This window comes from Urocampus carinirostris, chromosome 3 (assembly GCF_059441175.1).
Source record: "Urocampus carinirostris isolate Australia breed hairy pipefish chromosome 3, RoL_Ucar_1.0, whole genome shotgun sequence".
NCBI lineage: Eukaryota > Metazoa > Chordata > Actinopteri > Syngnathiformes > Syngnathidae > Urocampus > Urocampus carinirostris.
In genome coordinates, this window is record NC_142351.1 from 32,659,214 (window position 1) to 32,730,236 (window position 71,023).

Consider the following 71,023-nt stretch of genomic DNA (forward strand, 5'->3'; position numbering starts at 1 on the left):
ACAAATTCTATTATAATTTAGTTGAATAATGGATTTTAGACGCGCCCTAGCTGACCTTTCCATGCGCCTGCAAGAAGACCTTGAAGTCGCCAACCCAACATCTGATTGGCTAAACCGACTTCTTCCAACACTGACGTTATGCTTCAAGGGCTGCAAATCTCATTCTGAAGGCCTACGGGCAAATTTCTGACCCTGGCTACAAGTAATGCTAAAATGTAATTGGGTAAATACCTAAATATAAAAGCACACATCTGGAAGCAGAGTATCCAGGGGGGAAAGCAATATAATGAAGCTAACAGACTATTTGGAATTGTTTATTAAGTATTCATGGACAGAGTATAATTACATACCCTTGATTCAGATATTTTTAGGCCAACAGAGAAGGACTAGTAGGCCCGGACAGCCCACCACTGGGTTCCATTAGAGCCAAAATCTGTCTACGAGCCCAATGACGTCGTTTGCAATTTAAAAAAAGTTCACATCGGCAGTTTTTGCACTAATGGATCCTCTTATAAGAATGACAAAATTTTGGCAACAATCACTTTATTTTGAAGTGTTCATTGAAAGTTTAAGTCCCATCACGCATTCAACTATCGTTTTGTTGATAGTTAAGTTGCTTAAATAGAAGTATGAACACAGAGTGAGCATATACATATGTTGCCAGCCCTATATAAGTTCCTTTTTCCAATACTTGCAATCGTGTCGTATGCGTGCCTGTCTGTGCGCGTGCGTGCGTGCTTGCGAACGTGCGTGTCAAAAACAATTCTGCCTTTCATTTAAATGACTAAATAATTAAGCAGAAGTAAATCCCATTGTGCAATTTCAGGTTGCAGTTTTGTCTATATGGATGGAAGCACTCGTAAGAGGAAGTACGCTCATCGTTGGTTATGAATCTGATGAAGCAGCATTTTATTTTAAACTATGAGAAAATATTTGAGTCTGTTGATTTTTAAGTGTAGTGTAAGTTAAAGGGGCAATGTGTGTTATTCAGCTCCTTCAAAACCCTTTATTCATTAAAGAATAATTCGAGAAGTTATTTCAGGGTCGGGTCTCTAATAAGTCCCTTTTTCTGTTGGATAATTGAAAAAATAAATACAAATAATGCAAATGAAAAATATTGCTTTAAATAATCAGCAAAAATAAACGTGCTATTTTTTTCATACTTGTAGGTCGAGAAAGCATGTATTCTACAGAACATGATACTCACCAAGAGGGAGCATATACAATTGTCCATCATCTTGCTGCTACGGGAACTCAAAGAAAAGTCCCGACCATAAGCTGGGCAAAAAAATGAAAGGTAAAATTGTGCAGTTTGCTCACTTTGAGTCTCCGTAGGTTGTATTTTCTCTTGAACGCGTTTTCGATTGCACTAAAACCTACAGCGGCATCTAGAGGTCAAAGAGGCAGTAGCTCAGGAGGTAGAGCGCTTGTCTTGGGATCAAAGGATCCCAGTTCGAATCCTGGCTCGTCCTTGTTACATGTCGGAGTGTCCTTGGGTAAGACACTGAACCCCTAATACCTCCAATAAGCAGGTTAGCGTCTTACATGGCTGCAATACAAAGCAGCTATTGGGAAATGTGGAGCACATTGTAAAGCGCTTTGGGAAGTCAATGACTTGAAAACCGGTATATAAATCCAGATCATTTCATTTCATTTCAAATAATACACATTGTCCTTTTAAAGTATATTTTAGCATCTTTGTAAGCCAATAATCATTTTACTCATATAAAAACAGGGCAGCACGGGGGAGCAGTGGTTAGTGCGTGTGCGGCACATTTCTGAGGTCATGATATCGAACCTTCCTGTGTGGAGTTTGCATGTTCTCCCCATGCGTGTGTGGGTTCCCTCCGAGCACTCTGGTTTCCTTCCACATTCCAAAAACATGCATGTCAGGTTAATTGGCCTGTCCAAATCGGCAACCAGTTCAGGGTGTCCCCTACCCACTGCCCGAGGATGGCTGGGATGGGCTCCAGCACCCCCGTGACCCTACTGAGGATAAGTGGTGCAGATAATGCATGGATGGGTATTGAAAACATGGCAAGACAGACCCTCGTTAAAAAAATCCAAACCCCTTTCAAATCCCCATGCCAGCTCTGGTTGCGGTGAAATACCATTTTTTTTCCTTCTGCTTTCGTTTCCCAAATTGTTTTATTTTTGTGCATGCAAAAATACTCTATGATGTGATTTACTTTCTGAGTAAAAAAAAAACAATTAAAAAAAAAAAGAAATACTTAAACTACATTTATTATCTGAAAAATGAAAAAAAAACAGAAATGACTTGCAAAATTCAAGCGACATGTAAAAGTTAATGTACAAACATTACCTTGACCCGCTAGGATGGAATGTTGCTTCCAGTTGCTTGTGAGCTCAAGGCTGCCGTTCTTACTTGTTTTTGTCCAGCACATCAGTCACCACTATTTGGCGATGGAGAAAATTCGGAAACTCCGCTCATGTGACCCGCACCCGGATACTGAATGTCACAATTTCTTGTTTTTGTCATGCAACCCAAGTAATTTTTTGTGTTGTGACAATGTACATGATATGATTTGGGGGGGAAAACTGTTTTTGGCTAACTTAATCTAACCTGATATGAATCAAAATACATTTTGGCTGAAACCCCAAACCAAAAAATCTTATAGTTACTCGATCTATTTTGGGTAACAGTCTATTAGAATTAGAATTAGACTTAGAATTTGATTTGGAATTGGAATTAGATTCGGGATTGGATTTAGAATTGTCTTCATTGTGATTGATATAAACGTTGTGTAACAATGTATGCAAGAAGATTAGACATGGCACTTCAGGGTAAGATAAAAAGACGTTGAAGAGAAAAAATAATGAAGGACTATCAGGATGCATATGCAAAAAAAAAAATTACAATATAGTGCTTAGGAAAACTGGTTAAAATAATAATAATTATATATATATATATATATATATATATATATATATATATATATATATATATATATATTGTCAGAACTAGAACAGAAACAAGACCCAATCGCGTCGATACCGGACGGGAAGGGACAGACAGGGTTGACAACAAATCAGAATACCGATAATTAACAGGAGAAACTAGACGGGAACAAAAACTGGAGAAAGTAATAAACAGGGCCAAAATAGGTGGAAACAAAACTGGAACCCAAAATTAAACGAGTCAAATTAAACGGGAACAATACTGGTCCGAAGATATCAACAGTAAAACAGGACCGAGTTAGAACCCACGTGTTGTGGGGCAGAAGTTCGTTTGACAGGCTGACACTGAGGCAAGAGAGTGCTGAGCTTAATATAGAAAGAAAGGCAATCTCTCAACGAGCCGCAGCTGGCACCACACGGGGCCAATTTGGCACCATGGCAACCATGACATATATATATATATATATATATATATATATATATATACTGGACTGTCTCAGAAAATTAGAATATTGTGATAAAGTTCTTTATTTTCTGTAATGCAATTAAAAAAACAAAAATGTCATACATTCTGGATTCATTACACATCAACTGAACTATTTCAAGCCTTTTATTATTTGAATATTGCTGATTTTGGCTTACAGCTGAAAAAAACTCAAAAATCCTATCTCAAAATATTAGAATACTTCCTCAGACCAAGTAAAAAAAATAATTTTATAACAGCAAAACTAAATCAAACATTTGAAAATGTCCATTGATGCACTCAGTACTTGGTTGGGAATCCTTTTGCACGGATTACTGCATCAATCCGGCGTGGCATGGAGGCAATCAGCCTGTGGCATTGCTGAGGTGTTATTGATGCCCAGGATGCTTCGATAGCGGCCTTCAGCTCATTTGCATTTGTAGGTCTGGTGTCTTTCATCTTCTTCTTAACTATACCCCACAAATTCTCGATGGGGTTCAGGTCAGGGGAATTAGCAGGCCAATCAAGGACAGTGATGCCATGGTCAGTGCACCAGTTACTGGTGGTTTTGGCACTGTGGGCAGGTGCCAGATCATGCTGGAAAATGAAATCCTCATCTCCATAGAGCTTTTCAGCAGATGGAAGCATGTAGTGCTCTAAAATCTCTTGGTACAAAGTTGCATTTACTCTGGACTTGATGAAACACAGTGGACCAACACCAGCAGCTGACATGGCTCCCCAAACCATTGCTGACTGTGGGAACTTCACACTGGATTTCAAGCAACTTGGATTTTGCTCTTCTCCAGCCGTTCTCCAGACTCTGGCGCCTTGACTTCCAAATGAAATGCAAAACTTGCTTTCGTCTGAAAAGAGGACTTTGGACCACTCTGCAACTGTCCAGTGCTTCTTCTCCATAGCCCAAGTCAGACGCTTCTTCCGTTGTCTTGAGTTCAGAAGTGGCTTGACCATGGGAATACGGCTATTGTAGCCCATTTCCCGGACACGTCTGTGAACTGTGGCTTTTGATACCTGGACTCCAGCTTCAGCCCACTGTCTTTGAAGCTCCCTCAAATTCTGGAAGCGGCTCTTCTTCACAATTTTGTTAAGGCTGCGGTCATCTCTCTTGGTTGTGCAGCGTTTCCGGCCACATTTTTCCCTTCCAACAGACTTTTTGTGGATATGCTTTGAAACTGCACTCTGTGAACAGCCTGCTCTTTGAGAAATTTCTTTTTGTGTCTTACCCTCCTGATGGAGGGTATCAATGATGGTCCTCTGGACAGCAGTCAGATCAGCAGTGATTTAGTTTACTGAACCAAGCTGAGTGTTTTTAAGGCTCAGGAAACCCTCGCAAGGTGTTTCGAGTTAATTAGATGATTCAGGTGATTAGTTGAATAGCCTACTTGTATACTTTTTCATGATATTCTAATATTTTGAGATAGGATTTTTGAGTTTTTTAAAGCTGTAAGCCAAATTCAGCAATATTAAAATAATAAAAGGCTTGAAATAGTTCAGTTGATGTGTAATGAATCCAGAATGTATGACATTTTTGTTTTTTTAATTGCATTACAGAAAATAAAGAACTTTATCACAATATTCAAATTTTCTGAGACAGTCCAGTATATATATATATATATATATATATATATATATATATATATATATATATATATATATATATATATATATATATATATATATATATATATATATACACACATGGGCAGCACGGCGGCGCAGTGGTTAACGCGTGGGCGGCACCGTTCTGAGGTAATGTGATCGAACCTCATGTGTGGAGTTTGCATGTTCTCCCCGTGCTTGCGTGGGTTTCCTCCGAGCACTCTGGTTTCCACCCACATTCCAAAAAAGATGCATGTCAGATTAATTGGCCGGTTCAATTTATATATAAATATCGCTCGCTCATTCTGGACTTGAACCCTGAACCCCCACATTTTTAATTGACGGAGTAAAAGTATATTTATCTTATTTCTTTCCGTAGAAATACGTTTAGATTGTAACACTCATTCACACCTATGGACAATTTGGACCGGCCAATTCACCTGACATGCATGTTTTTGTAATGTGGGAGGAACCCACACAGGCACGGGGAGAACATGAAAACTCCACACAGGGGGGCTGGGGTAGCTGGACTTGAACCCTGAACCCCCACACCATGGGCCTGCGTGCTAACCACCCAATCTGTGGTGGTTTATGTATTCTGTTATATGATTCCAATCATTCGCTCACTGGGTCAAAGTGTGTTGTTAACATGTAAAGAACTTAACTTTCATCCTGATGTTTTGAGTTTTTCTTTGCACTCGTGTAGATATTAGATCACGGGATGGTGTCATAAAAGTCTGATCTCTACAGCCTTTTTGGGACATCTTGTGATTAACGATTTTATATATTAACAATGACTGACCAAAAGAAATTTTTAATTGACGGAGTAAAAGTGTATTTCTCTTATTTCTTTCCGTAGAAATACGTTTAGATTGTAACACTCAGGTTGTCCCAAAAAGTGCGATTTCCCGTTTAGACCGGTTAAATCGCTTTTATCTTGAAAAATCTGCACCGGGTAAAGCGGAAGACACGTTATGAAGTTTATTTTGAAAAAGCAGATGCGGAAAAAGCGTACTCTTGATTGCTTGTGTGTTTTCGTGGTCCTGTCAGATATATCAACACAAAGAGCTTCAGGTGAATATTAAAAATTCATTTTTTTTCCCCGCTATTTCTGATCCGTTTGGTTTGAGAAACTGTTTGAATATGATTGTGAACTGAAGGTCCGGTTGTTTTGTGGCTTTATTTCTTGCGCATTTTGTTATGATTTCAATGTGACGATCATATCATTACTATTATTTTTGTCTTTGTCAGGCTAATATAAAAAGAATTTGACTAGGTTACGGCATTCCAATTTGAAACTATCATTTTGCCTAAAATATCTGGACTAAAGGTTGTTGCATTTTGAGGATGCTAACTGTGCTATAGTGTCTACAAGCTAAGGCTGCTAAACAGTTAGCCCTATTAGCATTTGCTTTGGAAGTGGACATTCGATGCATTCAATATTCTTGACCTGACCAGTTTTGTCCAAGGTTTCGTCAAAGCTTATTCATTGTTTCCCATTTTCGCCTTTTGAAAATATATTGCAAAAAATGTGACGTATCAGGATGCAGTGTTGGAACAGGATATTGATCCGAATTCATCTTACTCGCATCCCCACTGAGGTGAAGCATACAAAATGAGGGATGGTTGCACCGCATACAATCAAGCTAAAATGAATGCAAACAAGTAGAGGTGATCTTAAATTATTAGTCCATCACTCTCGCTTATTTGAATGTACAACTAACGTAAATGGGCATCTCCCGTTCCATTAATATATCGTGGTCGTGGTTAATTTATCATTATTTATGATGACGACTGACACCTTAAATATTTAACAACATGACATGTGACGAGAAATGTATCTCTGAGCTATATGTATTTATGACAAAAGCCATGTCTGATTTGCGAGCCATAGGTCCCCTAACCCTGGTATAACGAAACACATCATTCCTATTTTTTTGTTTTACTCCATCCCATTATCTTTTCTTCTACTTGGTTATCACTCAAACATTCCAAATAAAATGTCCAACGATTGAAAATGGAAACCAAAATTCTGGGACATTGTAAAAAGGCCACAATCTAATTTGTGAAAAGTGATGCTAGAGTTGAATAATGTGGACAGGAGATGTTGCCTTGCATAATAAGCTGAGAAATGTGGTTGGGATCCAGACCAACTGCACTGGGAATCTGCTACACAGTACAACTCCTATGTTCAAGGCCTTAACAGTAGCAATATGTCACTATCTGTGTTTGTGCGTTGGGGGTGTGAGTGACCAACTGCATAGATGCGCTCCTATGTGGTTGGTCGGCATCAGTGACACGGCCTTTGCCTGCTGGTTAGTAACAGCGTTTATTTAAAGCAGCGCACTGCTGAGTGACATTTTCCCGCACTTTGGGGTTGAGCACAGTCTGTGTTCATGGGGGGTTGGGAAACGACTGCAGATGTATGTTGGCAAAGTTGACGTTTAATAAGAGTAAATCTTCTCTCTGCCACCTCCCCTGCACAATCAAAACATACGAATGACAACCAGTACAAGCCCAGTATTCAAATATTGACTTCCCAAACATAATGAGAATACATTGAAGAGTGTACACACAGGCTAAGCAATTCTAAAAATAAATCTAAATTAATTTTTTCCCTACATATTGTGATTTAAAATAAAATGATTTATTTTCCATGGTTGTGTTCCTTAGAGTGGAAGCCAACACCTACTAATGCAATGTTGTAGTCTAAAACTGGTATTTTGTATTTCTATAATTGTTATAAGTAAATTATTTTTTCTTATCCCACCTCTTGAAGCTGTCATTTTAATCATTAATCAATCATGACTTTGCTTCATAACGCTTGTGCTTGTCAACTTATTCTCAGCAACATCAATGTCATCTTCACTCAACGGCTAGTCTGAAAATGGATGCCCCATATGTATGGAGGGAAAAAAATGCTTCCTAGCCTATAGTCTGCCCACATGGGATGAATCCAAATGCCATGAGGATGACTCTACTGTGGTTTTAACAAACACAATTTATTTTTAATTTTTTTCCTGTCTTTTATGCTAGCCGCGTGCTAGCCTACACTAATTACCCCAAAAGTAAAAGCGGTCTTCGTGTAAATCAATTAGATGTTACTTCACAAAGCATTTTTGACTATTAGTCAGGTGTCAAGACTAGATTTCATTGTTGTAGCAATTTACGTCTGCTGAAAAGCTTTATGAAGATGGATCTTTTAATTTTCCAGCACGTTCTGGCACCTGCCCACAGTGCCAAACCACAAGGAACGGCTGAGCATGGCATTACTGTCTATGAATGGCTTGCCAATTCTCCTGACCTGTACCCCATTGATAATTTGTAGGGTATTCTGAAGAAGAAGCTGAAATGCACCAGACCCAACAATGCAAATGAGCTAAGATCTGCTATTGAGCCTGGTATCTAACACTTCAGCAATGCCACTGGCTGATTGCCTCTAAAGGATTACTGATTCAAGTACTAAATGCATCCATGGACATTTTCCTTTTTTTTTTTTTTTTTTTTTCTGCTGTTAATTTTTTTTTACTTCATCTGAGGAATTATTAAAATATTTGGGGATAGGGTTTTGAAGTTATAGTAAGCTGTATACCATAATCTGCAATGGTGAAATTAATAAAAGGCTTGCAATGTTTCAGTCCATTTGTAATTACGCCACAACATATTACATTTTTGTTCTTACAGGGAAAAAAATCTTCATTACAGTATTCAAAGTTTATGAGACAGTTGTGTATGTTCATGTTGTTATTCATTTCACAACATGCAAAATAAATGAAATACTGCACTGATTTATGTCCCTCTAAATCTTAAAGGAAATGCTTTTCTCTTGCAGGACCCCATGTGCCATTAGTGTGTGTTTGAGCGCGCTGTTGAGTTAAGTACAAGTGGGCTCCACCATCCTTTCGTGTGCAATGTCTTCGGAGCTTCTTGTGGATCTGAGCGAGGACCCGACAGCACAGCTGGGCCATCTGAAGCTGGCCACTATGGAGGACCAGCCATGGCCAGCCGATGAATCGGGTCTCAGCAAATCGGGTGAGTACGGCCTACTCATATATGAGCCATTTATTGAACCTAAAATGTCAGGCAACCTTTATAGAATTAGAGGAGCTAGTGGGAAGAGATTAGTTACAGTTTCACTTACCGTATTTATTCGTGTAAAATGCGTTGTTTTTTTTAACCTAAAATGGAACTGAAAGTCTGGGTGCCCATTATACATGAAGTTTTACGGTTGTTTATTTCCGTATTTCTGCAATGCTTTCAGTCAAAAATTTCTATGACCACAATCAAAAAAGATTAGATGCAACAGGAATCAAAGCCAGGTTACGGCAGTGAAAGTGCAGAATCTTAACCACTAGACCAACAGTGATGTAGATGACAAACAAACAGGCATTTGATTTTTATCTCACTACAATAGTATCTTTATTCACTGTACCAGAGATGGATTTTAGAAAATAAATGCAAAAACCAGAACGAAGGAAACAACTCTTTAATGAATCGGACTTTATAGGACATTAAATAAATACATTGAATACATGACATTGCACAATTTACAAAGTTTATGTAGTCAATAAAATCTATTCAATTTTTAATCTTTGCTGTACATTTTTACCTACGTTTTTCACTTACATATTTATTTTGAGCTGAAAAAAAGTGAAACAAATTTTATATCACTTTTTAATCAAAAATTGGTGGTAGTTGTTATACTCCAATATTCACTGTATTTAAATTGTACATTTTTATTCACAGTTGCTTTCAAATGAAAATGCACTCTCCTTTCCTCTGCTATCGGTTTCAGTGGAACAGTGTGTCCAAACCGGTGAGTTAGCTCAGCGGTAAAAGACACAGGGATCAATATTTCCTGGTTTTAGGGGCGGCAGTGGCTCAGGAGGGTAGAGCACTCGTCTTGGGATCAAGAGATCGCAGTTCGAATCCCGGCTCCTCCGTGTTACATGTCGAAGTGTCCTTGGGTAAGACACTGAACCCCTAATACCCCCAATAAGCAGGTTAGCGCCTTAAATGGCTGCACGGCCGCTATTGGGAAATGTGAAGCACACTGTAAAGCGCTTTGGGAAGTCTTGACTTGAAAAGCGCTATATAAATGCAGATCATTTTATTTCATTTTCATTAGTTTTCACATCTGGAACTGATGCACAGCTAGGATTTCGATTCAAGAGGGACTGTTTATTTATTTATTTTTCTTCAGGAAAAAAATTAAAGACATCTTTTTTTTTAACTCCCAATTCATTAATATGAGAAGGAATACAATTCTGAGAAATTTGACTTCTAGTGGGGTTACACCTGGATACTATTGCACAATATTTAAGGGCATTGTGTATTATTTACCACCTCCCAGTGGTAAAGAAAAGGTCATTTAATTTAATTTAAAAATAATTTTACAAAACTATAGAGGGGTTGGATAATAAGCAAAATTCCATGAACCATAAAATACACATGCATTTTTTAAAATTGTTGTAGGTCGAGAACTTTATACTTTCCATAACATGAGGCTGTTCAAGAGGGAAACTACATGATTTTCCACCATCTTGCTGCTATGGGTTCCCCCAGAAATCAAAGATGTTGTCAAAGGCTGGGCAAAAAAATAGGAGAAAAATGGTGCGATTTGGTCACTTTGAGTCTCCAGTTTGTAGTCTTCCTTGTGCTTTGTAGCATTCCGTTTTGGTTGCACTACACAATTACGCAACATGTAGTGGTAAAATATCACAGGTTGTCCCTTTAGGACTGCTAACGGTAAAAACCTTAATGGGATCTTCTGATTTGAAATTGTGTATGTAATATTTTATATAAGCTGCATGAAAATATATTCCGTAATTCACACATTTCTTCCAAAACATTTTGGAACCCCCTTTATATTTTTTTTCCTGAATCAAAAATGCAAAAACTCAGCAAATTACAAGTCATCAGGACTAAAAGTTTTGGCTTGTAAACTACCCAAGCCACTCTCCAAACTTTTATCCTTTCATGCATCAATTTTACAGAACTCCACTCACATATATTTATATCGCTCCATCACAAAAAAAACACTGTGAAATTAGCAGAACCCATCTCCCACATTCTCCTAACCAATCTATTTAGCGTTAAAACATTTGGGAGATTTAGTGTTACCCTTACTTGATCCCTCCCAAATGATTTTACTCTACATCAAAAATACATTTGCACAAAAAGCAATGTTATAATACGGTTCCCGTGGATAATTGAAAAGTCTTAAAAGGCATTTAATTCATTATTCTAGTGACCGCAGACCACCAGTGGTACAGGTGTCCTATGAAAAAGCATTAGAGTTATTTCATTATCACTCTATTTTTACTTACAATGCCTAATTTTCCCAGTGTATTCTAATAGAAAAAAAGTCTCTTAACCTTCTCATCAACCAATGTTTGAGAATGTAGAAAACAGAAAAGCCGCAAAATACTATACAAGTTCTTTTAGGTATGTATATTAAACTGCAATGTTATTGACACAAAGGTAAGAGTAAATCAGTCTCTCCAATTCTATCAGAATGCAGAACAAGTCACCCTGCAAACCAGTGCTTCTGGCGCCGTGAGGAAAATAGTCTGAAGATGAAAAAAGCTCTAATGTATGTAACAAAAAGCTATAGGGTGAATAAATATATGGGTGATGATGGTGAAAACTAAATCAACGGGGATACAATCACAAAGCTATACATCTTAAAAAGAACACAAAACAGACATACCAGCACATCTCAGAGTTAGGGCAGACAAGTGGGAGCTTGATGCTGGAGGCATCTGGCTCAAGCTCCTATACTTTGTCTTTTTAATGCATGGTTTAGGACACTCAAGAACGGTGGTCCTGCTGCCTGGGGTCAGACCACATAAGGTAGCAGGTCCAAAGATCCTGATCGCCGCACAACACACACCACATAGCAGTCAGTTTCCTCATGAGCACCCAAGAAAACTATGTCATCATAATAGATATTCTAATTATACAATATGCTGAAAATGTACGGAAATAGCATTAATGATAATGACGATGGTAAAATAAGTGATGGAAGTAGTGATGGTGATGATGATAATAATGATAACAAAGAGACTGTGTATCTACGGAGCCAATGTAAATATGTATACTCATAAGCTACCTTTTTACATATAAATACACAGGGGATCTAGATGTGGGATGTATTTGTTAATGAAGTCTGGGGGTAGGATTTAATAAGCATGTGCTTCTTCCTACTCCCTTTCAAACATGTACATAACATTGTTTTTGTGTTTTATTTTATTTTTTTTATTTGTTGTTTGTTTTTTGCTGTTGTTTTGTTATGTTCGAAATAAAAGTTTCATTTATTATTTTTGTATGTCATCTGTACCATTAGTGGTTTTAGTGGAAAAGTGTCGGCGCCCTTGCCGATACAACTCCGGTTTCATTCACGTTGCATATAATATTTTGCGATTATGGTCAGTGACACTTATCAACTGATCAGTCGTTGTATTAATTTTTACCGTAAGTGTTTAAAGAGCACAACCTTAATTCACGAATACACTCTGAAGCTCTTACTGTTGTCCTAATTTCATGTGCCTTATAGTCCGGCACGCCTTACTTATGAAAAATTATGACATTTTTATCAAGGTCAAACACATACTGTATATTCTGATGTAGTAATTAACATTTTGTGATGCTTTTCAAACCCATGTGTTGAGGAAATCTATAAAATGGACCAAAAGGTGGTAAGGTAGGGTGGATGGCTGATCCCTGCTTGCTTTTTCTATCTTTTCTTCTACTAATTGTTGCCACATAACTGGATCAACAAGAATCCTGACAAACAATTGAGAGAAGGAGAGAACTGGAAGTGGGTACAGCATTGGTGTCACCTAACAAGATGTTTTTTTTATTGCTGGAAAATAACAAACCTCCATAGCTACTTGGGATACTTGTCTTTAACTCATTCACTGCTACCTCTTTTAAATTGACAATTTGAGATTCATATCTATTGCCGTCAGTGGCACTCAATTTGTTTTCAGCATCTAGCCCAACTATCTTGTCCTTATTTTCAAATGTTCCTGACAGTTTGCCAATTGTGTGTTTGTTTCTCTATCAGACACTGACATCTCTCAACACTTTGATGCCAGTTCCCCCCACTTGCCCTGGGACCATCCTTTCTATGACATTGCACGACACCAGATCATTGAAGTCGCCGGTGAGTGAACAATCGGGTTGCCCATGATGCTTTGAAATTGTCCATTTGGCGTGCCTCACTGTTAATTGTTTGTTTTTGTATTTTGCCGTTGTTGTCTATGTAGGTGATGACAACTTTGGCAGAAAAGTGATCGTGTTTAACGCCTGCAGGATGCCACCACAGCACCAATTGGACCATCACAGGCTGTTGATGTGAGTCAGGCATTAAAATCAGTTGACAAATATTTACTGTCATCGGTGAATTGAAAGTAGGTGTTTGTAAATTAAAGCGTTAAGTAAATATATGTAGCTAGAGAAATCCGAACAGCTATTATTCCTTTAGAGGTGAATGCAAGAGTATTTGGCAGAGGTGTAGAGATGATGGATAACAGTGGAACAGTGTGGCAGGTAAGTCAGTTGTTGTTTGCAGATAACACAGCGCTTGTGGCTGATTCTGAGGAAACATTGAGAAGGTTAGTAATGGAGTTTAGAAAAGTGTGTGATAGGCGTAAGTTATGTGTGAATGTTGGGAAGAGTAAGGTGATGATGTGTTCACGTGTTGGAGTGGGTATGTTGTAGAAATACGGTTGCATGGACAGGTGCTGGCAGAAGTTGAAAGCTTTAGGTACTTGGGTTGTGATGTGGCTGCAGTTGGTGGAATGGAGTGCGAGGTATTGCACAGAGTGAATCAAGGAAGAAAGGTTTTGGGTGCTCTCAAGAGAGTGATGAGAAACAAGAGTATGAATATGGATGTTAAGAGGGGACTGTATAAAAGTGTGATTGTGCCGACTGTGTTGTATGGTGCAGAGACTTGAAGCCTAAACACAGATTTGTAAAGGAATTTAAATGTTTTTGTGATGAAGTGTTTGAGGAGTATGTTAGGAGTGACAAGATTGGATAGATAGAGAAATGAAATTGTGAGAGACAAAACTGGAGTAGTAGTGGAACTGAGCAAGCGTGTGGATAAGAGAGTATTAGGTGGGTTTGGACACATGGAGAGGATGGATGAGGAGCTGTTGAAGAGGATCTACAGAGAATAAGTAAATGGAAGGAGACTAAGAGGAAGGCCACGATTGACGTGGATGGATAGTGTTATGAGTGCACTGCAGGAAAGCGGTCTAAATCTAGTTGAAGCTAGAGCTCTTGTGGGTGATAGGAATGAGTGGAGAGGTGTTGTAAAAGGATAGTGGGATGTTTGGACGTGTTCTAAGGGATGGGCAGGGCAACTGCATGATGCGGCAGGGGTTAAACAGTGAAAGCTGTCGGGCCCTGCAGTTGAACAGAAGAGTGTGTTTTGTCATCCTGGACCCGAGTGACATGGCCGTTTTTTTGTGTAACGTTTCATCTGGAGGGACGAAAGCATGACCAACTTGGGTGCCGAGGTGCTTAACTTGTTTGGCTGTTTTGACATTTGGGCTGGCCATGGTCCAAAACATGTTTTGTGTTTTTTGCTACTTTTTCCCTTTTTTTAATTTTATTCGTATGTGTTTGTCTTGCTGTCGGTCACTTTGTATATGACTATTCTGTCGACTTTTGTTTTTCTTTATCAATGAATCAGATAACGAAAGTGTTTTACAATTTAAGGAACAGCTTTGCCCATAACGTGTCAGAAAATATGCATGGATGTTGATTCGTTTTTCCAAAGTAAAAGCAAATTTCTATTATTTTAAGCAACCATTCTACGTTTTTGTTTGAACCTTAACTTTCACACTTAAGATTGGTCAGTATGTTTAATGGTAAATAACACTCATGTCAACTAACCAACATTGTAGAATCTAAAAATATGTATTGTAAATTTACCATAACCTGCTGACCGTAGTCCTGTGTCAGCCAAATGATTGAGTTTGATTCAACACTATTCTAAACAGTTGTCTTGAATCATAAAAATGTAAATTACTGTTCACAATAGTGTTGAGAAGATGACTATATGTGAATTTTGGGATTTCAATAAGGCTTTTGAAAGAAAAATCTGGACGCCCCTGATTTCATCTTGAACATCCATGAATTTAAAATCCAAATGTTCAGTTGTATTTTTGATTTGTGCTCTAAATCTTCTTCCTTCCGCAACACTCTCCTTTGTCTTTAAAATTGAATAAGAGAAGAAGAACATCTGGTTGTCATGGAAACTACAACAAATATTTACATGCCAAAAGCAACATTATTTGCCGGAATTTTGCTTTCGGCTACATCGTGACAATTTACGTTTAGGTAAAACGTTTTAAATCTAAATAGAATGTTGAAGAAGGCATAACGTTTGGCACTCTTATTCATTCCTGAACAGCGCCAATAATCAGCAACTTTAACCATTCAATTCTTTTGAAGGCTGTTTTACTAGAAAAAAAAGAAAAAACCTGCAACTGAGTGATCTCAACCATAGCTACCGGTTATAAAGTTGTGGCCACAAATGAGACCTCTGTGATTGAGCCATTGAATCACAAAGTAGCAACAATGAATTTTGCTTTTGTCTCTTAGGTACCTGAAAGGAACATTGGACCAGTACGTTGAAAGCGACTACACCCTGATCTACTTTCATCATGGACTGACCAGCGAAAACAAGCCGTCACTCGGCTGGCTACGAGATGCTTACAGGGAGTTCGACAGGAAGTGGGTTTGCATTCGTGCACAAGCCATGGCCATCAATTTTTCGCAGTCCCGTTTTCATTAATTTCTGTTGTTTTTCCCCATGCCAGGTACAAAAAGAATATCAAAGCCTTATATATTGTCCACCCCACTATGTTCATCAAGACCCTTCTGATCCTCTTCAAACCCATTATCAGGTTTGTCGTTGCACTGCCTCAAATTTTAAATGAGTGTGAATTAATTCTCTTCTTTTTGTCATAGTTTTAAGTTTGGGAGAAAAATCAATTATGTCAGTTATCTGAGCGAGCTGGAGGATGTGGTCAAGTGTGAGCAGCTCATCATTCCAGCCCGTGTCAAAGAGTAAGACATTTCTAAAAGTGGGGTTCATTTTATTCTTTTTATTTGTTTTTTTATTTCATTTACTTCTCATGGGTGTGTGTGTATAGGTACGACAACAAGTTGAGAGCCTCCCTGAAGCCAACTTCCCAGCCACCGATGTCTCCTCCACGCAGTCCGCCTCTCCCCAACCAGGTCTTTGGGGTCTCCCTAGAATTGCAAGTGCCCTCTTTGATCGCATGACAAACACAACTTAATAGTGTCCAAGGTGTTGAGGTTGTCAGGAATTTGTGTTTGTTCAACAATTAGGCTAAGACAGAGGACTCAAGACGGAGATGCCATTCCTGTTGTCATGAGAGACACCGTCAATTTCCTTACAGAGCAAGGTGACTTACACATGAATAGAATCGTCTTTTGTCATTGATAACATTGCAGTGAACTATTTTATTTCGACATGGCACTCCAGGATAAATGAGATAAACATGTAATAAAGACTTTAAAGAGAAAAATGATATAAAATAATGTCAAGATAAAAAGGCAAAACATTTTATAAGGTAGTGCTTGGAGACTGATTTAAGTGCGAGTTTCTTTTTGTAAAGAGAGTGCAATTAAAAATAGTGCATCGTGACAATAGTGTGATAAGTATTACAATAGCATTTAGCTGTAATGAAATTCCCAAATTAGTAGATAAATAACATGATACTCATTTTTTTATACTAAACTAATATTTACAAACAACTGTCAAGATAGATATTCATCACAGTCTTGCACGCCTGTTTGTTGTGGTGATGGCCCTGTGAATGAAACTGGAGAAGACCTAAAACTTTGAAAGTGTTTTCTTTAGTTTTCAATCCGATCTTTGTCAGGTCTGGAGATGGAAGGCATCTTTCGACGTTCTGCCAATGTGACTTTGGTCAAAGAGGTTCAACACCGTTATAACTCAGGTTGGGTGGGGGTCACCCTCTTGCTCCAATATGTTGGCTCTGACCAATTGAGATTGATTTTATGTTTTACACGCTTTTGTTTCAGGTGAAACTGTAAACTTCCGGGAGATGGAAGATGTCCACTTGGCGGCTGTGATCCTGAAGACGTTTCTGAGGGAATTACCAGAACCGCTGCTGACCTATCAGCTCTATAATGACATCGTCAATTTTGGCTGTGGGTTTATTGGAAACGTCAGCCGCAAAGTTTGCACTGGTCTCACTCACTGCTGTGTTTGTTGACATTTAGCGGTGCCCGATGACAGCCAGGTGACCATCATGAAGACCCTGCTGGAGTCACTGCCAGAGGAGAACTATGCCGCTCTTAGATATCTCATCCAGTTTCTGGCACAGGTACAACTGTAATGCTAACCTTCAATCTTTGGAAATAAGACTGCTTGTTGCCAGGAGCGGGTAACAAGAATCTGCAAGAGATTGAGACGATGTATCCCCTCCGTTAAAAATCAAACCAAAAAAGCTCTGCAATAATTTTAACGTCCCGGAAGATAACAGTAAAATATTATTTTTGTCTTAAAAAGCTAAAACTGCTCAACTCTAAATGCTTAAATCAATACACTGGAATAAAAACCAAAAAATATTTAAAACAACCAATAGCTAATAATAAATACAAACATAAAGATAGTAGGAATAAATAGCAAAAAGGGCTAAAGAAAATAAATGTTGAATGTATCATTGTGTAAATAAATATGATCATATGTCCTTCTGTCAAGAAAAACACAGCACCTGCATGTCTATTTTATGTTGCAGATTCGAAGACAAACCAAATAGTCTAAAGTCAGACAGAGTTCGAACTGCTCCCTCATTTAAAAACACTTTGTGGGAATTTTATGCTGACCATTTCTGCAACAGCAGCTGAGTGGTCAGAGGGTCTTCGGCACAGTTCAGAGGTCATGGGTTAAAGTCCAACTACCAGCCTTCCTGTGTGGAGTTTGCATGTTCTCCCCGTGCTTGCGTGGGTTCCCTTCGGGCACTCCGGATTCCTCCCACATTCCCAAAACATTAATTTCAGGTTAATTGGCCGGTTCAAATTGTCCCTAGGTATGAATGAGTGAGTGAGTTGTCTCTGTGTTCCCTGCAACTGGCTGGCTACCAGTTCAGGGTGTCCCATGCCCACTGCCCGAAGATGGCTGGGATGGGCTCCGGCACCCCCATGAGCCTTGTGAGGTTGAGCAAATGGATTTCTGCAACTTAAACTCAGTAAATGTAAGTTACAGAGTATATTCTAAGTATTTATATATTATTATTGGTGATTTTATTTGGGGCAGCACGGTGGCGCAGTAGCTAGCGCGTGTCCGGCACAGTTCTGAGGTCATGAGATCGAACCTCCTGTGTGGAGTTTGCATGTTTTTCCCCGTGCTTGTGTGGGTTTCCTCCGGTCACTCCGGTTTCCTCCCACATTCCCCCAAAAAAAAACATGCATGTCATGCAATTGGCCTATCCAAATTGTCCCTAGGTGTGAATGAACGAGTAAGTTGTCTGTCTCTGTGTGCCCTGCGACTGGCTTGCAACCAGTTCAGGGTGTCCCCTGCCCACGGATAGCTGGGATGGATCCAGAGCCCCCGCGACCCTACTGAGGATAAGCGGTACAGAAAATGGATGGATGGATATTTTATTTGTTCATTTATTTACGCAGGCATTATTTTTTCCTCTACTTTTCCTCCCACTATTCCCTTTAGAATTAGTTATAAAAGAGTCATAGTAGAGTGGCCGCTTTCGTAATTCATTTGTTCATGGATCGAGCTCAAATCTGAACGAATTATTTCCTTAAGAAATTACTGGAAACCCATTAATCCATTCCCAGCTTCCCAAAATAGCTATGAAGCACATGTTCCTGATCACTAAAAACACATTCCAACAGTTATTGAACATACAACTACAGTAATTAGATACTGTAAATCTGATGATATTAAAGAAATTGAATGTAAGTTTATTATGAGCATTTACAATGGAGGAAGGTGGCGTTTGCTAAAAGAAGTGTATGTGTGGTGGTGGAGGATTGAGGAAGCACGAGAGAGCACAATAATAACTACACAAGAGCTCTGGTCTGTATGCTCACTGGGCAGGGCTGATGCTGGCAGTGAGCAATCTCGAGCACTCTGCAAGATTTAGAATAGCTTGTATGTTTCGGAGGGCCCTGTACTCGCTTAATGCCATAATGCTCGGCTGTGTGCTATGACAGGTAACGGCAAACAGCGACGTGAATAAGATGACAAACAGCAACCTGGCGGTTGTGTTCGGGCCCAATCTTCTGTGGGGCCGCGACGCCGCCATGTCACTCAGCGCCATCGGACCCATCAACAACTTCACCCGATGCCTCTTGGACCAGCACCACCTGGTGTTTGCCTAAACGCACTCCAAAGTCGTCCGATTCGTCACTGGAACCTGGTGAGCCATCGAATAGCACTTGACCAACTCAGCCTTGTTCTAAAATGCACAATAAAAAAAATAAAATCCCGGATGGATGACCTCGTGTGTCCTGTCCCCTGGGATTTAGATAGTGCTCAAATGTGTACTGAGAAAATGAATCGCGTAAAAATTTACTTTGAAAAAGAAGACATTCCAGCGATAACTGCATGCATACAATTCTTGTTGAGTGGAATTGAAATCTGACAACTAGTCGACTATTCAATGTGTTGTTGTCGGTCTGCTGATTCTCTCATCTAAAAAATGACAAAATCCCCATGGAGAATTAATTTGTGTGAAATTAACCCTCAGGTTCATTTTAATTATGGTACCAAATGTTGTGGACAATCTTGCTGTATTAAAAAAAAGATGAAGAAAAGCTGTATTGCTCTCTTCAGCCCCAAATGGTTGTGCCTGTGCGCCCCTCGTCTCTGAACTGTGTGACTTAAATGATTTTTTTATGCTTGACGTTTGGTTTCTGTTTGTACTCGTTCTGGCCTTTTTTGAGTTGAGTGTGCCATTCATAAATAGATCACAAATGGCAAAAAAAACTAAGTTTGTCTTGGTTCACAGTCTATGAGGGGGAGTTTCTTGAGTCAAACTTTAGAGTAGTAAAGGTGCTTCCACAAACACTACAATAATCCTTCAAATCAAATCTCTTAAATTTGGTTCAACTTTACATGAACCAGGTCATCTTAAACTCCCGTTGAATTTTATGTGTTTGACGGCTTAATGTTTAGTGTTGCGATGCTGTGTCATTGTGTATCCTGTACACTATACAAATATATATTGTGTTCGTCTTGATGAATTTAAAGATGGCAAAAAAAATACCTGGGTTCGACGTTACATCAACGTTAAAACAACAACAGGGTTCGGATAAGTGGGAGAAGAGAACCTCAAACAAGTGCCATTTAAGTTTGACTTTGCTGACCAATCGCATCTGGTGATCTTTGTACTGTAATTGAGTTGACCTGGTGACAGTTATGTTTCTCTTTGGGAGAAGTGATTTGGTTTCCAGGTGAATACGTATATTCAAGATTATTTTCTCAAATTTTATTTTTCATCCTTTTGATATGTAGTTTTGGATGTGTTTGATGATGAAATGGTGTTCTGTTGTGGCAGAATAATAAATAAAAATCGAAAGATATAGTTGTGAGTTCTTTATTTTTTAATGTTTTCCTTGCTTTTGATGTAAAAAGTGTATGATAATCATGAATTTGTGAATAGTGTGATGGTCTCACACATACTGAAAGCGCATAGGATAATTTTGGAGCAGCGATGAAAAACTAGCTCACATTTTAAGCTGCAACGTTTTGTTTATCTATCCTGGATATTGTGAAAACTGGAGATATATGCAGGGTTCTTACGTGTGCTTAAAATGCTAGAAAATGCCTCGATTTTAACGATTTTTTTCAAGGATTGAAAAGTGTTTGTATTTCCGGTGAAGTTTTTGTAAATGATTGACATTTTTTCCATGCTTCTCAACAAGTCTACTTAAAATTGATGCAGACACTGCTCTCTAGTGACTTTGCTTTGCAAATGCATCACTTCCACTGATTAACGGCAACTGATTTGGTTTGTATGGCATTGTCCCATGCAGCATCATTGCCCCCTATGGGACAGATTTCTTATTTTAATCGTGCTGGAGAAATTTAAAATATGGCTTTGAAAGCCCCTCAAAAGTGCTTGAATTGGGTCATTAAAGAGGTGTACAAACCCTGTACAGACGCTCCCCTAAAAATATCCAGACATTGCTTTTGTATTGTGTCCACCTTTTTGGAGTACAGGACAGTACTGAAGTACTTATTTTCGCCGCTACCGGCGTGTGGCGCTGTGAGAGAGGTCACCCAGCATCCACCCAGAGGTAAAAAACAAAATCTGCATCCTCTTTCTAGTTTGTGTGTAAACATGCTATACTGTCTATGTCTATACTACCTCCAGCGCGCTAAGAACTTTGACATCTTTATCGTTTAATATCTCGTGCATCCATTCAATATGGTTGGTGCAAGGTGTAAAGAAGAGGCGAGCCGTTTCTTTTGAAATGAAAGTGGAATAACAAAGCTTGATGCGATTGATAAAATGGTCGGAACGCTTTTTTCCCGCCACTTTTTTAGCACAGAGGAGGACCCCCTTGAAGCGCATCTTCCAAAAGTAAGTTAAACTCAACTTTATTTAACTTTATTGAGCATATTATTTTATTAAGTGTTTATTTTTTTAGTACAAAATACAGGTTACTTATACAAGCCTTAAACATACAAAATATTGCACTGAAGCAACATAAGAACGATCTTGTTCATAAGTTGAATTTGTTCCTAAGTCAGGCAGTATCATGGATATATATATATATATATATATATAATATGTATATATATAAGGATATATTACAATTGTAAATCAATTAGTAGAAAACTGTAGTATGCATAGACATTATAGAAATATGAATAAAACATAATTGACTTTTATTTATAGTACACAAAATAGAAACAAATGGTGTACTGTTTTTTGTAAACTTGTAAATTTAGTTTTTTTGCACAAACTATTTTGGAAATAACAATTTTGTTGACCTATCTGCTAATTTTACGAGCACTGATAATTAACATGAATCAGAATTAGTGTTTTCTAGAGATAAACGTCCTTTAAATTTAACGACTTTTCTCAACGCTTTAGCTCATTGTATAATTTCTCTATTGAAGATTGAAATGATCGGAAATCCAACCTCTGAAATACAAAAATATGTAACCTTTTTATGAAAAAAAAAAGAACAAACAACAAACTACAGTATACGGTCTGTGGACTGCATTTAACAACACTATTTGGCCTACAGTACATCATATGGTTCCCACATTACTTCTCAAAAGCCTCACATTCTTTGCTTCACACACAAACATGAGTGACAGCAATTTTAAGTTTTTGTTCAACATAAATTACCTTCCGTTAAGTGAGTGAGTCATATGCTGTCCATAAATACATTTATGGACATTTATAACGTTCATCAGAGGTATCCGTATCGACCGGTAGGTCATTTGGAGAAGTGTTTAAAGTGGATAAAGGCGTGCTGTTTCCCTGATATTCAACTCAATGTGAAGATGATTGATGAGATTATTTGTTCTGCAGTGTTTAATTTTCTTGAAATTTTCGGTGCTGTTGGATTGGTTATAACAGCCTCACAGCATGATGTGTAGCTCCTCCCTGCCATGTAGCCTTGGTATATTACCATGAAATAGAAACCTAGATACGCCTTAAAAATGTCATGAATGGGTTCGTTCTGTCCTAGGTTATGAACCTATACAGTTATCTGCAAAGAAAACTTAGCTGCTTTTATAGAATTAGACGGTCAACAAATAAGAGTGAGGTGACATATCTAAAGCGTGTTAAGGTCTATTAGAAGGGGAAACAATCAAGTGTACTTTTACCCTGCTCTCCATTTGCAGTAAGTGTTCATCAGAGCTGACAAATCTGAATCTATTTATATTTTAAGTTGGCAAGGGGCTGACGACTTCCTCATAAATTGCCAACATAAAAGGGTTATTAGCGTCTTTGAACACCTGAATGCCATGAATATAACTTTGTATATAATATTTGAGACCCTTTATTACTGTCTTTTGAGATAAGTTTGCGTAATAAGGAATAAATTGTGGCTATGCTATCAGTAACGATTCGCCTACTGTTGTTTCAGCCGCCCTATTTGCTCAGCATGTTATACGTGGAAACCATAACTATGGTCGTCGTGGCCTTGTGCTCTTTGTCAGATTTATTAATTAAACAGAACCACGGTATATGTTTTTTCTTATTGTCAGTGTCAAGGTTTTACCCTGTTCAATCCCACCTTGACCATTAAGTGAAACTCAAGAAAACACCAAAGTATCTGTCAACCTCAGCCAATCGCTGCCCTTTTTAATAATTGCAATTCCCCTGATGAGCAATAATAAACCAGACAAACACAAAACTGCACCTTTTTACTCACAGCAAGACAGATAATGTAGAATACTGCAACAATGCCAGCAATATATGGTGAAATTGTTGTCTGCTACCAGAGATCGAGACGATCTGAAATAGAGCCGAAATGGGCAAGACGAGATCGATCCGACATAAAACGAGTTTGAAAAAAAAGAAATCCCATACATCAATTGTTTTACAGCGTACACATTTTGAAATGATTAAAAAACATTTACAATACAAGGGAAACATACAAGTGGAGAGGTATAATGGAGGCTACACACATATTTGGGAAGTTACTCCCATATTTGGACTTCCTAGCAGTCCGCCATGGCAACTAAGCCTTCTTTCACAGAATGAATTCCATCTATCAAACTGTGATTATTACAGGACTTGCTTGTCAGGTTGGAGTTTGTCATGGAAGTACGCATTTTAACTAGTTGGTCACTCACATTCCTAGTAGTCGCTAACTAACTTTGGCTAATGTTTACATGCTAACAGTACAGAGCCATAATTACTACAGTTGAGCTGTTTTATTTTTTGAAACGCGTACTTTGTGTTTTACATTCAGTTGATGCATTGGTTGGTGCTAGCGATGAGAGTTTAATCTACTTATATTATTTTTACTTTGGCAAATACCATGATGTGAATTATTTGTTGTATGAGACACCTCATCCCCCTGAAACATTTATTGCAGCCTGGTCATCCTGAAGGGGGGATTACTTTATGAACGGTTTCTGAAGGTTTCCTCATTTTCCTCATGCTGAGGTATTTGATATTTTCCTTGCCCTCGTGCAGGGTTCAGATTAGGGGATGGTGTAATGGTAGACTGTAGTCTGTACAGCCCTTTGGGACTTTTTGTGATTGAGGGATATTCAAATAAACTTGGCTTGACTACTGTCATTCATCTGACCAACCAGAAAGGGGTCTTCACTAAATAAAAAACAAAAAGTCATTTTTCAAAGCGTGACCCTTACGTCCAAATCGGCTCCGTTTTTTTCCGTCCCAGTTGGAGGAGCATATCTTTGCTGATGCCTTGAGAACGGAAAGAGGGCGCTTCTCGCTTGACTTCACGAAGCAGCTCCAAAGGATCCAAGAAGGCGGGTGGCGTGATTGGGTAAGGCGGCGGTAGGACTTCCTCTGGAGGCTTCTCCTTTGCAGAAATGGGCGGCAAGTGCGTGGCCCCGGGTTCAGCCTTGACCGCCTTCTTACGCGGTTGCTTGACCTCGACTGGCGGGGCGGGTTGCTCTTTGACCTTCTTGGCGTTTTTCTTTTCCGTGTGGAGCCGAGGCAGAAGGACGCAGGCGCCATCGCCGGCTTGCACCACGTCCTCCCAGATCTCATCTTCGAAGGTTTTGACTTTTTTCTCGGCGGCTTGTGCCTTCTTGCCACCCGGTTTGGGCCGAGCGGCTATTTTATAGCGTATCATGACGCGCTTGGGCCGGACTTCTTTTTTGTTCATGGTTTTCTGCTCCGACCTCAGCTCCGATCTCCTCAACCGTTTATCCTCCCTTTCTTTTTGAAGCCGCTGTTCTTCTTCCTGCATTCTCTTCCGGTAGAAGTTGTTTTGCATTTTTTTCAGGAGCTCTTTGGGGATGTTGTCTATTTTCCCCATGAGCACAAAGACTTGTTCCTCCACATGCTTCATCTTCTTTAACGGGTTGAGGTAATGACTGGAGGTGGAACAAGACCGGTATACTTTTGTCACCTGGGTGGTCAACGAGTCCAACTCCTTCTCCAGCTCCGCATTGCGGTTCTCTTTATAGAGCTTAACCATCTGGGAAATTTTCATGGATGTGTTTGTCTCCTCGGCGATTTTAGCCTTCACACTGCTAATCTCTGTCCGCAGGCTTTCCAAGTCCTCTTCATTCTTCTTCCTGGTGTTTTCAAATTTTTGCTGCTGCCCAAGGAGCGCGTAGTTGTTTTTGACTGCGTATGGAAGCAGGAACTGGTTTTGCTCCCTCAGGTTCTCCATTCGTTCAAGGACCTGCTCATGGTCGGGCAGGATAGGCACATTCTCCTGTTGGTCCGATGGGGCCAGTTTAAAAATGCTTCGTTTGTAGCGCTCATACTTGCTGAGCGTTTCCTCAATCAGCGGGATTTCCTTTTTGATCTCGCTGATTTGCTCGTTCAGCTTGTCAATTTCTAAATTTTTGATTAGTTTATACCTGTTCATTTTTTGATAACGGACTCCTTCTTCGGACAGTTTCTTATCTGCCATCTCGCGGAAGTTTTCGTTGATGAGTTGCTGTCGCTCCAGAACCAACTCCAGACCTTTCACTTTTTTTTCTTGGGCAAATATGGCATCCATCAAACGCATGTTGTCCGCACGCTTGGCCGCCATGGCTTCGGCACGTTGGGCCTTCTTTTGCTCAAGGTAGCGATCAAAATTTTCAGATTCTGGAATCTTTGAGTCCACATTTTTCGGGGGGTTGGTATTATGAATATGATACTTTGTTTTTCTCTCCATTTTACCCATTTGTTGCAAATTATAACAGGTGTTGAAACTTAACAGAATATGTCTTACATTTCACGTTTTGTATTTGGCCATTTTGTGCACCAAGCAATCTAATTTGTTTTCAGAGTCTCTTTGAAAGAAAGCAGATGTGTTACATCATTGCTCCAACCGTCCAATCCCATCATTAACAAGCGACTATATGAAGAGATGACGTCGTGCAAATATGTGATGATGAAGGCCTTCATGATGACATCGCACAAATCATGCATCTGATTGAATTTCGCAGCAGGGCTTTAAGGCTAGGACCTTAGCTTGGCCTTTTGGCTGAGTGTAAGAGTCCCGGCTCCAAAGCTTTGAAGCGTATTATGAACTGACCGATAATGAATAATGGATAATGAATAAAGAAGATAGAACAATGACCCTTAAAAATCCCATCCCTTCTCTGCTGCAAATATTTTTGGATTTTGGGGAATATTTTGTTGGGGAGTCGGTCGAAAAGGTCACAGAACGACTTTGTCAAGGACTACCTCACTCTCGCCACCATCAAAGACGCCATCTGGACCTCCAGAAACCTGCTGGTAAGGAGGTGCAGGCAGATCCCCCCCGTGGCTGTGCTCCGAATGGCTGCAGATACCATACGATCTGCGATCGGCATGCCTAGGACGCAGTCATAAAGAAGAATCGTCTGCACCTCCAGAAACCTGCTGGTAAGGAGGTGCAGGCAGATCCCCCCGTGGCCGTGCTCCGAATGGCTGCAGATACCATACAATCTGCGAGCGGCAAGCCTAGGACGCAGTCATAAAGAAGAATCGTCTGCACCTCCAGAAACCTGCTGGTAAGGAGGTGCAGGCAGATCCCCCCCCGTGGCTGTGCTCCGAATGGCTGCAGATACCATACAATCTGCGAGCGGCAAGCCTAGGACGCAGTCATAAAGAAGAATCGTCTGCACCTCCAGAAACCTGCTGGTAAGGAGGTGCAGGCAGATCCCCCCGTGGCCGTGCTCCGAATGGCTGCAGATACCATACAATCTGCGAGCGGCAAGCCTAGGACGCAGTCATAAAGAAGAATCGTCTGCACCTCCAGAAACCTGCTGGTATGGAGGTGCAGGCAGATCCCCCCCGTGGCTGTGCTCCAAATGGCTGCAGATACCATACAATCTGCGAGCGGCAAGCCTAGGACGCAGTCATAAAGAAGAATCGTCTGCACCCACCCGGAGGGGGGAACCGGAGCTCCACTGTGGGGGTCCCGGCAGCAACGGCCTGGTTGTGGAAGGTAGAAGTAAGAAGGGAGAGGATCCATCTGAGCATCCCGGGCAGAGGACTGGAGGATGCTGCTTGGGAGGGTGGGATGGAAGACAGAGCTATGCCCTTGCACAATAGTATTGCCCTTTACACATTGGTTAACTGCTGTTAAAAGTGTCGATAAAAATTGTTCAAAGCTCATATTGTTGGGATATGATATAATGAAATTGTGTGTTTAATTGCTGTTAAAAATGTCGTTAAAACGTCATATAGTCAGATATAACGAAATTGTGAATATGCTTAATTGCTGTTAAAATTGTCGAGAAAAATTGTTCAAACCTCACATTGTTTATTTGCTGTTAATAGTGTCAATAAAATCGTTCAACCCAAAATACATACAGACATACGCACACACACATTTTTAAATTCTTAGCAATTTCCTTACGTTACTAAGGTTTGTTTGATTTCGGGTGCGAATGAGTAGGAATGAGTGGAGAGGTGTTGTGAAAGGATAGTGGGATGTTTGGACGCGTTCTAAGGGATGGGCAGGGCACCACCGGTATGATGCGGCAGGGGTAAACCACTGAAAGCTGTTAAGCCCTGCTGTTGAACAAAAGAGGGTGTTGTGTCACCCTGACCCGAGTGACATGACCGCTTTCTTGTGTCCCGTTTCATCCGGAGGGACGTAAGCATGACCAACTTGGGTGCAGAGGTGCTTAACTTGTTTGGCTGTTTGGGCATTTGGGTCGGCCGTGGTCCAAAAAATGTTGTGTGTTTTTTTTGCTCCTTTTTATTTTCTTTGTTTTTGTATGTGTTTGTCTTGCTGTTGGTCACCCCTCTCGAGGGATATGACCAGGGTAGATAAATACTAAGGTAATTTACTCAACACATGTGCAGTCTCTTCTCAAGGTTTCTTCATTTCCCTCATGTTGAGGTTTTTGAGTTTTTCCTTGCCTTCATGTAGGCTTTAGATCAGGGGACAGTGTAATAATAGTCTGTGGTTTGCAATAATCTGTGTTCTGTGCAGCCCTTTGAGACTCTTTGTGATTAAGGGCTATACAAATAAACATGACTTGACTTAACACTTTTTTCATGAAAGTCTTTTTTTCAAAGCGAAACCTACCATCTCTCATTGGAAAATTGAATGCTTTTGAACGTTCTGCCCCTTATATAAGTTTGATTTTATTGATAGCTTGTTAAATTTGATGTCATCGTAATATTTGGTACTTTAATTTTTCGTACTTTTTCTGTTACAATAAACAAGTATTTACTTAGTTGCTGTGTATTTTTAACAATATAGGAAAGTAAAGTCATATGTTTTTATAACAAATGTTTTGCGTTTGCTTTCGTGTGTTTGTTTAATTGCGGGGGCATATAAGTAGGTTTTCAAAATGTCTGCAAAAAAGATGAGCAATTCCTCTGAGGGTTTTATTTAGAGAATATTTCGGGCATGAGGTACAAGCAATGTCTGTAGTAATTAAAAAATGCAAAGGCTTGCCATAATTCTTATACAGAAAGGGCAGTCTATGAACTGATTACAAAGTTATACATTAATCATTAAAGGAAACCCACAGTTAAATATAGCACTGTTCTGCTGAAGATTATCATCCATGAGGAAATCTTGCTCAAGCCAATCAATTTTGCCAGATCAACAGAGCCGACCCAAGGCATGAGCGAATTAAGCGGCTGCTTAGGGCCCCGCGACCACTCGGGGACCACAAAGATCGGTTAACTTTTTTGGAGCCAACTTTGGGGACATTGTCACATTTGTGTGTCTACAACAACAAAACAGTTCTACAGAAAAACTACAAAAGCACTACATAACTAAATATCAAATATGGTGCTTGAAAAAAGGGACCTCTTATATTATTTTGCTTTCATTTGGAATAGAAAACAATAGTATAGAAATACTAAAAAAATACAACAGAAATATTACCCCAGAAATACTACAAAAACACAACTACAGTAATATTACATAATACTGAAGAAATATGACAAAAACAATACTATGTGAATATTTCAAAAACATATAGAAATATCACTAAAATACTGCTTTGGAAATACATAAAAAAATAATTCTGCAGAAATACTTTAAATATACCACCTGATACTATAATACAAAACACTACCAGAAAGATATTACGACAGAAATACTACTACAGAAGCATTACAACAGAAATACTGCAAAAATACAAGAGGGATCCTACAAAAATTCTACTATGGAAATACGACAAAAATACTACAAAACACACACACACAGTAATACCTTACTACAGAAATACCACAGATATACATCAAAAATTCTACAATAGACATACCACAAAATACAACAGAAATAGTACAAAAATACGAAAAAAGTAATAATAGAGTATTTTTTACAAAAACACTGAAATCATTAAAGTACTGTAATACGACAAAAATACTACAGAAATACAACAAAAAAATCCACTATCATAATACAACAAAAAATACTATAGAAATACTAAGAATTTACTGCTATGGAAAAATTACCGAGATAACTACTGCAGAAATAGTACAAAAACAAAACTACATTAATACTACAAAAAAAACTACTGAACGTCAACAAAAGTCCGACTACAGCAATACTATAAAAACACTTTTGAAAAAGTACAACTATTGTAACGCTTGAAAACTAAATATCAAATGAAGTGCTTAATATAAGGGCTGTATATATTATTTTGCTTTAATTGTGCTTGTTTAGAAACCAATTTGATAAAACTTTTTTAATTCAAAAGAACTATACCACGTAAATGTCTGTATATTTATTCCCACATTTAAAAATGGGATCTTTTTCCAAAGTCGGACCGATGATCCAAAATTTGTGACCCAATGCGGCCCCCGACACCAAATAGTTGCCCACCCCTGGAGTAAAACATTGAATGAGTTAACAAGTAACAAGTAATTGAGGGCTCCAAATCTAATTGTGTTTAGGGCCCCATGAAGGCTCGGGCCCGCCGTCGGTATAGACGTCAAAAGTCTACGGAGGTTTTAAAAATTTGATTAAGAAAATAAGACTGCAATAACACGTAAAACCACGCGAGGGCAAAAAAATGCCATTTGATGTCTGTAAACCTGGAAATGAAGCCGAGAAGAAAAAACGGCGATTTTGTTTGCGGAAGTAAGAGTCTGAAAAATATCAAAATACGTTTTCCCCTATATTATCATAAAAATGCTACATACATCACAATCTGAAGCGCAGACTGGTGGACGAACGATTCAATACCATAACGGCATCAAACCGTGGACAGTAATGGTGCTGGCAATTCTTGTTTCTACCACAGTTGTATTCGCCGTCGGCGCCTTTTGTGCACTCTTGGATCCCATTCTCCAAGGTAAATACGACAATGTTTCTTTTCTCTTACTTTTAACCCACAATAAATATACATATGTAGATAGAAAATGGTGATTGTTTGTGTGCAGTATGTGGCACTTGATGGGACAGAAACTTTGTCCAGTTTAAATTCATTTTGGATTTAAAGGGACAGTCTGTAATATTTAGGGCCACCTAGTCAGAGGTGGGTAGAGTAGCCCAAAGTTTCACTTGAGTAAAAGTACTGTTACTTCAAAATAATATAACTGAAGTAGAAGTATAAAATATTCATCCAAATTATTACTTGAATAAAAGTAAGAAGTTTTGTGACATCCATTCTTTTATCTCAGTGAGTCAGGTCTCCACAGTTTAGTGTGCCAGAGTCCTCCATCGGAAGATATAGTTGAGTTTCATCTGCGTAGCAATGGAAATTGATATTACACTTGTGATTAATATCACCTAATGGAAGCATGTAAATGCTGAAAAGAAGGGGGCCAAGTACTGAACCCTGCGGAACACCACAGGGAACACCAAAGGTCTAAGATGTAATTTCACTGTATGTAACATAGGATGGTTCCTGAGAGGCCAATCCATTTTCCAGCCGATCTAGTAAGACATTATGGTCCACAGTGTCAAAAGGTCCAGCAGCAGAAACAGTGATAAAGCGCCGGAGTCCATTCCCGGTAGAAGACGATTGGTTACCTTAACCAGGGCTGCCTCAGTAGAGTGATTGAGCCTTAATCCCGATTGCATACATTTTAAAAAGATTGTTCTCATGAATATGAAAATGATCTGCATTTATATAGCGCTTTTCAAGTCAAGACTTCCCAAAGCGCTTTAATAAAGTCTGCACTTGGACAGTTTGTTTGGGTGACCACTATATAGTGTGTGTGTGTGTGTGAGAGAGAGAGGCCACAGCATTAATACACTGCGCATACAGTACAATTAAAAAAAAAAAAAGGAAACTCGTTTCTAACGCTTCTCACAAGCACTACCAGATGGTTTTTTGGGTCACTGGTCAAATTTGAATAAAAGAAAAGAAGTCTCTGACAAAATAAATGTCCCAGCAAAAACAGACGCGCGTACGTATGGGGGGGATTTAAGTAATGGGTTTGATGTAGCCTAATGTAGCAGAGTACAGGTTCTCATTCCCAAATCTACTCAAGCATAAGTATTAAGTATAGGAATTTAAAAAATACTCCTAGAAGTACATAATGCCCGATGTCGCTGCCATGTCTGACTGGTATCTTGCTGATACGCTGTGCTCATTTGGCACTGGTTTTCATTCACATTAAACAATACAGTGCTATCTTGCGGTCGGATATTGCACAGTATACCTTTAAGGATTTTCATATATATTTTTTACAGCAACCTTTAGTGTCCTTTCATGATTTACAAATTAAATCCAATAAAGATGTGTTTTTGCCTTGTGAAAATGAGCAGTTGGTCAATTAATTATTGAACAAATGCTATTACTATTGTTGTCTTATTGCATCTAAATGTGAATTTTCACAGAGCTGCGAGTAGGCAGAGTAAAAAAAGAGGATGGGACAGAAGTGAGGATGTTGGGTGAGTTTGTTAAGGACAATGTCTTCATTACTGACCATGCAATAATTTGCCCTTGATTGTAGGTAATGTTACTCACGCACAAGTATGTTAGCGATTGGTGATAACTATCGCTTATATGTGCAACTGATTCACAGTTATTTATTTTGTTTTTATGTTTTAGGTTTCTGGAGTATCCTGGTACTCTCTTTTTTAGCAGGATTCAGTTGCTACCTCTTCTCGTGGACTTTAACTTACCTCAACTCCTACAAACAAGGCCTTTCGCCACCAACACTGCTTGCATTGTTCAGGTATACGTATATTTTGGGGCGAATAAATGTAAGTACGCAAACCTTTTTTTTCTACTTTCAGAAATAAACAAAACCAAGATTTTCTCCTTGATTATGGCACGGCTCTTCTTAACGGCGCCCTGGCAACATTTACCGTTATTTGGACCTTGACCTGATTTTTATTTGGATCTCTTTGATGCAAAACCTTCAGCCCACAATACTTTTCAACAAGAAACTAATTCCATCTCAGTGGAGTGTGTTTTATCTCATTCAATTAAGACTAAACACATTTTTTGATAGGAAAACAGACAGTCAAATTGAAAAAGGTAGAGAGTTCTATCAAAAGCTACAGGCCACGAGCAGCGTAATCCAAGGACTCCACAGCAGGAGGGTTGGGTCAGAGGAGAGAACAGCCAATTGGGCCCATTCTATCAAATAAATGCAGAATATATATCATGAATGCAGTAGTTGTCAACATTTTTGTCTCTAGACCCCAAGTTACAAAGTTCACAGACGGCTTAACTGCGAGTCTTGGCGGCGCCACTTCCTATGGTGTGTCTTTAATGAATGTCCTGAACATTGAACGTTTTGACAAAGCACTTCCGAGTTACAATTCATTGTCTGAAAGTGATAAACAAATTTTAGTTTTTGATTATTTGATCAACCAATCAGCATCATTGAGGTGGAATTATATTACATTTCATTGCAATGAAATCGGGTAAGAAAAAAACAACAAAATAATATCACAGACAATCTTTACAATGCTGTTTCCTAAGTGTGTAAACATGGAAACAGACCATTCCTCACTCACACACCCATTTGTTGGGATCGCAACTCACCAACAAACTAGTTTAACTTCAAAAATATCTAGTACATTCTATGTAATATTTTCCTGTAACTTGTGAAAAACTGTATAGTGATTCCTTCATATTCGAAATGAGAATGTGGAGAGCATTACTAAGTACACATACAGTATTGCTTTCAATTTTAAGGCATCTTATTGAAAACTTAGTAATGGCATCTTGTATGTCTGTGTAGTCAATTTTTTCCAAAAACAAACAATCGTGTTTTATGAGTGGCACAAGTGCTGAGTTGCAGGTAAACAAGCATTAGAAAAGCACAGGGGAGTTTGCTGTGAAGAGTCCTCACATCTTGACGCCATCATGACATGACGTCTGTGTCTGCTGGAATCCCAGACGGAACTTCTTGGTCGGAGTGATGCCTGGCGGCCATTTTGAAAAGCCCGGCAAAGAGGAATACAGCAGAGATGACGGCAAAGTAGCCGACATAAATGTAAAACTAATGTAGGAAAACAGAGGCACAACAGTAGTAGAATATTAGTGAAATTTAACTTCTAACTAAGTAGTTACTACATGAGGTCAATTTGAGACCTGGGTGAAGACATCCAAGCCCAGGCCAGCCGAATCCACCACTACCAGAGTGAGCAGAGATTGCAGAAGCAGAGCCACGAAGGTATTGATGCCGAACACCAAGGCGTAGCGTTGCATGTCCAGATTGGAGGCGATTTGATATCTGGCAGATGAAAAGACAAAGCAAGTTAGTTGGGCTATCTTGTGTATTAACACAACAAACTGGTGAGAAAGGAGATGGCCAGTGAAAGTAATGTTCCATGAATGGCTTAAGACCTTCTGATATATTTTTTTGGTGATGAAAAGCTTTGGTATGGCTCATAAGAAAAAAATAATAATAATTTTAGCTTGCTGAGTCGGGGTTTTTTTTTTTTACTGCTAGCAGCTGGGCTCAGTCCCAGTGGAACTGCACATACATTTCTCCCTTAATCCCATTTTTATCTCAAAGCACCACCGCAATTAGGGACTAACTATATTGACCCTTTGCACGTGATTTCACGTTGCCTGCCTGGCAGAATGAGAGCCATGACGGACGGCAAGAGGTACCCTAGCAGACAGCACTTGAATGGACTTGAGTTGAAACAAATATCAATTACCAGGACAGAAGAATATAACCAACACTTCTTTCATGGTGATTTATTGCTGTACAGTGAGCTGCACCAACAGGCAAGGTTCTTAGCCCGATTTGAAATTCTACTGTATCCTTTTTGATGGAGACAGAAGACGTCATCTGCGAATCAAACTGAGGGACTCGCGGCCCTCAAATAATTCCAGGATTTGCAGCGGGCATTTTTTTTACAAGGTACGTTTGATGCATTTCCAATCACTTTTATGTATAGTAGATACGAGTCTTGTGGCTAACCTTGACTTGCCTGCAGAAGAATCTCACTTAACGTTATCGCGCAGTCTGTATTTCCTCTGCTTCTCAGCGCTGCCTTTCCGACAGAACGAGCGTCACAATTGTAGTCTGTATAACGTATTCATTCAGGAATATAAACAAAAAAACAAATGCGCTTTCACATGGAAGGGGTGAGATTCTGCTGGGAGTGGAAATTAGCCACAACAAGTCATACCAAATACACTGTACTACTGTAGTTAAAATAAAAATGACAATTTGAGCAGCTTTCGGTTACGGTCAATTTGAGATTTGATGACCCCCTGAGTAACACATTAGCATACGCAGCTAACGTCAGTGTCTTACCTTTACCATAATGAGGTGCCTCCCTTTGTCAGTGAGAAACGTGTACCAGTAACCTAACTAGCTACGAACTGGTAAGCATCCAGACTTTTACAAGCTTTTAGATCAGCACCAGTGTATAGGGATACTCCATTTACAATATATAGATGGTTTGGACTAAAGTCGAGCATACTGGATGATTTGTTGGGATGAGTGATTATGTCAGGAGGAAGACTGTATAAATCGGTAGCTATCTCTGCTAATGCTATCCTCAGTTTTTCTAAATGGCACTCTTTATGCTTCCCGACAAGGTGAGCCACCTCATCCGACAGCTGCACAATATTTGTCAGACTAGTCATGGCCAATGGTATTGAATTGAATAGTTTTTGTTGTCTACTGTTGACTGGCATGACCCACTATTTACTGCTGTCCATCATGGTGTCTTCACTTGGTTAGGTCACATGTGTGCAAAAGGTCAATGCAAATGGTGGATGACATAACCCCCACCTCTCTATACTCACGTGGCAACAGTGATGAGCAGCATATAGGTGGCTCTGAATAAGACATAGGTTCCGTAACTGAGCCAGATGCTCTTCAACGCCACCATGACCAGCACGCATGCTGCCATGAGCAGCGAGAGGCCACACAAGGCCAGCTCTCCCCACACAGCCCAGCGAACAGGCAGGTGGCCCACCAGGAGGGCTGCAACAGCACCTAAAGACACGCAACTTAGGAGACGATTTCGACAATTGCATAAACAAAATAAGAACAGGGTTCCCTGGGGTTTTTCCAGTTAAATTTAAGATTTTTAAAAACCTTTTTAAGTCGACATCCAATTAAATTCAACAGCACCTATTCTGGCATGCAGACCCGGGAGCCAAGCCGTGACGGACCATGGCGCCTGACGCCACCTAGACGCGATGGAAGTGACCCTAAAGCCCCACCACACGCCAAAGGAGAAGGAAAGGTATTAAATAATCTGCGTCTGAGGTCCGGTTTGCAAGGACGGCTAGACCACACTGGCACCATTTCCCCCTGACTGGTGCCCGCCCTGGCCATTGCCAAGTCTGGACTGTGGCAGCCGTGAGCTAAACCGCGCAGGGGTCTTGGACGGGTTCAAACCAACCAAGCGAATAGGACTGAATACGGTTTTCAGGACCCCGCAGGAACCCTGTAAGAATCTTCCCATACCAAGCAATGTGGACAATGTCTCCACATAGCCATTGTAGATGTCATATTCACTGGACGGGCGAATGTTCTCCCATAGCACTTGGGAGTAGTTGAGAACCTGAAAGTATCCACACGTTGCCAGTGCCCACCACAGTGACCAGGCCAGTAGGGGACCTCTTCGATAACAGTGCAGGAAGTCAGCTAAAAGCGCCTTCAAGACTTCTGAGGGACCGCCGCTTTTGTTGGTGTCCTCGGACGACTGAGAGGCCTGCAAAGGATAATTTGTTGGCATGCAATTTTGGAGAACAAACGTTCGGTGCAGTGAAAGGACTAAAAATAATTATAGTTATAGGGCGGCATTTAGCTCAGGAGGTAGTACGCTCGTCTTGGGATCAAGAGATCGCAGGATCGATTCCCGGCTCCTCCGTGCAGGTCGGCGCCTTGCATGGCCACTATTGGTGTGTGAGAGTGTGTGTGAATGGGTAAGTGTGAAGCACATTGTAAAGCGCTTTGGGAGGTCTACATTGACTATATAAATGCAGATCATTTACCATTTATACCAGCTCAGTAGCCTAGATGGTAAGGCGCCCGCTTTGAGACTGGGAGGTCGGTGGTTCGCGCCCCGGCCGAGTCATTCCTAAGACTTAAAAAGTGGTCGGCGGCGCCCTCTGTTGGCTGCGGCTGCATCGGCTCGCTACAACGGGTCAGGTGCAATCGACATTTCGTTCTGTGTACATTGTTACACAGAATGACAATACAAGGAAATTATTATTATTATTATTATTATTATTTATAGTTTAATTTGTTATTACACGTGTAAGGCACAAGATGGCAACAGAGCACCACGTAAAGCACTTGGATGAATGTACAATAATCCGTTGTTTATCACGGGCTTACTTACAAAAAGGCCCCGCAATAATCAAATCCCGCTAAGTAGAAACCTTTATTTATTTATTCATTTATCAAATATTATACATTGAAACCAAAGAAAAAAATCAAATTTACAGACTCAAGCATTTGTTTGACAAACAAAAGTACTGTACATTATAAAGAAATCACAAATAAATTCTGTACTACAAAAAATATTTTTGCTACATATATTACACCAAGGGGAGGAAATTATTTTAGGACAAAAAGACTTTTACTTCGCATAATACTTTGTCGGCATTGTGTAGACGTTATAAATTTACCTTCAGGGGTCTGCAACCCAAAATGTTGAGCCATTATTGACCCAAAAAGACCCGCGGGAAAATAATAGCCTTATGTAAGCCTGTATCTATCTATATTCGGGGAGGAAACATGAGGAATGTGTCCTGATTGCAAACAATTTTGAAAAAGTGTCAGGGAGCCACAAGGGAGGACCAAAGAGCCACATAATGCGCCAGAGTAAGTTTGGTGATAAAGCATCTTCCTTTGCCTTTTGTTGTTTTAGAACAAGGGTGCCCATCTACCAATCGCAACAACAGTGTCATCAGCCTCTCATCTCCTCATTATAAAATTTTAAGTGAAGAGATGAGAGGGTGATATATTTTATACTGAGTATAAATTAGGTTTATCCCTTTCTAAAGTCCAGGATTATCTCCTCCGTTTTAAGGTGTTCAGTGGGAGGTTGGTTGCGGAGCACCACGCCGTTAGTCTTTTACACTGAGAATAGAATACTTCACCTGATTGACATACAGAGTAGCCATTCTGACATCTGACAATTTTTGACACACAAGTCTGCAACGGAGTTGTGAAGTTAGCCTCCATACTATATCTCCTAAGAAGTGGGAAGGTGCTTTATATTTGTTGGGGTATAGTGTCACCTGGCGTTCAAATCCAATATGACAGCAGAGACGTCAAATAACAAAACGGGCATCTAAAGTTTGTGTACAAAATCTATAATTTATTACAGGTATCTTTTAAAATAAGATTATATTTAAATAATATTAATGTTTTACTTGAAATGCAATGATTGTTTTATAATGAAAAGTTCAAATGAAATTATATATATATATATATATATATATATATATATATATATATATATATATACCAGCTCAGTAGCCTAGATGGTAGGGCGCCCGCTTTGAGACTGGGAGGTCGCTGGTTCGCGCCTCGGCCGAGTCATACCTAAGACTTATAACATTGGTAAAATGGCGGCGCCCTCTGTCTGCTGCGGCTGCATCGGCTCGCTACAACGGGTCAGGTGTATCGACATTTCGTTCTTACAAAGAATGACAATACAAAGGAAATTATTATTATTATTATATGGGCAGCACGGCGGCGCAGTGGTTAGCGCTTGTGCGGCACAGTTCATGTCATGGGAACCTGTCGTGGGTTCAAATCCAGCTCCAGACTTCCTGTGCGGAGCTTGTATGTTCTCCCCGTGCTTGCGTGGGTTTCCTCCGGGCACTCCGGTTTCCTCCCACATTCCAAAAACATGCATTTCAGGTGAATTGGCCGTAGGTGTGAATGTGCGAATGAGTTGTCTGTCCCTGTGTGCCCTGCAATTGGGTGGCAACCAGTTCAGGGTGTCCCCTGCCCACTGCCCGGAGATGGCTGGGATGGGCTCCAGCCCCCCCGCGACCCTAATGAGGATAAGCGGTACGGCTAATGAGAGATGAGATGAGATATATATATATATATATATATACACACATTTGCAGCTACAGTTTATCAGTATGCCTTAGATATGAAAAATGCTAACAGTAATTCAATTAACTATAGGTATGTGTTGGAATTTCAGTGATTAGCACAAATATATGTATTTGTATAATTTTAGTATTGATTCATCCATCCATCCATTATCCTCACCACTTATCCTCAGTAGGGTCGCGAGAGTGCTGGAGCCCATTCCAGCTATCTTAGGGCAGTGGGCAGGGGACAGGGGACACCCTGAACTGGTTGCCAGCCAGTCGCAGGGCACATAGGGACGCTCAGTTACCCCTAAGGGCAATTTGGACCGGCCAATTAACCTAACATGCATGGTTTTAGAATGTGGGAGGAAACCTGAGTGCCCGGAGGAAACCCACGTAAGCACGGGGAGAACATGCAAACTCCACACAGGAGGTTCGATCTCATGACCTCACAACTGTGCCGCACACGTGCTAACCACTGCATCATCGTGCTGCCAGTATTGATTTAATGTTTTTTAATTCATTGAACTACAACAGTGGTATAGGTAATATACATTTTTTGTGCTAGGTTGATGATGTTTTACTTCGAGACTGAAAGTATCTACGCCTTCCTTGACTGACTTTTTTGTAAGTAGCTTGCAAGCTGAAAAAGTATGAGCACCTCTGTACTAGAGCATTTTGTTGACATGATGGCTTTAAAGGAACTTGAAATTGAAAAAGTTTTGTGCAAACATAATGTAGAGTGTCACGCTGTTTTACGTAAATGCACTACTACGACTGCAACGCCATTGACACACAGGCAGTCACAGACAGAAAAGGGTCTGAAAAACTGTTTATCCAATCAGAATGCAGGACACAGTGTACGATGAGCAAAAGTAGCGATAAGTAAACCACAATACAGCAAAAGATAACTGTACTTTTAGCGGCATCAAAATACAACAAAGATGGCCGCAGAGCTATAATTTTATCAAAGTATTCAGAGAAGGTCTTAGTCACTATATCCCCTCATTGCATTGTCATACTCACAGTGGATATTTCCCGGTTGTCCAGCAGCCCCTTGTTGACCACCTTGTCCATGAGGGCGTCACTGCTGTACTCACTCTGCCTCTCAGTCGTTCTCTCAGGTTTCTTGTGGAAAAACAAGCTCCTCTTTGGCATGGGCAGAAACCAAGGTGGGACAAAGGCCACAGTGGCCATTGCCAACGTGGCCCACACAAGGTGCACCAATTGCACTTTGGCCACGGTGAGGAGAAGCTGGCCGCTCAGCGAGCCGGCAGCCGAGCCAAAAAGAGCGATGCTGCGGCAATAAGCAGTCACCCTGCGGTAGTACGCAGGCTCCACCAGGCTGTAGATGTACGAGAAGTAGGCCACCTCCGAGGCAGTGGCTAGTCCGAAGAAAAACTCTAGAAGTTGCATGGCGCGGAGGCCCTGTGCTTTGGCCAACATCACATAGGTCACCACAAAGCTCGTCGCCTGCAACAGCAACACTGGCTTATAACGAAGATAGTCTGTGGCCAGGAAGATGGGGAACAGTAATGCCAAGTAAGAATACGTCCAAATTGGATACATTTCGCTGACAACCTGTAAAGAAAGGCAAGAATTTGTTACAAATGTTAAGAAAAAGTTTTTATCATAGTACATTTGTAGTTTTTGGGGGGTGATGGCGCTAGCAACAATTTTCTTTTTCATTTATAGATTCACCTTTAAATCACTATTGTATATAACGAAATGCAAAATATCTATTGAAAATAAATAAATCTAATCAAATTTATAGCCGGTGGTCTCGAACTTGTGGCCCGCGGGCTGCCACCACCACAATACGTAAGTTGAATATTAGTGCAGCCTACACGAGTTTGATATACAGGACTGTCTCAGAAAATTAGAATATTGTGATAAAGTTCTTTATTTTCTGTAATGCAATTAAAAAAACAAAAATGTCATACATTCTGGATTCATTACACATCAACTGAACTATTTCAAGCCTTTTATTATTTGAATATTGCTGATTTTGGCTTACAGCTGAAAAAAACTCAAAAATCCTATCTCAAAATATTAGAATACTTCCTCAGACCAAGTAAAAAAATAATTTTATAACAGCAAAACTAAATCAAACATTTGAAAATGTCCATTGATGCACTCAGTACTTGGTTGGGAATCCTTTTGCACGGATTACTGCATCAATCCGGCGTGGCATGGAGGCAATCAGCCTGTGGCATTGCTGAGGTGTTATCGATGCCCAGGATGCTTCGATAGCGGCCTTCAGCTCATTTGCATTTGTAGGTCTGGTGTCTTTCATCTTCTTCTTAACTATACCCCACAAATTCTCGATGGGGTTCAGGTCAGGGGAATTAGCAGGCCAATCAAGGACAGTGATGCCATGGTCAGTGCACCAGTTACTGGTGGTTTTGGCACTCTGGGCAGGTGCCAGATCATGCTGGAAAATGAAATCCTCATCTCCTTAGAGCTTTTTAGCAGATGGAAGCATGTAGTGCTCTAAAATCTCTTGGTACACAGTTGCATTTACTCTGGACTTGATGAAACACAGTGGACCAACACCAGCAGCTGACATGGCTCCCCAAACCATTGCTGACTGTGGGAACTTCACACTGGATTTCAAGCAACTTGGATTTTGCTCTTCTCCAGCCTTTCTCCAGACTCTGGCGCCTTGACTTCCAAATGAGATGCAAAACTTGCTTTTGTCTGAAAAGAGGACTTTGGACCACTCTGCAACTGTCCAGTGCTTCTTCTCCATAGCCCAAGTCAGACGCTTCTTCCGTTGTCATGAGTTCAGAAGTGGCTTGACCATGGGAATACGGCTATTGTAGCCCATTTCCCAGACACGTCTGTGAACTGTGGCTTTTGAGACCTGGACTCCAGCTTCAGCCCACTGTCTTTGAAGCTCCCCCAAATTCTGGAAGCGGCTCTTCTTCACAATTTTGTTAAGGCTGCGGTCATCTCTCTTGGTTGTGCAGCGTTTCCGGACACATTTTTCCCTTCCAACAGACTTTTTGTGGATATGCTTTGAAACTGCACTCTGTGAACAGCCTGCTCTTTGAGAAATTTCTTTTTGTGTCTTACCCTCCTGATGGAGGGCATCAATGATGGTCCTCTGGACAGCAGTCAGAACAGCAGTCTTCCCCATACTTGTGATTTAGTTTACTGAACCAAGCTGAGTGTTTTTAAGGCTCAGGAAACCCTCGCAAGGAGTTTCGAGTTAATTAGATGATTCAGGTGATTAGTTGAATAGCCTACTTGTATACTTTTTCATGATATTCTAATATTTTGAGATAGGATTTTTGAGTTTTCTTAAGCTGTAAGCAAAATTCAGCAATATTAAAATAATAAAAGGCTTGAAATAGTTCAGTTGATGTGTAATGAATCCAGAATGTATGACATTTGTGTTTTTTTAATTGCATTACAGAAAATAAAGAACTTTATCACAATATTCTAATTTTCTGAGACAGTCCTGTAGACGGTAACCTGCCTCTGTGTTAATTAGTTATGCAGGGGTTGAAATTGGGACCAATTCACCCGCAAACACAGCCATAATTAGTGCATGTGGGGGAAAAACACAATTAGCCCGCAAAACATGAGGTCTTTTTGGAGTGTGTTTTAAATGCGGTGTTTGAAAAGCTGGCCCCTACCATGGAAAGTGTGAGACGGGGCGAGACAGACAGTACAGTACAGTGTATACTACAATCTTTTTAAAAAGCCTATTCGATTAATTAACCGCTTCATTTTGTTTGCAATTAATTCGCAAAATATTTCATTCAATTTGGAACTGGGAATAAGAGGCCGCTAAAGGCAGGTCGCGGAAGATCCTTGCCCCTGTAGAACTGAAGTTCAAAGGACGGTGGATGCATCTGGCAGATTTTTGATTAGTTTATGCCTTTTAGCCAAGTGTGTTGAATGTGTTTTCTCGACTTGGTTACAAAACACAACTTTGCTGCATTTCCTTGTGTCATGTCAGGAGTCAAACACAAAATTGCATTTAATATTTAATGATAAAATACATTATTTTCAAGAAGCAATGTTCAGAACACTACATGTAAAATGTCAACTTATTCTCAGAAAGTTACAAGTTTAAGTCTATTATTGGACACAATTTAATCTTAATCGTTAGAATTTGATGAAATTATTTACATATTTGGTTTCTTAAATCTTATTTGCGGAATTTGTATTATTGTATAATTGATTTTATACAAAATAATACTTAAAATGAGTGAATAATGTTTTACTAGGTTCTAACTGTTTCCGTTATTTTTTAGAAAATAAAAATAAAAAAATTCAGCAAAATTAGTTTGAGGATTTCATTATTCTCTTGTAGTGCAACCTCAAACAGCTTTATCAAATAAAATACATTGTTTAACATATTTCATATCTCTTGAGCAGATAGAGTACCGCATTTTCCGCACTATAAGGCGCACTGGGTTATAGGGCGCACCCCGAAAAAAATCGTTTTTGGTCCTTTTTTTTGATATTCATAAGACGCACCAGATTATAGGGCGCTACAATGGGAACGTCAACAAAACAGTCAGATAGTTCAGTCAAACTTATTACCCCCTTAACATTCCCAAAGCTTGCAAGGACGCAAATACGTGTCGAGAACACGTGCGGATTGCGGTGTCCGTACGATGTCACTCAAATGCATTGTTCCATCATTCGGAAGGTTAAAGTCTTGGGATTCAAGAAATGCAACACATTCCTTAGTTTCTATTTTCTTTTTTGCTCGCAACTTTATTGTGCATACGACAATAAACACTTGGAATTGAGTTTAATTTAAAAATAGACACTCCATTCCATCCATTATCTGCACCGCTTATCACAGAAACATCGAGTTCAGTCAGAAACAAGATACAGGGACAATATAAAACCCGGAGTAGCTCACCGAAGTCGTTGTGTTCATAATAATGTAAAGCCAATGTCCTCTTATATCCGTGAGTGCAGTAAATCCAGGAGAATAAAATAATTACAAATACAGAATAGAAAAAAATGCTTTCTGTGTGCCGTCAGCCACGTGCTATACGCATTCATCTTTTTCGGCCAATTGCAGGCTTTGTTTTGGCGTTGAAGCCAAAAAGGATCCGCCTCTTGACCTCCGAATAACTTTAGCCAATAGTGATCGATTCAAATGATGATTGACACATTGGTTAGCCAATGAAACGCCGGTAAATAAATCCCAGCATACACCGCGTACTACTTGGCGTTCGGGGGAAAATCTAGTCGGCGGCTGCAAGTTAGTTGGAAAACTTAATGTTGATCCATAAATAAGGAGCACTGTATTATAAGGCGCATGGTCAGCTTTTGAAAAAAAATAAAGGCTTTTAGGTGCGCCTTATAATGCGGAAAATACGGTATAAAAAAGGGGGGAAAATAGTTATCTGCTGCCTCCTATTGATGTGGATGAAGATTACAGTTACTCCGGTGATCACTGGAAGGAAGCAAAGATACTGAAAAATGTCATGCTTTTTTTGAAAACATAAAATCGGGCAATTTCCTGCAGCACACTGTACAAGGTCTCATGGCACACTAATGTGCCCTTGAACTCAGTACTAGTATTACACTACTTTTTTAACTATGATGTGCTTTTAATTTTAACTTCAATTGCTTTTTTTGTACACTTAAATATTTTAAGTGTACCTTTATTTTGATTTTTTTCATGCAGTAGAATAATTTTGCTAGGGAAGCAAGCACAGTTGTGTACAAAGTTTAGTGTTGGGCAGATTTGTCTTGCCCCTGAAGAACAAAAAGTCTTTTCATAGCAGTAGATGTGGTGGTGGGGAGTACTTTAGATTAACCTAGAAATCCAAAGGATTTAGAATTTGCTCTCTGTTAAGATTAGAGACAAAATATACTTTTGCTAACACAGATGAAAATTACATAAAAAGTATCGTGTCAAATGCAACATGCCTTTAGGTCACAAGTACTTTTAAGTTTTGAGGGATTTTACAGAGTCAATATTGTTATAGGAATCTAACTCAAATATCTGCAAACACCCCATCACAGCCATCATACACAATCCAAAGTCTAGAGTAAGTCAAATAAAGCTGTCCTGTAAAGGTTTTTATAGATTCACGCGAAATTGACCACAAAAAGTCGAATGTTTCCATGTTATACGTATGTTATACAGAACACGGAACAGATAGTCAATCCCTTCACTTAAATTTGAGCTGATTTAAATAATCATCATCTTATCCATTTGGAGTATTGCCAGTGTGCCCAATTTGGAGGTTAGGAGATAAATGTAAGCTGTTTTGAGTATGGTTTGCAAAATGTGAAAAAAAAATTATAGTGAATGTTACAGATGGCGGAAGCAAATATTGGGCAATACTATGAGTTCGCAATGTTAAAACAGGCGTCGAATGGGTCCTGCAAACATGTTTGAAACAACTACAGGGAAGAAAAAATGATTGAGAATTTTCTAGTTCACCAACGAAAAAAAAATCGAGACCCAGAACTTGGAAACGGTATAGTGGCGTCCCGATGTGCGCAATTCCTCACCTCAGCCTCGGTCAGGTTCTTGTCTGGTCCCATCAAGTAAGCAGTAAGAAAAGGTTCCGATGGTCTCAGGTTGGAAAATAAGCCATACGCGCATAGGCACAAAGTTGGGTAAAACATAGACATGTTTTACAAAAATGACATGACCTCCACATCGACATCTATATTCACATAATTGGTCACCTCCGAGAAGGAAAAGCACACCGGTGACGACACTTCTTCGTTTGTTGTTTATCGATCACTAAGTCTTGTGGCACACTACTGCCACGAATGGTTACTGTATTGAACTGCACACAGAACGGATCTTTCTGATTTTTTAGCGTTTATTACAAATGAGGTTCAAATTACTGTACCCACCTTTCAACCTCTACGGCTCCATGCCCTTACAAACTTTTGTATTTTCCCTTACAAAATACAAAAAATTCTTACACCATATTTTTTTCGTTACATCATACATATTGTTAATTAACATTTTGTTGTGAGATACTGAATTGCTCGACATGAATGAGGTTTATTATAAAAAAGTTCAAAAATTAAATTGTGCTTGGACGTTCACTGTAGAAGGAAAAAATACAACGCAAATATAATTAAGTAGAATAATACATTTTCTTATTCAAATTATTAATTCATTTTCTGCATTAAATTATTGTTGGTAATATACTGATTAAAGGGATAACCACAAACCTGTCTTTTTTATTTTCTCTTTTTATACTTTCTTTATACAACATAATAATTCGTAATATAATGCATCAAAGCAAGTGAGCCGTATGAAAGCCGGCTCTCTTTAATGAGTTGAGCCAAAAAAGCCGGTTCTCTAAAAAGAGACGGACTTCCTTTCACTACACAAACTACCACATGAAATCCGAGGCGGCAGACGCATGCGCACAGTAGCATCAAACCGCTCGCTTTATTTGCAACGAAAAAAAACTATACAGAGATAGAAACTAACGCAAACCCATTTAGCTTGATTGATTTGCCATGTTGGGCAGCACAGCGGCGCAGTGGTAAGCGCATGTCTTGGGAATCTCCTGCGTGGGTTCAAATCCAGCTCCAGACTTCCTGTGCGGAGTTTGTATGTTCTCCCAGTGCTTGCGTGGGTTTCCTCCGGGCACTCCGGTTTCCTCACACATTCCAAAAACATACATTTCAGAAGAATTGGCTGGTCCAAATTGTCCCTAAGTGTGATTGAGCGAGTGAGTTGTCTGTCCCCGTGTGCCCTGTGATTGGCCGGCAACCAGTTCAGGGTGTCCCCTGCCCACTGCCCGATGATTACTGGGATGGGCTCCAGCACCCCCGCGACCCTACTGAGGATAAGTGGTGTAGCTGATGAGATGAGATTTGCCATTTCATGATAATCGGTGTATACCGGATGGTACCGATAATTGACAAATTTGTGTTTTTCCGTACAGATTTTCTTGTACGTCGTACACGTCTTAAAATGCATAATTAACGTACTTTGTCCTTTGTACGGCAAAAACGTACAGGTTGACAGGTATGAAATTATAATCCAAATATTTTCTGAACGGGTTTGTTGCTGTGTACCTGGTCAGTGAATTTTTCAAAATATGCATTGATAACACAGCTAAAAAAAAAAATTAAAAAACAGAAAAAACTTTTGGGGATTACTCGTTCCGAACACATGAAACAATTAAACACGTTGAATTTTTAATACTATTTTTACCAAGTGCTATTTATGATCTGGTATTTTCGCTGTGGTCGCTAGCCCGAAATATTGAGGTCCGGCTCATTTCTGAAGTGTGGGATGTCGCTCTACATTAAAATTAAAACAGTGTCCGGATGGTGAAGAAAAAGTATCTAAATCAGATCAGGAGTCCACTCCTGCTACTGGTAACCATGCAAACCAATACCATCTGTTTCATGTGGGGGAAGACCTCCCTGCCCAAAAAACTGGCCTGGAGAGGAATGGCTGCACTTGCCCAAGACACACCACAGGAAGTGGTGCCCCGACAATCTAGTTGGTCGAGAGATCTGTGAACCGCAACACATCAAAATCGTGTTCATTAGTTTAAAAATCTGGCCAATGACATGCTGTTTCCACATGACGTAACATTTGACGGTATCTATTAATGTTATTTTTTTCTTTGTCTTAAAGGGACAGTGTGCAATAGTTAGTGCCTCCTAGTGTTACAAAAAACGTCTATTGATTTGAATGCCAACAATTTTATTAAAAAATAAACATAGGTTGAAAAATTTGTATTTCTTTTACATGGAATCCCTATCTAAGGTCCCTGACATTTTTGTCCAGTATCGTGCAGATATGCTGTCCTTTGTGGTTTTCGTTCGCATTAGACAATACAGTGCCATCTAGTGGTCAAAGGTTACACACCGGGGCTTTTAAAGGAGGGGTAGGGAAACATTTTGAATTGTGGGCTGCATTAACAAAAGAAATATACAAATAGATATATTCTTTACAAATAAAAACTTGAATTTAGAGTACTGTAATAGCAACATAATATCCCATTTTTTGAGCTCTAAATTTGATTACTTGCATTGAAAACCTCAATGCAAAAGGGCTGCTTCACAAGTGTTTTATTGCATTCAATTTAGTATCTTGATAAATAAATGTGATTTTGAAAAAAGCATGTATTGTAGCGAGCAGAGACGGGAGTCGTAGGCGGAGTGTCAAACAAAGGTGCCAACGGACGCTGCTTTAATAACATGTAAACTTGCGATAACCAAAACAAACACACGAGAGTGGCTAGAACCGGTCGAATTAAGAGTCCCCCTAGGAACTCGCTAACTAAACAATAGTTCCGTGGGTGAATTATGTACAACCCACTACACAAGCCCCCCCAGAATTCACCCATAGTCAAAGTCTCTGTGCCTGGTTGGGACGCTGACCCGGCCACTGCGGGTACAAGGAGTTGGAATAGCAGGGGGGTGAGAGCTTGTGGACTCAGTTGGAAAGCCCACAGTTGCTGGGGGCGGAGGGTCAGAGTGGGTACCCACGGGACCGAAGGGTCGTGCCGCAGGAGGACGGCCGCGCCGTGGGGCTTGGGCCAGTTCCAATGGCTTGGACATATCCATGTGGGCAGGCTTAACCCTGTCCACGGAGACAGTCTCTGGCCTACCACCGATGTCCACGACCATGGTCTTGTCGCCATGCTGCAGGACCTTAAACGGTCCATCATAAGGAGGGCGCAATGGTCCGCGGTGGGCATCGTGGCGAATGAAAACAAAACCAGCCGAGCGCAGGTTGGGGGGAACCCGTGAAACTGGCCTGCCGTGTCGCGATGTGGGGATAGGCACAAACGCTCCCGCAGTGCCCTGCAAGATGGACTTCTCCCTGGATGCAGCCCAGGGTGTCGTTGGGTCTGGGATGAAATCACCTGGCACCCGCAGCACTTGACCGTAAACCAACTCAGCTGAAGAGCACTGAAGGTCCTCTTTGGGAGCGGTCCTCAGTCCCAGCATGACCCAGGGTAGCTTATCGACCCAGTCCCCATCGGTCAGGCTGGCGCGCAAGGCCGCTTTCATAGTTCAAGACACTTTGGTAGGCAGTGGTGCGGTGAAGTTTGACTCCAAGGCTCTCGGCAACCGTGTTCCACATCTCGGAGGTGAACTGTGCGCCCCTGTCAGATGAGAGATCTGCAGGGGGTCCAAAACGGGCGACCCAGGTTCCGATGAACGCCCGGGCCACATCGACAGCTGAGGTGGAAGTCAGCGGAACTGCTTCAGGCCAACGGGTCGTCCTGTCCACCATCGTCAGGAGGTAAGTGAAACCGTGTGAAGGGGGCAGTGGGCCCACCAGGTCAATGTTAACGTGGTCAAACTTCCGTTCGGGGATGGCAAATGGTACCAATGGGGCCTTGATGTGACGGTGCACTTTGGCGCGTTGACATGCCACGCATGAGTCGACCCAGTCCCGGACGTCCTTTCTCATCCCTTTCCACACAAACTTCTGGGCCACTAGCTTAATGGATGCTTTCCTGCCAGGATGAGACAGGCCATGTATTGCCTCAAAAACAGCCCGACGCCAGCCAGCAGGGACAAGCGGCCTAGGCCAACCCATGGAGACGTCACAACAAAGCTTGGCCCCTGAGTTTCCGACCGCAACCTCCTCCAGCCGCAAACCAGTGTCTGAGCTCTTGAGCGTTTGGATGCCGTTATCAGAAGCCTGGTCCACACTCATACTGGAATAATCAAGCCCCAATTGCACAGCGCTGATGGTTGCTCTGGACAGGCAATCCGCAACCACGTTGGACTTCCCAGCAATGTGCCTGATGTCAGTCGTGTATTCCGATATGAATGACAGCTGGCGCTGCTGGCGGGCAGACCATGGTTCGGACGTCTTGGACATGGAGAACGTAAGAGGCTTATGATCAACAAAGACGATGAACTCACGGCCCTCCAAGATGAAACGGAAGTGGCGAATCGCCAACCAGATGGCAAGTAGTTCTCTGTCGAATGCACTGTTTTTACGTTCTCTGGGGACCAGCTGGCGACTAAAAAAGGCGAGTGGCTGCCAAGCATTGTCAACCCACTGCTCGAACACAGCACCCACTGCAAGGTCTGATGCGTCTGTAGTCAGTGCGACTGGGGCTCCGGGGGCTGGGTGAGCCAGCATGGCTGCCTGGCACAGCGCGGTTTTTGTGTCCTTGAATGCCTTGATCCTCTCAGCGGTCCATTCAACAGCTTGATTGGGTGACCTACCCTTGAGGGCTTCGTAGAGTGGGCGCATGACATCAGCGGCTCGGCGAATAAACCTATGGTAGAATGTCACCATGCCGAGAAACTCCCTGAGGCCCCGTGCTGTTGGCGGCTGAGGAAAGGTGGAGACGGCCTCTACCTTAGACGGCAGGGGGGAAGCCCCATCCTTGGTGATGAGGTGCCCAAGGAAGTGGATGGAGGGTACGCCAAAAACACATTTCGCGGGATTTATAATCAGGCCATGCTGACTGAGCTTGGTGAAGAGGTCTCTGAGGTGCTCCAAGTGTTCCTCTTCTGAGGAGCTGGCAACCAGGACGTCGTCCAGGTAGACGAACACAAAAGGCATGTCCCTGAGCACTGAATCCATCAGCCTTTGGAAGGACTGAGCGGCATTTTTCAGTCCGAACGGCATCCTGAGAAATTCGAACAACCCAAATGGAGTTATCACGGCCGTCTTCGGTATATCTGAGGGATGCACTGGCAGTTGGTGGTATCCGCGCACGAGGTCCACCTTGGAAAAGAGAAGTTTGCCCGCCAGGTGTGCAGAGAAGTCTTGAATGTGCGGGACCGGGTAACGGTCGGGCGTGGTAGCCTCGTTAAGGCGGCGATAGTCCCCGCATGGGCGCCAGCCACCGCCTGGTTTCGGGACCATGTGTAATGGAGAGGCCCAGGGGCTGTCTGATCGGCGAATGATGCCGAGACGTTCCATGTTAGCAAATTCGGATTTAGCAATTGCCAGTCTGTCTGGATTGAGTCGTCGGGCCCTGGCATGAACCGAGGGCCCCTTGGTTTCAATGTGGTGCTCAACCCCATGTCTGGTCGTGGAGGCTGAGAAGGTGGGCTTCGCCAGACTGGGGAACTCGGCGAGGAGCCGGTGGTAAATATCACCGTCCAAGAGAGAGCTGGACAGACCCTCAAAAATCCCCTTGTCGCGGACACACGCGAGAGAGGAGAAATTCAATGCGTCAACGAGGCGGCCATTTTTCACATCGACGAGTAATCCATTGGCACACAGAAAATCTGCACCAAGAAGAGGAAAAGCAATATCCGCAGTGACAAAGTCCCATGTAAACTGCTGACCCCCAAAACACACGTCCACTGTCCGTGTCCCGTATGTGCGGATGGGGGTGTCATTGGCAGAAGTTAATGGAGGTCCATGTGTTCCCCCCCCCACATCGTCCACAGTGGCAGGGAGGACGCTCCTCTGGGCGCCGGTGTCACACAAGAACTTTTGGCCGGAGATGGCGTCCCGGATGAACAGTAGCCGGTTTCTTGCGCCTGCACTCACGGCCGCTACAGAGTGCAGGCCTCGAAGTTTCCCGTCGCGTTGGAGGTGCAAGGGGGACGGCACTTCTTGGCCCTGGGCCCAAAACGTGCATGGTAGTAACACAGACCTGACACATTCTGATCGTCGGTGGCCGCGCGTGCCTTGCTGGCTGGGGGCGTCGCACTTGATGGTGTGTAGGCGCGTGTAGGGGCCAGCACCTCATGTGTGTATCTATGCGTGGCCAGGAAAAACCGGTCCGCTTCCTCTGCCAGTGCACGCGGATCTGTAATGGTTGTATTTGCAAGCGCCGTCTGGACATGCGGCGGCATGTGACGCAGAAAAAGTTCAATGAAAAGAAAATTTGGCTCTTCGGTGCCAAGCAAGTTTAACATCATTTCCATGTGATCCGATGGCTTACTGTCTCCTAAGCCCTGAATAGCAAGGAGGCGTCGAGCACGCTCAGAACGCGACAGTTCAAAGATTCTGAGGAGATATGCCTTCAGTCCCTTATATTTATCCAGTTCAGGAGGGGATGTGATGAAACTCACCGCTCTGGCTGCAGTTGAGCTCCCCAGAGCAGACACCACGTGGTAATAGCGAGAGTCATCGTTAGTGATTCCGTGCAGGGCGAATCGAGCTTCTGCTTGTGCGAACCACGTTAGCGCTGATGACTCCCAGAACTCGGGGAGCTTGAGAACGGGCGCGTATGCCATGACTGTATGCTCAGTAGTATGCACAGCCTCGGAAACTTCCACGAGACTAATGTCGGGGTCACCAATGTAGCGAGCAGAGACGGGAGTCGTAGGCGGAGTGTCAAACAAAGGTGCCAAAGGACGCTGCTTTAATAACATGTAAACTTGCGATAACCAAAACAAACACACGAGAGTGGCTAGAACCGGTCGAATTAAGAGTCCCCCTAGGAACTCGCTAACTAAACAATAGTTCCGTGGGTGAATTATGTACAACCCACTACAGTATAAAGAATTTAGCGAGCTGAAAAATATAGTTTTAATGGGGGTACACAAAGGGACAGAGGCTAAGAAATCTAGGTGAGTACAATCATATTGTCTTAAACAAAGACTTGTATTATACAGTAAATAAAATAATATTCTGATGGGTACTTCCACAAATGTTCTTTGTTTGATAAATTGTTGTCAATATACACAGCTACAGTGTGTGGTTTGGTGCGTGGGTTTGGCGGCATCCAGTGGACAAATTTAAAACTGCAGGTCATTGTATGATAAAAAAGCAGCTCATTTTTTCTGATGCTTCTCTCAGCATCATTTCGCGGTCCGGATTAAATCAATGGGCGAGCCTGGTATGGCGTGCAGACTGTAGTTTGACGACCACTGTCTTAAAGGGACAGTGTGTATCATATAGCGCCTACAGTGGTAAAAAAAAAAAACACGATTAATTTAAAGAATAATATTGTTTTAAATGAGCTAAATACATGAACTATCATATAAGCGTACATTTAAAAAAATGTTTTACATAAATCGAGTATTTAGCAGGCAGCACGGTGGGGCAGTGGTTAGCGCATGTGCGGCACAGTTCATGTCTTGGGAACCTCCTGCTTGGGTTCAAATCCAGCTCCAGACTTCCTGTGCGGAGTTTGTATGTTCTCCCCGTGCTTGCATGGGTTTCCTCCGGGCACTCCGGTTTCCTCCCACGTTCCAAAAAAAACCATGCATTTCAGGTGAATTGGCCGGTCCAAATTGTCCCTAGGTGTGAATGAGCGAGTGAGTTGTCTGTCCCCGTGTGCCCTGCAATTGGCTGGCAACCAGTTCAGGGTGTCCCCTGCCCACTGCCCGATGATTGCTGGGATAGGCTCCAGCACCACCTCGACCCTACTGAGGATAAGCTCTGTAGCTAATGAGATGAGAGATGAGTATTTAGCATTTGATTTTACATTACATGGTCCTCATCTAGAGGGAGCTGACATTATTAACCTCAAAAAGACTGTTCAAAATGAGAGTAGGAAATGGTGAGTTTTTTGTCTCTTTAAGTCTCTGTAGTTTATCTTCCTCCTTGAGCTTTTTCGGTTGCACTACACAACACAGCAACATGTAGTGTTCAAATAATTATCACTCTCCTTTTAGTTAACGCACAGAAGAACATGCAACTTTAATGGGGCAAAGCCTTGAAGATGGATTTCTATTCAAGACACTTTGGTGACATGAATGTTGCCGTTTTTTTCAATGGAGACTACCGCTACATCAAAGCCTATATTAAAAAATAAAACTAGTACTTCAGCCGTGAGATTATTATTTTGCGATGAAAAAGGTGCGCTGTGCCTCAAAATAGGTTGAGTAACACTATTCTAAATGAACTCTCTTTCACCATAAAAACTCTCAGCACCTCCGCTCAGACTACAAGAACACAGAATAATTAACAGCATATTCTATATGCATGCTCTGCTGTTTGAGTAACTGTGAACTTTCCCACTTCTCTTGCAACATTTTGTATCAAGTCAAATCCTGAAGAGGCCCGACAGAAAATCCTCAGTCAATTTTGCTCTCTTTAGTTTGTGAAATAAAAATTTAATGAACTTATGATCAGAACATAACGGCACAAGTTCAATCCTTCAAGTTGCAGGTTTTGGTGTGATTTCTCAGCTCGTCTTTCGTAAACAAGGCAGGAGAGCCAGTGCCAAACGACTTTAATCACACAACTTAATACACTTTGCACAAGGGGGGTTGGAAACAAAGGAGTGGAACTACTGGGTCTTTTGATGGTTTAAACAAAACCAGTGAATAAAATCCATCTTTTTTAATTTCTTTACATAGGTGTGCTAATGGAAGATTATTCAAAGTGTAATGGTAATATGGTAATATAAAGGTTTGTTTGTTAGTTGTCCCATTGCTGTGTGTCACATTGTCCAAACACCCACACAGTTATTGTTGCAACATAAACAAAGCTCGTTCTTTCATCTTTTGCTTTCATTATATTTCCTCAGCTGTTGGGGTATTAAGTCTTACGTAAAGCACAGGAAGCTGTGCATCAACTGTCTTTCAATATAGAATAGTCTGCACTACTAATTTTCTCTTGGCTGACACTGCTATTAAACAAAGGATACTGCATACGTTATGAAGAAGAAACACCATGTTTTTTATTCTTTTTCACGCTGTGATAATATTTTAAAACGTTAACAGAACGTCAGAACATGACTACTGTTAACAACAGGATCCTTAGGCACTGTGGACATCATTTCAAATTAAGATACATTTCTGAGAAATCCTCCAAAGTTCAAATATTGATATAATTTGAAAAAAACTGAAAACAACAAAGCAATCACAAATATATGCTCCTAAAAGAATATATCTGAAGATATGAATGTCCTTTATTTCAAAGGCACACATTAAACATTTTATTCTGCAAATGTCACATGACAAACGTCAATCAACAAAGAGAGCTCTGTTGGTCAATTTGATACACATTAAAACATTCATTACTATCACTTGCATGAACAGTAGCAACAAAAACATCTTTCAATCATGCCAATGGATTATTTGTTACCCTTCTGCAGAAAATAAAACATTCTCAAGGAGCTTCTGCTGTCTAACTTTAAAGGGACATGGTGTATTATTTGGCACCCCCAAGTGTTGAAAATCATTAATTTAAAAAAACAATTTTGATTCAAATAATAAGCAGAAATACATGGACTTACATTTAAACATGCATTTTCGTAAGTCAAGAAATTAGCATTTTTTTTTGTTTTTCCTTGTCCTCATGTAGGTTTTAGATCAGGGGTTGGTGTCATAGTAGTCTGTGCAGCCCTTTAGACTCCTTTTGATTAAGGACTATACAAATACACATGACTTGACTTAACATGAGCCTCATCTAGAAGCAGCTGACATAATCATCCAGCATTTTGCTGCTATGGGTACCCAAAAAACAAGGGAGCTTAATAATGATCCAGGGGGTTTGAATCACCTGGGTTGAAGTAGAGAAACCCCAAAAACATGCAGGACATGCGTCCTCGAGGATCGGTTTGGCCACCACTGCACTACACAATACAGTGAGATCTAATGGTCAAATACTGCACTGTCCCTTTCAGTTTTAAATTGAGCTCAAGCTTCAACTGTAACAGCTCTGAAAGTAACAATCACTTAATCCATTTTTTTTATTTTGTTGAAAGTGAAAGCCATCACACACAGAAAAAAAAGCCAGTAGCATGTATGCTCTCTGACTGGAATTATTTTCGTTTTTTTACACACATCGAATAACTCCATTTGCAGATTCACAAACAGCACAAAATACAACAATTCATCACAACACAAATAAAACATTAAATAGCTTTCTTTAACCTGTGTTGACTTTTTACCCCATTCATTCCAACAAGAATAACCTTTAAACACGAACTCCATTTTTTTACAACATAACGTAATTGTATTTTCTTAGTATCGGAGTCGAATTCCAGCATTACATTTACTGAGAAAAGTGCCTCCATCTACGATCTGTGTATTTCATTGAGATCAGCCATACAGTGGCAGCTAAAGCCAATTCAAGCATTAATACCACACATGTATTAGCAAACATCCATTATGCATCTGATTTTTAGCGAAATTTGCAAGATACACATTCTCATCATGTCATGAGCTGTTTCTTAGAAGATACATAATCAGCTGCATCCACTTTTTAGCTCAAAATGTCAATTTCTTACTCAAACACCTTCAAAGTTGTGTTTTCTTCCAATCACACATCCGTAAAAAAAAAAAAACTGCACCAACAGCACCTCTTCCAATTTGTGAAGATGACTGTTTTCTCCACCCAAAAAATATTTTTATTTTAGAATAAATTTTTTTACCAATGGATGAAAATCCAGCTCTTTAGGAAGGGTCGAACATGTTTTACTTTTTTAACAATTTGTATTATTCACATTTTTTGTTAGAACTTTAATAAAAGTGATTCAATGTGTATGTGTTTGTCTTGCTGTCGCTCACCTCTCTCGAGGGATATGACCAGGGTAGGTGGGTAGATACGTAGGTAGGTGGGTAGGTAGGTAGGTAGTTAGATAGATAGATAGATAGATAGATAGATAGATAGATAGATAGATAGATAGATTCAATGTAATGGTCCATCAAAGACTTTGTGCATCAAACTTACTTTAGATCCTGGTAAACAGTTTGTGTTTGATTATTCAGTCATCCAAAATTCTGCTGGTTCTGTTCCGCCTGAAAGTTGCGATCCGGGCAAACTTTCTGGACCAGTCTGTAGTTGGTGCCAGTGAAGGCGATGAAGATACATATAACTTTAAAAGGTTTAGCACAGATCCATGCTGCTTGTGATTGGGTGTTTTCAGAGTAGCACGTTTGACCTGGGTCATACATGCAGGGTTTGGTTTTCTTGGACCGGTTTGTTCTCTGATACTCGATGCGGCATTTGAGTTCCGTCGTCACCATTAAATCTCGCTGCTTGTGCCGCTCTAGCAGGGAGGCGTTAGTAGATTGAAGGTGCAAAGCGGAGTCTGGCAGCAGCACCAAGTTCCTGGTATGGATGTTGGGAATTCCTTGATCCAGAACCTCTAAGCCTACAGCTTTAGAAGGTGGAACGATACTGACTGATATGTTCCCTAAATGAGAAGAGTTGTGCCTGAAGTAAACACTGAACGTGCCGTTGATGTGGTCTACAATTTTTCCGGTCACCAAAAGACTGAACTTTAAAGTTTTCACATTAAAGTAAAAGTCACCCCATCCCAAAATCTTCTTGGACTTTGGGGAGACTTTTGAATGAGGTTTGGACTGAGGGCTGTGGGAATGTTGATCAAGAGCCTGGGAATGGTTATGCGGCCAGCTGTATGGGCTGAGGGATCCATACGCAGGGGTTTTGTATTTGGTAGAGATGGTCTTCAAGTCCTTTGAAATATGCTTTACCTTCAGCGCTGCGCCAACAGCAGCTTCTTCGTCTTCAAACGTTCTCCATTTTTGACTCGGGATATCAGAGGTACCAGTTGTTTCTCTTCCCTTTGAGGAACACCAAATTAATATTCAGTTATCAATAAACAAAACAAGCTTCTAATTGAATACAAATTAGGTATGAATACAAGAGCTGTGAAGCAATTTGATTTGGCTCGCTATGCAGTTTCAAATAAATGCAAATGGCAGAAGCTGTATAAAAAAATCACATACATTGTTTTTATTATGTTATAGTATTAGGAACCATATTGAGTGTTCATATACGAATTAGGGTTTTGTTTTTGCCACTGAAATCCATTATCCAAAAGCCAAGCCCGTGTGGTGTTACAATAGCCAGTGCAAAGCATTTTGGGCCCAGGGACAGCGGAGGAGCCTATGACAGCAAAAAAAAAAAAATTTAAAAAAAATCAGTCAGAATGATTAAATCTGGTCAGGTCAGTCATGATGTGTGGCAAGAGCTCAAGGTTATTTAATCCCTGATTTGGGCCTCTGTCAGTCAGAATAAATCACAATGTGAGTAATTGTCATCTCTGCAACTCATGTATTTTCTTCTTTTTTTTGCATCAAAACCATTGAGAAATATGTTTACTCTCCCAAATAGAAAAATAGAAAATAAATCGCTCTAAGAGCATGCACACACTCACATATACACTCACACAACTATAATTTATGCCAAAAAAAACATGTTGGGACAAAGAAAAACATGTGAGGAAAAATACACAAAGGCAGTTGGCTGTTGCACTGACAGTGACAAGTGTCGGACACAGATGGACAGTTGACAGTGTTAGATCTTCCACTCAGCCCTCTCAAAGTTAAAAAAAATAACAATCACTAGTAATAACTACTAATGCACTACTCCCTGGTCTCCCGAAGTCCTAAATCAAGAGCCTTCAGCAGGCTTTTGACTAAAACAAGAAAGTTTGATCACATTACCCCGATTTTAGCTAACCTGCATTGGCTCCCTGTTAGCTTAAGATGTGATTTTAAGGTTCTGTTGGCATTATACAAAATCATGCATGGACTTGCTCCCTCATATCTTTCAGATTTAATTTCCCCCTATGTTCCGGTCCGGAGCCTTCGCTCTGAAAATGCAGGTCTACTAGTGATCCCAAGAGCCAAGAAGAGATCCTCAGGTTCGAGAGTGTTCTCTTCCCCCTGAGATCCGATCTGCAACCTCAGTGGAAATGTTTAAATCTAAGCTTAAAACACACTTCTACTCCATGGCATATGAATAACCTATACTTTATGTCAGGGGTGGTGAACACGTGGCACTAGAGCCGCATGCGGTTCTTGGCCAATAAGAATGTGGCTCTTTGCCTCATCATATTTTCTATATACTGTGGTCCTTTGCTTTGTTTATTGTTTAGTTTTTGTGTGTGTGTGTGTATTGAGGGTGGACACTTTCCTTGAAATCAACACAAGAACAATACTTGTATTGTAAGGAAAGGAGTGTGTTATGGGAAATATGTTTTTAATTGTGTGTGTTTGTGTGTGTCTGTCTGTCATGGCAGATCAGTGCGTGGTGTGGCTCTTTGACTCTCACAGTTAAAAATTTCGGCTCTTTGTCAAACTTGTTTGCTACCCCTGCTTTATGTTGATAATACGTGTATCATTTGCCCTCACCTAGGTGAATAGTCTGTAATTATAGTTTGCAATAGTCTTTGATCTGCGCAGCCCTTTGAGACTCTTTGTGATTAAGGGCTATACAAATAAACATGACGTACCTTGACTTAATTATCATTTTGAAATCATATTATCTTCACGGTTCCACAGTTAAATGACATTTCATTGTGTCTATATCATGGTTCTACAACACCTTTTCACAAAATGATTAAAAGCATTTCACAAAATAAAATATTATTCAGAAAACTTACTGATCAAAATTAGAGAACGCACTTATCAAAATTAGTCAGCAGTTGTTGATAAGTGTACAGGCCTATGCTCTGAAGGACTCGAGTTCATCTGCGGCCACAGGTTAGCACTTTAGTATTTCACACTGCTCTGGTGTAATTTTGGTCCATTCTTCTTCCAGCCTCCTCCACAGTTCGGTGATTGTAGTGGGTTTCTTGGCCATAACGTTGTCAACAAGGGTTCTCCAGAGGTTTTCTATTGGGTTGATATTAGGACTCTGGGAAGGCCGCGCCTTTAATTCCATGTGTTCACCTTCAAGGAAATTCAATACCCGGTTTGCTGTGGAAATGTAGTATTGTCGTGCATTAAGACTGCAGGCTGATTAGGTAATAACGCAAGTATTAACCCTGAGCTCTTGCAGAAAATAAGCCAAGAACCATGACTCTTCCTGCCCCGCTGACTTTTTTACACACTTTGGGTTTAGTCTTTCTCCAATGTGTCGCTAAACATAATTTTTCCCATCAGACCAATATAAGTTAAAAAAAATGTCATCACTGAATTGAACACTGGACCAGTTCTCTGTCCACACAACATGCTCTTCAGCAGAGCTTAGTCTAGCCATTCTATTTTCTTTGCTCATGAGAGGTTTGGTCATTGCAGTGTGGTCCTTCAGTCCAAATGCTCTTAAACGGCAACAGACTGTATGGAGAGAGAGAAACTTACCATGTTCACCACTGAATTGGCGAGCAATTCTAGCTGCAGTTTGGAAATGATTGCCCACTGACATCCTCTGCTGTGACTTGTCCTCTCTTGCATTTGTTTCAGTGGACAAGCAGCCTTTTTGAATGAATTTGTAGTATTGTAAAGATAGAATATTTTTTAAATAACAGGTTCGTATCAATCAAATTGTCTTGCTATGGCTGAAAGTGTCATCCCTTTCATTTTCATCTGAACAACCTGCTACTGGAGGCTTTCAGTCACTTAAGAACAGCGCAGCATCTTGCATACCTGTCAACCTCCACGGCTCCATGCCCGTACAAACTGTCGTATTTTCCCTTACAAAATACAAAATAATCTTACACCATTTTTTTTCAGAATGATGCATGATGGGAAATCTCCAGGCGGCAGACGCATGCGCACAGTAGCATCAAACCACTAGCTTCGTTTGCAACGGGAAAAAAAAACGACACCCAGATACAGGCTACCGCGGCGAACTCGTTAGACTTGATATATTTGCCGTTTTATGATAGTCGGTGTTTACAGGATGATACCCATAATTGACAAATTTGCGTTTTTCCGTACAGATTTTCTTGTACGTCGTACATGTCTTAAAATGCATAATAAACATACTGTCATGATTACCCAAGTGGAGCCACCTGGGGTAATCATCTTGCGTGCTGGAATGCGCTTCCTGATTGGTTTATGTTCCCTTTTTAAGCACGCTACGCGGAGACCTCTTCGTCGAAGGATTACTTCTGTACCCCGTATGACTCTCCCGATTACCTGTGCCTTCTTGTTTACCTGATTCTGCCTGCCTGCCTCCGATCCGACCTGCTTCCGTCCCACGCTACGATCTTCTCTCCAGTCCCGGTAAACTCGACCTGCTTCCGTCCCACGCTACGATCTTCTCTCCAGTCCCGGTAAACTCGACCTGCTTCCGTCCCACGCTACGATTGGCTACGTGTTCCGAATTTGTCTTCACGGCGTTGCTGCTGACGTTCGACGGTCATCGCGTCTCCCGCTAACCCTGTACGCTTCCCCAAATAAAAGACTTGTAACGAACGCTCTGGGGTCTCCTGCTCTGTTCTGGTCCCCCTGACACATACTTTGTACAGCAAAAACGTACAGGTTGACAGGTATGATCTTGCAAAGTCAGTTAGAATGCCAGTTAAACAGGGATTGACAGATAATCAAGGAAATTAGCACAATCTGCTAGAATACAATCATTAAGTGGGAGCCACCCAAAAGTGTTCTCTAATTTTTATCAGTGCATTTTTGGCAAAATACTTGTGTGTGTTTGTTTTTTTATTGTTGAAATGCCTTATCTATTTTGTGAAAACGTGTTGTAGTAGCATTTCATAGACACAACACAAAGTCCTTTAACTTGAGCAATGACGATGACATTGTCTTGGAAATATTTCATTTTTTATTAGTTGTCGTGTCATTTTGATCTCCAGTGTTTGGAGATCATATCCAATATGAAAAAATCAGGAATATTATAAATAATTTCAGTTTTCTAATACTGTGTGTTGTGGGAAAAGTCTATTGATTTTCCTAAAATGACGCTCTCCTTGAAAATACGAACAGAAAACAGAAAAATGTGGGCACAACAAATGAACAGTGCAAATTCAGTTATCAACTTGGAGTTCTTTTCATTAAAGGCATTTGAAAGTAAAAGTTTGGCTTCAGTTTGAAACACCTACAGACGGAAGCAAAACTTGTTCGGTGAAAACTTGCAGACAGCCGACCAATTTTTGCATTTTCCTCGATATTTTTGGAATAAGCATTTCCCATGCGGGATGTCATTAAGTGGGATCACCTCCAGCCACCTTGGCCAAGTTGTCAATTCGCATCCGCGTTTCTGTGCTCTGTCACAGCCAGCCCCTGCCGCCTTATGCACTGCTCTCACCAAGCCCAATTAGAACTTACAATGTGACAACCATGTCAGTTGGTTTGTGATGCCAACCCAGAGCAACATCCTGTGAGAGTCAGAGTGCCAGCCCAGTATTTGGAGGGGCTGAGGAATGAATAAACAAGAAGACCCAAGCTATGTAATTATGTGAGATATGATTTATTTTTAGCTAGACTTGTATGCATTTTAGTCACTCGGTTTTGACAGGTATGATGATGGTTGATGAATTTAGAATAAGTGAAATATAAGAATAACACCAAGAAAGTAGCGGTCACTATGTCAAAAAAAATGATATTGGTACATGTTTCAAGTCTACTATTTTGACCACTGAGTCTTCTGCAAAAGCTAAGGCAAAATATTTTGTGGACAAGTGAAGCCAAATATGAACTATCTGATTTGGATAAACACAAAATGCAACGCAGATTTTCAGTGTCATTTTAAAAGCACCAGTACACTAAAATCAATCGGAGAACTGCCATCTATTTCCAAGGCGCTGATTGGAGAGATCAAATTGAATCATTCACATGACAAGTGACAAACAAATAACCATGTCTAAATGCCATTTGCAAGCAATGTTCTCTCTAAGCTGCACGCGTGCGCAGTCGCGCACTGCCTGCGCATTCTCAGCGCACAAGAAAATCTATCCAGCGCAATTTTCCCTCTAAGCTGCGTACGTGCGCAATTGCGCACTACCCAGAGCTTTTCCGTGCACAAAACAAATCTAGTCAGCTCACAAAAATCAGGGCTCGAAATTGCTAATTAAAGAACTAATTAAGTCAAAGTTACAGTGCATGAAGGTAGAAATACACGGGTTTCCCTGACGCTGTGTTCTAAATGCGGTATTTTGATGTCAATGTCGAAGTAGAACGTTGAGTAAAGTCGGTAGAGTTTTTCGAGAACCGGCTTCTTCGGCTCGGCTCACTAAAAAGAACTGCTCTTTCGGGTCCCAAACGGCTCTTCAGGTTGTTTTTGCTTCTTTAATCCCTACACGACCAAATATTATGTAAAATTGTGCACAGAATGACTTAAAGGAAGGGGAGAAATAGAACAAAAAGAAAAATATACCAAAGTGAAAAAGTAGTGAAAAGCTGAGAAAAAAAGACTCAAAAGGAAGAGAAAAAAGTTGGAAAATTCAGAAAAAAAGCCAGAAAAAAAGAAAAGAAACAAACAAAGGAAAAAAGTAAATCAAGAAGAAAAGAAAAAAGTAACAGCTAGGAAAAAATAAACACAATGAGATTTTTAAAGGAATTAAAAAAAAAGAAAAAAACAGGGGAAAAGAATAATACGTTTGTGTTGCATTTAAATAATTTCCAATAATGCCAACATTGTACTTCCAAAAAATGTGATTAAATACAGTTGTGTATCGTGCAACCGACGAAATAAGCCCCCAAAAATGTTAGTATTATGCGACAAAAGATACCAGAAAAAAAAAGAAATGGAAATCTTGTGAAAGAATTGTTGTGAAAACAAATGACATTTGTAGGCCGTACAACCTTTGCAATAATACATGAGTCAATTAATTAAAAAGTGAAAAAAGTTTTTGCAATGCCGGAAACTCAGTAAAATGTAACTTGATGTCAAGTTTTGGACATGTTTGATAATGGATTAGTTGCCACACTTGGGATTGCCGTTGCTCACTGTTGTTTCAAGCTTTGCTCACCGACTTTGTGTGAACGCTCAGACCCGTGGAAAATTAGAGCGAACATTGTTTGCAAGTATTCCGATTTGTGGGCAAGCAGGAGCAACGCCACTATACAAAGAGAAGTCGTTTCCTAATTCAACTTTTGACATGAAATAAAGGGTGATTTCATTCATTTCACTCACCAAAATCAACGTAGAACTGTACATTTATGGCTCGTTGCTCCAAATGCTAATTCTTTTGCTAAGTCCCGTCTGTTTACCAAACAAGCTCGTACATATTTTGCCACAAGCATGGACTTACACTACATATGGATGGATATAACTGTGGCATCCACTACTGATGGATCGATACAATAGTGGCACTTTCGCCGTGCCATAAAATGGAAATAGATAGACCAACCAATTCAAATGAAACTTGTTTTTTCGCAAGTAAAAAAGTCTGTGAATCATTCGTCAGTGCACGACAAGTCCACGGAGCTTTGCAGTATCAAAATACTATGTATGAGGAAAACTGCGTGTGCACACAAGTAAATATGTAATGATTCCTACTTTGCAGAAATCCACTGTTTATGGAACAGATTAACTGCAAAAATTAAAGTAATATTCTTTATGAAAAAAATAAATAAATACCAGAAGTGAGTAGGTTGCAGGCACAATGAACATTTTTGACGTGTAATCAGTTAATAATAAATTCAAGGTGGTCCACCGAAATGTAAGTAATTTAATGATTAATAGCGTGAGTCACAAAAATTTAAATAAGTATTTGAAATAAATTCACAGACACGGACCATAAACAATGAACATTGCTGGAGGTATGACCAAATAATTCAGATGTGTTTTAAGACGATTCCTAAAGATGCCACCCATTTTTTTCCGTTATTACAGCTGTCTTGAGACTGAATATTACCAGTACATGATATTGCTTGAAAGTCAAAGCAAAATATGTTTTTAAGTCAGAAAAGCGGTGAGTCGTATCTTAATAATATTCAAGTCAACGTCTTTCCAGTCTTACCAAAATCTGCCTCATGACAAGAAAAAATTTAATCTTCTACTTTCAGAGCAAATCCGTCCTTAGAGCTACACTATTATAAAGATCAGTTTGAACATGAAATTATCTAGGTTGTTGTTGTAATTGTCAAAAGATTCAGCAAAAAAAAAAAAAAATCCTCAATTGTGATGTTGAAGAGCATAATACAAAAAAAACAAGCCTACTATTTGTAGTTTCCCAAGTTTAAAAGCTAAAAATGTTTTCCGTTTAATGTTGAGATAGATTCTATCACAATTTTTTTCCTGTAATAAATGTTATTAAATAGTTGCAAAAACTATATAGAAAAGTAGTTTTTAGAAGTACAACAATTAAAAGTTAGCTTACCGCAGAAGGGAGGAACCACAGGCAAGTGATGGTCAACTTCCAACCAATGGCATTCATCTTGTATGAAAAAATACTGAGAAGAGCAAGCTTGAATCCTTTCACCAAAATGAACTGAGCGCTTTCTGCAGTTACAGCCTGAACAGCCCTAGCCTCCTCCCACCCCCTTTCAAAGCAAAGCATTTCTCTGCCGAAAACATACACAATCTTCTCCAGTGGGTTCTTGTCTGGTATGACAGCCACATTCAAATCACCGGAAGCTTCTTCGAGTGGATTCCTTAATTTAAGAGTATTTGAAATATAGTAAATATACTTGCAAGTCCTCTAATGGTCTGAGAAATCTGTCTGGCTCATATGTGTAACAGCAAATAACAAACTAGCCTTCTTTAATCGTGGACAAGGTTGGGTATTACTAAATTTTGTGCAGGCTTGGGGAGTAACGGAATACATGGAACGGCAAAAATGATGTTGGCAAGATGTTTGGATTTATTTTCTTTTTCTTTCTGTCGCATTTTATGTTAGTTTTGCAGGAGATCAAAGAGATCAAAGCCAGGAGAGAAAGCTCACCACGTGTTGTGAGTCATAATTTTATTCATATTTAGTTTCTTTTGTCTTTTATTAGCATATTTGGTATTGGACTAATCCAAAAGTAATTGAAAGTAAGCCAGTTAAAGTAACCCTACCCAACCCTGATCGTGGAACAGCTTAAATTGATTTACTCTCAACACTTGGACCAACAAATATAAATCTTAAGTAACCACAGAAGACAGCAGAGAGTTAAGTAAAACTGTGTCCGTCAGTTCATCTGTGTTGATCGATGACTGTGTTCCCACATGTATTTGCACAAAAGAAACAATGGATATGCATTTAAGAAAGTTAGGTCAATGTTTGAGGCCTCATATTAAAATAATATCTCAGGTTGATTTAAAACAAAACACAGAAAAGCCTCTGTGTGACCTATCTTCTGATAAGAGATTACTGAACTACAAAATATCTTGTCTGATTAATGTGTCAAAACTATCATTTATACCAACCAGAATAACTCTGTGCATGTCGATTACACGATTAACTCACCCAAATTGACATGTAGCCACCTTCAGATTTATGTTTCAGTGTATGCAAGCCCGTTTATGTGGTTTTTCATGCCTTCTCCTGATCAAACCATCTACAAACTGATGTGGTGCACATAAAGACGGAACGAGTTTAATAGTAATATTGAACTTGTCTCTTCAGAATAGTAGATCAAAGCGGCGCTGCCACGAGCGGCTGCCTTTTCCAGCAGCTGCCCAACTGTTTTATTGTCTGCTCCTATCTTCGGTGTTTTTTCTTCCCGTTTTGACAACTACACTATGGATTACTTCTATCCTATGGACATGGGTTTTAACGCACAAGAAATGCGTGTATTTCAACTCCTTGCCCTGAGGAATTCTCGTGCCGGCGTGATGAAGGGGCCCATGGTGGAAGAAAAGCCGAAGCTAGCGAAGCGGCTAGCGGCGTTATAAGTCTTCGGTACCATCCGTAATCATGGTAAATGCGAACTCACGACCAAATAGGATCATCGAGTGCTTTTTGAAAACATCGAAGCGCACAGGGAGCGCAGTTGCTGTGTTTTGCGGAAACGTGGCTCACGTTTAGCATTCCGGACGCTAACGTGTAGCCACCCGGAGCCACCTGGAGAAATCCGGCTTCAACGTCGCTAAACAGAGACATGAAAGCCGGGGGGAATCGGAGAGGAGGCGGACTTGCTAACACGAGGTGGTGTATCCCTGGATTTTCACAAAGAAAAGATTTCCATCTGCCGCAGGAATGTCGAACTTTTGGACTGGCGTGACGTCATCCGCTACAAGCACCCTCGGGCATCATGTTAATCTGTTAATAAACAACGGGGTAGACTGCTGGAAGTGTGAATTTTCCTACGGGGATGAATAAAGTATATATCTATCTATCTATCTATCTATCTATCTATCAATAATTTATTGATGTAATTAACTGGCCTCAATATTCGGTACAATGTCATTGCAACCATTTGAAAAAAAAAGAAAAAAAATGTTTTTAATGAAACTCAGCACATCATTTGAAAGAAAAAAATGGAAGGTAGAAAGTTTACCAATATAAAAAAATGATATATCACATTTCTTTGGTACCTTCTTGAGATTGTTCTGCTCCTTAATTTGAGTCAGTCTTTGGTTATTTATACTGATTGGACTTGATCAGGAAAGGCACACACCTGCCTAAGACCTTACAGCTCACAGTGCATGTCAGATTGAATGAGAATCATGAGGTCGAAGGAACACCTCGGAGACAGATTTGTGGCAATGCACAGATAGCCAAGGTTAAAAAAGAATTTCTGCAGCTCTCAAGGTTCTTAAGAGCACAATGTTCTCCATAATCATCAAATTGGAGAAGTTCATGAAAACCCTAATTCTGCCTAGGCGTCTAGTCTGACTGAGCGATGGCAGGAAAAAAGCCCTGGTGCGAGAGGTAAACCAAAGATCATTGTGGCTAACTCTAGATATGCAGTAGGTAGATGCGAAAAGAGTTCCACAAAGTAAACTATTACTACAGCGCCCTTTGGGGATTTAATCCTTAGTGGCCCAACGGAAGCCTCTTCTCAGTACAGGATAAATTAAGGCCTGCATAGTGTGAATATAACAAGACAGTGCTCATCACCTGCCCCATACAATCCCTGCAGTGAAAAATGGTGGTGTGCTCCTCATGTATTGATGGTGTCCTTCTGTTGCAGGGACGGGTCGGCTGGTTGCAATTGAAGGAAAGATGAATCAGGTCCTGTATAGATATCCTGAAACACAACCTCCTTGAAAGTGAGCAGGACCTTTCAGACTAGTCAAGTCAAGTCATGTTTATTTGTATAGCCCTTAATCACAAAGAACACTATTATTAAACCATCCCCTGATCCAAAAGTTACATGAGGGCAAGGAAAAACTCAAAAACCTCAACATGAGGAAAATGAAACCTTGAGATGTCACAAACCAGAACAGGAAACAGGAAGCAGAACCCAATCGCGTAACGTTTCTCACAGTTTATTGGGGAGAAGAGAAATGAGCGCACACCCGATCCGGGGATTGATGGTCACAGAAGTAGATTGCTAGGTACGAGGAAGTGGTCAAAATCAAACAGCTCGGGGCGAGAACAAAACAGGAGCAAAACAGGCAAAAACGGAGATTCACTGGGCTTGGCAAAACAAGAGTAAAAACACAGGCAAAACGGGGATTCACAGGTTTGGCAAAACAAGAACAAAAACACAGGCAAAAACGGGGATTCACAGGGCTTGACGTATCACAACAGAGTTTAGCAGGAGTTTCGCAAATGCTCCGACACCAGGCAACTCAAAGACAGCGGGCCAATTGGGCGCCGTGGCAACCGTGACAGAACCTGGCGCCAGACGGCGGGGACCAATCAGGTGCCACGGCAACAGTGACAGAACACAAAATGTATTCCATCTTCCCAAGAAGACTTGTAACTGTGCAATCTCAAGGTGTTTTTACTCAATATTGAGGACGTGGTCTGAATACTTGATCATTTTTTTCTATTACAACGGGGTGCTGTGTGTACATTGATGAGAAATAAATAAGCTTTTTTTTTAATTTAGCAAATGACTCATGGTGTAAATTTCAAGTGTTTTGAATGCTGTCATTACTCATTGTATCATTTTTATCACCAGAACACAATTTACCAGTATTTTAGAAGCTTCCAAAATAAAATCAGAACAATATATATGTTGAATGTGATATTTATTTATTCCAGACCTTTTCTCTAGCCCATGTAAAGTCAGATATGTGAATTATTGTTTATTTCTAATAATTATTGTCACTGCATAAACTATTTAAAGCCACCTTGTCTCGTCTGCTGATGGTATATTCTTATGATGACATAGTTATTGAATAACAAATTACCACGTACAGATAGCTACCGTCAGTAGGTAGGTAGGTGGGTGAGTAGGTAGGTAGATAGGTAGGTAGGTGGGTAGGTACGGAGGTAGGTAGGTAGGTAGGTACGGAGGTAGGTAGGTATGTAGGTAGGTAGGTAGGTAGGTAGGTAGGTGGATTCAGCTAGGTAGGTAGGTAGGTAGGTAGGTAGGTAGGTAGGTAGGTAGGTAGGTAGGTAGAATTGTGAAATTTTTGCTATTGTCACAGAAATTAAATTAAAAATATCTCAGAGAAAACAACATATTCAAGTGAGGCTTTTTTTGGGGGGGGGGGGGGGGGGGGGGGGGATTTGCCATGCTTAGCGTCTATAATGCATTTCTGTACTATACTGTACCACCAAAGGACAGTACGGCGAAAAAGAGTTCAACCAATGAAAATGATGAGTTTTAAATCAGATCGGACTATTCGTGCTTCATCCCATATCCTGGAAAAAATGTGTGTCAAACATCAATGTATATGTGTTATTATTTTGTTACAGACATTTGTTGCCATTTTCTTAAATCACAGTGATCTCCTGCAGCAGATTAAAAGGGAAGTAGCCCAGCTTGCGTCCAGTGCTGACCTTCAGGTAGCCTCCTTTCTCATCTCCTTTCTTCACTACAATCTGAAAAGACAGAGAGGCAATGCCACAGTCTGGCCAAATAAAGCACTTTCAACTCACTCTAACTTCACATTATGCAAAGCACCACTGTGGGGAATATATTCTTACGACAATGGTAGAATATTTAGTGTATGTTTTTCTTTTCTTTTTTTTTATCTTCTTTCGCTAATAAAATAGCACATTACACTTAAAATAAGAAGAACATTCTGCCACTGGTGTAAGATTTTTTTTTTGTATAATGAAATAATAAATTAAAAGGAGGAACAGTGCTATGAGGTGTTTTCTTACCTGGTCTTTTTTCAGAGTTATTTGTCCCATCTCTCGGTTCCCAACAAAGGAGCGAGTGACCTTGTAAACCCTCTCCGATGCACGCACTTTAATGAGGTAATTGGTAGGGAAATATCCACTCTTCTCTCCCATTTTCCCCTGGAAAGAAAATCATTAAACTTAATGTTTGAAATAAGTTGGTATCTTTTATGGTGCTGTGGAACAGAGTTTAAGGGTATTTGGGAGGAGAAAGGGCTTGTATTCCATTTGTGAATTCCTCCTTTTAAATAAAAATCATACTAATTTTCTGTTTACTTTTTTACATACCTTCTATAAGGCACAATGGGTCATACTTTAGTAAGATATCAAAAGCACGTGTATCAAGTTAAGTCAGTGGTTCTGAAATAGTGTGGGGGAGGGCGCGAGGCTTCGTCAAAGGGGGCGCGTTAGACTTTGGGGAACTTTTTTTTACTTTCCCAAAATAAAGTGCAATTGCACTTCCACTACACTAGGGCACAGTGGCGTTTTCTTTGGCAGAGTGTTATGTTTATATTTAGCCTTCACCACAACCACAGAGGGAGTTGGACAAAGACCAGTGTGTTTTCAATGTTAAAAATTTTACTAGCGGACAGCATGAGACCAAATAAATTGGGCTGGCATTTAAAGACATTAAAATCCAATCACGCCTATAAGATGTTTGAGTTTACAGCAAAAATGTGACGAAATGTGTAGATTTGACGTGGTCGGAGGTGACATGTTATCATCAATATCAAGCAATTGTAGTTTTGTCCACGCGAATATAATGTGATCATATAAAAAAAAAAAAAATCGATCCTGGGAGGGGGGGGGCGAGAGGATTTCTTCTTCCGAGGAAGGCATAAAAGAAAATCATTGAGAAGCAATGGGTTAATGGAAGATAGTATATTGTCTAATTCACATTTTTATGAATTATGAATTGTAGTATACATACGGTATAAAGCTGTTTTGAAGAAAGAAACTACTTACTCTCCACCACTCCTCATTGGAGTCGTCCAGGACTGTGATGCGATCGCCAGGGCTGTTATAGAGCAGACAATAAATCCGGTTATGAATTTGTATACATCATATTTATGACATTAGATAATAACAGATACAAAAATAAAAATGTTCTATTTTTTATACTTACTGAAAGTCCAGATCATCCTTCTCTATGGCCTTGAAGCGGTACAGAGCCAAGTAGTAGTGAGACTGAGAGAAGGTTCCTTTTTGCTGTGATTTTTTTTTTAAATAAATTAACACAATGCAAAATAAGTACTCCCAAAGACACTTTTCATTACAACATAGAAATAAATCACAACCCAGTAGACTGCAGTTAAAATTGTATCTCTTATCAATACGAAATACAAAGTTGTACAGTACATAATACCTTGTCATCTGCCTTTTCTCCTCCTTTCTCTTTCTTCTCTTCAGGCTTGCCTACACAATCAACAATCATGTGATGTTTTTTCCTGCTGTTAATTAGTATCTGGTTATATGAACTCCAGTTTGAAAATATTTTATGTACCTTCTCCTCCTTCTTCATTTTCTTTAGGTTGTTGATTCTCATCTTCCTCCTCCTCCATCATCAACAGCATCTTAGGATAAAAAACAAAGTTGCTGTGTTTCTATATAAGCTTTTTGGTACAAATGACAAATATTAAAATTAATAACAGAGGTCACTTACATTTTTCTTGTCATTTTCATTCTTTTTGCGCTCCTTATTTGCCATGATGACGCCAACTC

At 40.4% G+C, this 71,023-nt stretch overlaps 6 protein-coding genes across 6 annotated transcripts in view; 2 read left to right on the plus strand and 4 right to left on the minus strand.

Annotated features, from left to right (window-relative positions):
- The first annotated feature begins 5,973 nt into the window (after positions 1-5,973).
- Positions 5,974-20,616, plus strand: arhgap1 (Rho GTPase activating protein 1). The gene is made up of 13 exons (XM_088331501.1): positions 5,974-6,073; positions 8,832-9,031; positions 13,071-13,169; positions 13,273-13,360; positions 15,620-15,751; positions 15,838-15,924; positions 15,989-16,087; positions 16,174-16,281; positions 16,373-16,449; positions 16,930-17,007; positions 17,093-17,221; positions 17,294-17,397; positions 19,244-20,616. The coding sequence occupies exons 2-13, from the start codon at positions 8,911-8,913 to the stop codon at positions 19,409-19,411; spliced, it is 1,290 nt and encodes a 429-aa protein (XP_088187627.1). The 5' UTR covers positions 5,974-6,073; positions 8,832-8,910; the 3' UTR covers positions 19,412-20,616.
- Positions 20,617-23,329: 2,713 nt separating this feature from the next.
- LOC148369479 (uncharacterized) lies at positions 23,330-26,033 on the minus strand. Its single transcript, XM_088331502.1, has one exon. The coding sequence runs from the start codon at positions 25,880-25,882 to the stop codon at positions 24,377-24,379; it is 1,506 nt and encodes a 501-aa protein (XP_088187628.1). The 5' UTR covers positions 25,883-26,033; the 3' UTR covers positions 23,330-24,376.
- A 4,125-nt stretch (positions 26,034-30,158) lies between these two features.
- arl6ip6 (ARF like GTPase 6 interacting protein 6) lies at positions 30,159-32,728 on the plus strand. Its single transcript, XM_088331504.1, has 4 exons — positions 30,159-30,455; positions 31,949-32,002; positions 32,163-32,289; positions 32,351-32,728. Exons 1-4 carry the CDS (start codon positions 30,293-30,295, stop codon positions 32,442-32,444), a joined length of 438 nt encoding a protein of 145 aa, XP_088187630.1. The 5' UTR covers positions 30,159-30,292; the 3' UTR covers positions 32,445-32,728.
- A 63-nt stretch (positions 32,729-32,791) lies between these two features.
- On the minus strand, positions 32,792-45,346 carry slc19a2 (solute carrier family 19 member 2). Its single transcript, XM_088331503.1, has 6 exons — positions 45,105-45,346; positions 39,630-40,184; positions 36,007-36,253; positions 35,337-35,529; positions 33,660-33,801; positions 32,792-33,567 (listed from the first exon to the last, which is right to left on the minus strand). The coding sequence occupies exons 1-6, from the start codon at positions 45,225-45,227 to the stop codon at positions 33,430-33,432; spliced, it is 1,398 nt and encodes a 465-aa protein (XP_088187629.1). The 5' UTR covers positions 45,228-45,346; the 3' UTR covers positions 32,792-33,429.
- Positions 45,347-54,161: 8,815 nt separating this feature from the next.
- Positions 54,162-64,539, minus strand: LOC148369482 (neurexophilin-4-like). Its single transcript, XM_088329954.1, has 2 exons — positions 64,451-64,539; positions 54,162-57,002 (listed from the first exon to the last, which is right to left on the minus strand). The coding sequence occupies exons 1-2, from the start codon at positions 64,505-64,507 to the stop codon at positions 56,184-56,186; spliced, it is 876 nt and encodes a 291-aa protein (XP_088186080.1). The 5' UTR covers positions 64,508-64,539; the 3' UTR covers positions 54,162-56,183.
- A 4,152-nt stretch (positions 64,540-68,691) lies between these two features.
- LOC148369483 (SH3 and cysteine-rich domain-containing protein 3-like) overlaps positions 68,692-71,023 on the minus strand; it is a 5,464-nt gene continuing 3,132 nt past the window's right edge. The window contains exons 7-13 of the mRNA XM_088329955.1: positions 70,965-71,023; positions 70,806-70,875; positions 70,668-70,717; positions 70,428-70,510; positions 70,268-70,319; positions 69,284-69,421; positions 68,692-68,998 (exon numbers count right to left, since the gene is read on the minus strand). The exon at positions 70,965-71,023 is cut by the window's right edge and continues 39 nt beyond it. Coding sequence (XP_088186081.1) covers positions 68,891-68,998; positions 69,284-69,421; positions 70,268-70,319; positions 70,428-70,510; positions 70,668-70,717; positions 70,806-70,875; positions 70,965-71,023 — 560 coding nt within the window. The 3' untranslated portion in view covers positions 68,692-68,890. The remainder of the gene's footprint in view (positions 68,999-69,283; positions 69,422-70,267; positions 70,320-70,427; positions 70,511-70,667; positions 70,718-70,805; positions 70,876-70,964) is intronic.

Bases quoted from the DNA above. Each gene is read 5' to 3' on its own strand.
- arhgap1 (XM_088331501.1), top strand. From the start codon at position 8,911: ATGTCTTCGGAGCTTCTTGTGGATCTGAGCGAGGACCCGACAGCACAG. The intron at 15,925-15,988 runs GTTTGTCGTTGC...TTTTTGTCATAG, and splicing joins CTCTTCAAACCCATTATCAG to TTTTAAGTTTGGGAGAAAAA. The intron at 17,398-19,243 runs GTACAACTGTAA...GTGCTATGACAG, and splicing joins TCATCCAGTTTCTGGCACAG to GTAACGGCAAACAGCGACGT.
- LOC148369479 (XM_088331502.1), bottom strand. From the start codon at position 25,882: ATGGGTAAAATGGAGAGAAAAACAAAGTATCATATTCATAATACCAAC.
- arl6ip6 (XM_088331504.1), top strand. From the start codon at position 30,293: ATGCTACATACATCACAATCTGAAGCGCAGACTGGTGGACGAACGATT. The intron at 32,003-32,162 runs GTGAGTTTGTTA...TTTATGTTTTAG, and splicing joins GACAGAAGTGAGGATGTTGG to GTTTCTGGAGTATCCTGGTA. The intron at 32,290-32,350 runs GTATACGTATAT...TTCTACTTTCAG, and splicing joins ACACTGCTTGCATTGTTCAG to AAATAAACAAAACCAAGATT.
- slc19a2 (XM_088331503.1), bottom strand. From the start codon at position 45,227: ATGTCTATGTTTTACCCAACTTTGTGCCTATGCGCGTATGGCTTATTT. The intron at 40,185-45,104 runs GTGAGGAATTGC...CTTTCTTTACAG, and splicing joins AGAACCTGACCGAGGCTGAG to GTTGTCAGCGAAATGTATCC. The intron at 33,568-33,659 runs GTCTCAAATTGA...TTCCTACATTAG, and splicing joins GCTTGGATGTCTTCACCCAG to TTTTACATTTATGTCGGCTA.
- LOC148369482 (XM_088329954.1), bottom strand. From the start codon at position 64,507: ATGAATGCCATTGGTTGGAAGTTGACCATCACTTGCCTGTGGTTCCTC. The intron at 57,003-64,450 runs GTAAGCTAACTT...TGTTCCTCAAAG, and splicing joins TGTGGTTCCTCCCTTCTGCG to GGAAGAGAAACAACTGGTAC.